Here is a 72,089-nt window from a genome sequence, read left to right on the forward strand (position 1 = left end):
AGTATTTAGAATAGTGTCCGTAGGATAAGAGGGGCTCAGTATTACCCATTATTGTTTGCTATTTTTATTTCCTTACCCCAAATTCAAACTGGTAGCTATTCCTTGTCTCAGAAGTATATTGCAGAGAAGGTAGGATAAGGGTCCCAAAAAATCACCCTGAAGGCCCAAGCGGATCAGTGTCTCAGCATACCAGTGGGGAAGCTCTCCGTGCCTGGCTTGCTGGGTGGTCTGCCACCCTCCCAGGGGTGGTTTCTTCCCATAGCTCTGTCCCTGATCAGTACAGCAGCTCTAAACTTCTCTAGTGCAGCACGGCCTGCTCCTGATTTTTGTCAACCTGCTCTCAGAAAACCTTCCCTCGAGGGCACACCTTGTCATCTATGCCATCTCCTCTCTAGGCAACCAGAACCAGGTCTCTAGTCCCCCTACGCTGTGAAGTGCTTGATGGCCTCAGATACTTCTGGTGTAGAGTAAGTCTTTGACCTGTTTCATAAAGATTACAGTTTTGACCCATTTCCTGTAATGTCCCTGCAATGGACTAAATGTGTCTTCCCAAAATTCTTGTGTTGAAATCCTAACCCCCAAAGTGATACTAGGGGGTGGGGCCTTTGGGAGGTCATTAGGTCATGAGGGGGGAGCTGTAAGATGGGATTAGTGTCTTCATAAAAGAGATTCCAGAGGGCCCTTTCTCCCCTTCTGCCATGGGAGAACACAGTGAAAAGACGGCCTCCTATGAACCAGGAAGTGGGCCCTCACCCGACACTGGATCTGCTGCCACCTTGGTTTTGGACTTCCCAGTCTCCAGAACTGTGAAAAATAAATGTTTAAGCCACCCAGTCTCTAGTATTTTGTGATAGCATCCCGAGCAGACTAAGACACCAATATTAGCTTCTTTTCCATTAAAGGAAGTCCCTTCACCTTCCCGTAGTGTGCTAACGCCAGTTTGTACCGGCTGGGAGAGCAGACTGTGCTAATCTCTTCCAAACTCTGTTTAGTAATGAGATGCTGGGAGCCTGGAAGTGGCCATAGTGGGCATACTTATTTAAACCTCAGAGATTATACAAATGCTGCACATCAGGACTTTTTCTTTTTTCCAGACAGCTGGTTTACCAGCATACCACTGTCTTGCTCTCAGACCTACAGCCACAGAATTCCCCAGTCTTCCCTGCCTCATGTAGGCCTTAGTGTAGACCCTACCTGGGCCTCTTGTTTAGTAGGGAAGAAAGGTACAACAGTCTCCTCCTAAATTGGTCTCTCATGTAATTTCAGATTCTTCCCCGCACTGCTGCCAAAGTAATCTTTCTAAAACACAAATCTCATCTGATATGCAAAGTTTAAACTTTAACATGACATTCAAAGTCCTTCTAACCGGGCCCCAATTTTTCTTTTACCTGTCTTTATCTTAATATATATTCATGTCTCAGTTCCTTCCACTTTCCTACGGATTCCAAATATCCTAAAGCACATATTATTCCGCAAAGGGTTCATGGACTTTTTGGCCCTCTATGTCTCTATCTATACTGTTGCCTTAGGCCAGAATATCCTCTTTGCTTGAATGCACCCTCTTCTCTGAAGCCTCCCTAGCAACAGTGGGCAGCATGATGATTTTGTGTGTTTTTTCTCATTCATTCCTGCTAAAGCCCTGGCTCTGTTCATTTTAGATGGCTGTACTTCTGTTTTAGTTTCCCTGCTAGACGTTGTGCTTCCAAAGGAGACAACTACGTGACCCAAATTTGTATCTACTAGACAAAGAAAGTACCCAGCAAAATATTGGCTCAAAAATATTTTTGAATGAATTAATGAAGATCTAGAAGAGGCCCTGAAGGACAACAATGACAATAAAAGTTGATTGCCTTCTTCCCTTCCTGAACAATTCAGTCTAAAAGCCATTAGGTGGGGTTAGGCAAGAAAGGCCATTCATAAGGTGGGTGGGGATGCAGAGAAATGGCCCAGAGCAGGGTGCCAGAGGCAAGGGAAAGAGGGTATCCAGGAGTTAGGGCAGGGAAGGAAGCTGGTGCAGTGTTAGATTTCAAATGAGGTGAGAAGCAAGGGTATCCACACCGAGATGTGCTATAAGGCAAAAAGCCAACTTAACGGGGCTCCTCATAGCAGAAGCTAGGGGGAAAAAATGGAAAATCAAATAGATGACAGCAATAGATGATAGTCTGTTGAATAAAATAGAAAACTATAAATCCATACTGATATAAATAAATATATAAATTAATTGAAGTTCGATTAAGAATGTAATTGTTTTCACAGACTCAAAGTACCTCCCACAAAGTACTGGTTAATTACAAAGGAAAAATGAGTCACTTGAGGAGAAAAGACTAGCAGGCACTTATCTTAATCAAGTGCATAAACATTATCAGAAACATTACCAGAAATGGGACAAATGGAAATTGGGCACCATCTGATACAATGCAAAGAGAACAGTGTCCCTGGTGTGATATTTCTCCCAAAGATACATGTCTTGAATGTAATCATGGGGAAACATCACACAAATCCAAATTGATGGACATTCTACAAAATAACTGGCCTGTAATCTTCAAAGGTATCAATGATGAAGGTCAAGAAAAGAAGGCGGAACTTTTCCAGACTGAAAGAAGCAAAAAAACACGAGCACTAAAAATAACATGAGATTCTGAACTGGATCCTTTTCGTATAAAAAATAAGATTACCGGGACGATTAGCAAACTTAAATGGTGTCTGCGTGTTACATGGTAGTAATGTAGCCATGTTAATGTTCTGATTTTGATGGTTATATTGAGGACATGTAGGAAAATGCTCTTATTTTTTCAGAAATATACCATAGTGTGTTCAAAAGTGATAGGGCATCCAACCGGTAATTTGCTCTCAAGAGAATCAGGAAAAAAAGTTCTTTGTATTGTGCTTGTAATTTTTCTGTAAGTTCTATAGTAAAAACAATAAAAATTGTGTTTATACATTCTTTCTTGCCGCTGACAATCCATCATTGCTAGAGAACCAGCCAGCCACATTGGTTGTGTGTGCACACTATGTGCACTGAGTATCAGAAAGAGGATGTTTTGATTTTCTTTCTCCTTTGGTATGATTGAAGTATATCATTAGCTGTAAAAATATATACATATGCTTTTTACTTAATAGACACTTTTTAAATTTTTTTTAATGTTTCTTTATTTTTGAGAGAGAGAGAGAGAGAGAGAGAGAGAGAGACAGCACGAGGCGGGGGAGGGGCAGAGAGAAACTGGAGACAGAGCCTAAAGCAGGCTCCAGGCTCTGAGCTGTTAGCACAGAGCCCAACATGGGGCTCGAACTCACGAACCATGAGACCATGACTTGAGCCAAAGTCAGCCGCTTAACTAAGACACCCAGGCACTCCAATGCTGTATTTTTTAAACTTTCTTATGCGAGTATTGAATTTTTCTAGTAAAGGAAAAAATAATTTGGTTTTGTTTCAGTGCTGTTTCTTCAAATACTGATGGTAGCCGTATTAAAGCCCTTGCTCTCTTGCTGTATCCTTATTTGCTTTCTGTGTTTTTGTACAACTGATAAAATTAGTTTAGTCGCTCTTGGCTTGTGTTGTTTTGAAATAGAAGTGGAATATATCAAAGCAGTCCACCACTAACATACACTCATACCCTCAGAGGGGTCAGATGCAGCTGAAATATCTGATGTTATCAGACATCAGGCAGGGACAGATGAGTTTTACCAGCTCGTTTGCCCAGCCAATCGCCTTCCTAGGAAACAACATGCCCACTTCTATTTTAATTGCTCTATTTCCTCGATTCCAAGATCATGGTTTTCTATTTTAACATTCTAAAATAAAGATTGATTTTGCAATCTATGTCCAAACAAATTTGCCATCTGCAAGGTACTAGTTATTGTTGTAACCAGTGTTATAACCAGTGTTGTAACTAGTGTTGTTGATTTATGTTGTAACTAGTGTTGTTAATTTGTTATGGTCTATATACATATGAACTTAGCCTGATCTCTTGGAATAGATGACAGAATTTTCAGAGCTAGGAAAAGTTATTGTGAATCCATGAAGGACTGCCTCTCAAAGTCTAAACATCTGCCAATCAGAAACATTGAGTTACTTACCTTTCAGAGACTTTTCAGAGACTCATAAATCAAATAAGGAAAAAGCAAAACAACAAATTTAGACATAGTATTCTTCAATGTGTCTCAAAGGTATAGTGGCAAGTCATTTCCCTCATGCTAAGGAGGTCCAGAGCAGGAGTGTGGATTATAGGAAATCATCTGTCATTATTATATTATGCATCGCTGTGGACACTAAAAATGATTCTGGAGAAACTTTAGACTTTGAATATGACAAAGGTTTAGAATCAAACTTCAGGGTACAAAATAAATTTGCATAAATAAACACATGTGATTGTCAGTTTTAAAAACTGTCTACATTTAATGCATTTTGATCTTATAAAAGCTGTATAGCTTATAAATGTTGGCGTCCTGGAACTGCTACAAAATAAAAACACCAGTTTGGTAGACAATTTCCACTGACTCAGTGACTACAGCAGCTAATTAATCGTTCTCTGCCTTGTATGGTGCGAATAGCTCAATGCAATCACTGGATGCATTTCTGTCAGTTCACACTTACCTTCTCTCTTCTGAATTTTTCTTTTCCACCTGTGGCAGCAGAAGACCAGGTAAGGTCCAAGAGCTAGTAATGCTCCGGACACATAGACAGCATTCAATAAATATTTACTAATTATATGAATAAACAAGTTAACTGAGTTGAATCAGTTCATCCACATGAAAACAGAATGCACACTGATCCCTGAGAAAGTTAATACTAGCTCTGCCCTACGCTGCTTCTAACTTGAAAGATTTTCCAAGTCCCACTTTCATTTCTATTTATGCGACCTTTAAGCGCCTTACTGTGGGACTTCTTGAAGCTCTTTGAAAAAAAAAATGCATCTTACACAACCTATTCAACTACAAAAGAAACTTGCCAGTTAGAGGATTTTATTCTTCAAATAACAAAACACCTGTCTGTTTTGAAAGCTAACCTATAAACCTATTCCTTTTTAGATTATATTTCATTATACTGTTTTGATTAGAACTCTGTTTTACTATGCCCTAGGGTGCCAGTATGAAGAGTTAGGTTGAAATAAAATTCTGATTCATGTACTAATGAAAATCCTGACACTTCACTTCCAACATGACCTTTATCTTCACTCCAATGCTCTCATTCAAGGAGTTAAAAGCCATACCTCGCTCAGGGAATCCCTATGTCCCCTCTGTCTTCCCCCTTCTACTCTTCTTCAACAGCAAAGGTGCCCATGGCACACACTCACCACTTGCTGGTCTGCTTTAGACTTCCTCTCTGACAAGTATGACCAGCAGCTGAATCTAGCAAGAAAGGTTTAGGACTTTATTCGCTCCTGCTGATCAAATTGTATACACCTGAAAAAACAATGGTTTTGGACAAGGTACACAAATGCGAAGTTCTTTAAAAAAAAAAAACAACAACAAAAAAACTTCATTTGACCTGAGTCACTGGGCATTTTGAATACAGTCCTTGGGTTAGAAAAATACTAAGACCTAGACAGAACTCTTAGATGTTTATTTCATAGTAAAAATCATATAAAATCAATAAGCATTGAGAAACAATGGACTATCTAAAAAGGGGTTCATATCCAAAATATATAAAGAACCTACACAACTCAACACCAAAATAATAATAATAATAATAATCCAATTTAAAAATTGGCAGAGGGCCTGAATAGACATCTTTCCAAAGACATACATATGACAAACGGAAGCATGAAAAGATGCTCAACGTCAATAATCATCAAAGAAATTCAAATCAAAACCACAATGAGATGTCACCTCATACTTGTCAGAATGGCTACAATCAAAAACACAAGAAATATGTGTTGGTAAGGAAGTGGAGTAAAAGGAACCCTCACAGACTACTGGAAGGAATGCAAAATTGGTGCAGCCACTGTGGAAAACAGTTTGAAGGTTCTTCAAAAAATTAAAAATAGAAATACCATATGATCCAGTAATTCCACCTCTGGGTATCTACCCAAAGAAAATAAAAAAAGACACTAATTCAAAAAGATTTATGCACTCCTATGTTTATTGTAGCATTATTTAAAATAGCCAAGCAACCCTAAGTGTCCACCGACAGAAAAATGGATAGAGAAGATGTGGTACACACACACACACACACACACACACACACACACACTGGAATATTTCTCAACCAAAAAAAGAATGATATCTTGTCATTTGTGACAATATGGATGGAACTAGATGGTATGATGCTAAGTGAAATAAATTAGACAGAGAAAGACAGATACCATATGATTTCACTTACATGTGGAATCTGGAAAACAAAATAAATGAGTAAAAAAACAAACAAATAAAAAGCAGAAATAGGCCCATAAATACACAAAACAAAATGCTGGTTGCCATCGGGGAGGCATGGAGGAGGGATAAGTAAAGAGGGTGAAGGGAGCTAAATGTCCATCAACTGATGAATGCATAAAGAAATTGTGGTTTATATACACAATGGAATACTACGTGGCAATGAGAAAGAATGAAATATGGCCTTTTGTAGCAACGCGGATGGAACTGGAGACTGTTATGCTAAGTGAAATAAGTCACACAGAGAAAGACAGGCACCATATGTTTTCACTCTTATGTGGATCCTGAGAAACTTAACAGAAACCCATGGGGGAGGGGAAGGGAAAAAAGAAAGTTAGAGAGGAAGAGAGCCAAACCATAAGAGACTCTTAAAAACTGAGAACAAACTGAGGGTTGATGGGGGGTGGGAGGGAGGGGAAGGTGGGTGACGGCTATTGAGGAGGGCACCTTTTGGGATGAGCACTGGGTTTGTATGGAAACCAATTTGACAATAAATTTCATATTAAAAAGGGTGAAGGGAGGGAGGTACAGGTTTCCAGTTACATAATAACTTATGGGGATAAAAGCTACAGTATAAGGATTATAGTCAATGGTATTACAATAGCATTGTACATAGTATAATGTATAGACTTGTTAAATTACTATGTTGTACACCTGAAACTGACATACAGTGTAACACTGTATGTCAACTATGTTTTACTTTGAAACAAAACATATCAGGGCACCTGGGTGGCTCAGTTGGGTAAGCGTCCAACTCTTGGTTTCTGCTTAGGTCATGATCTCGTGGTTCAAGCGTTCAAGCCCCACATTGCCCTGCATTGGGCTCCCTCTGACAATGTGGTGCCTGCTCAGGATTCTCTCTCTTTGGCCCTTGCCACTGCACACGCACACATACTTCTCTCTCTTTCTCTCTGTCTCTCTCTCAAAATAAACTTAAAAAAAAATACAAAATATGAGAAAGAAAAAGAATGTTAAATGAACGAGGAAAAAAAAGAAACAAATTGAACCATCTATATTTTTATTTCAGTTTATTTTGGAGAGAGGGACAGAGGGAGAGACAGAGACAGAGAATCTTAAGCAGGTTCCACACTCAACATGGAGTCCAACTCAGGGCACGATCCCATGACCCTGGGATCATGACCTGAGCCAAAATCAAGAGTCAGACACCCAACCAACTGAGCCACCCAGGTGCCCCTAAGTACAATATTAAATTAAGAGGTGAAAAGAGCACAAGATATCTAATCAAAAGTTCTGTTCTTAAATTGCAGTAATGATTTCAGTTCAAGTTAACTAGCTGTGTACCTTTGGCAAGATATTTGATTTCTTAATCCATAAAATGGAGAAAATGTAATTATGTCCAGTAATAATAATAACAATAATAACATAATTATTACACTTATCTTACAAAATTAAATGTTTGTGCAATAATTTGTAAATTAGTACTATATAAATGTTATCATGGTAACACTAAATAACACAATAAGAAATCATCATGTTTGCCAACCCCACAAATACACTGGTTTCTTCCCAGAATTCTACATACCAGGAAACTTTCCACAATATAATCTCCAGTGTCCACATTGCAGGATTATATTTCAGGGAATTCTTGTGGTCCAAGAAGAGATTCTCCTTAATAACAAATTCATCATTCTAGGAGGTAAGACACAGAGTACAACACAGTCATATATGACACCATAATTAGGTTACTTGAAACTGACCTATATCTAGTGCCATTACTTCGCTGGGTTCTGTTAGTATTGTCCCTAGTTCACTGTAAATTTTAAAACATGGGGAAGATAATACGCACGCACACAACTTGTGGGGAGTTTAAACCAACAATATTGGCTATGAAGTGTGTTCTGATCCCCTCCATAGACCCAAAGGTAGACAGGAACACATACGTTTAATCCACATAATTTAAGACTAAGTTTGAGGGCTGTGTGGCCAAATTGTGAACTCCTAGTCCCCGGATATGTTCAAGCAGAAACTGAATAATCCTCTGTAAGAAATATTATGGAAGAAAGTCCCATTTTCGGTCAGTCTCTATGAGTCAATGACTTAGCTGGTTTCATTGTTTTGTTTCACTATGCACTGTAACTAATAAATTGAGTAATAGCTATGTAAATTTAATTGAAAAATATTTCAAGATTCATTCTCTCAGACCACATCTATTAGTATTTCCATCATCTAAATACAGGTTCTGCTTAAATATTCCCCCAAAAACAATAATTTTAAAATTTCATACCAAGCATTAAAATATGTAGGATGCAATCATTCTCATCCATTGCTAATAGAAATACTGTGGAGGGAAATTAGAAGCCCTAAAAAATAAGTATCCCTTTTGGCTCAGTAACTCCAGTAATTCTTCTTCTAGAAATTTATTCTAGAAATGGTCAAAGGCATGTACCAAGGTTCATATATAAATATACCTAATTAGAAGTTATAGATGCTAGTTAAAGAATTGAAATAACCTGGGGTGCCTGGGTGGCTCGGTCGGTTAAGTGTCAAATTCTTGATTTTGGTTCCAGTCATGATCTCATGGTCCTGAGATCCATGCTGGGTGTGGAGCCTGCTTAAGATTCTCTCTCCCTCTGCCCTTTCCCTGCTGTCATTCGTGAGAGTTCTCTCTCTCTCTCTCAAAAAAACAAATCATATCATATTTTATAAAACCATATTAATCAAAGGCAGTACTTACAATATATTAAATTTTTAAAACAATTTTAAAATTAATATAGACAGTGTAATATTAAATGTATTTTATATAAATATATATATACATATATATATTTACATTTCTTTTTTTATGTGTATGCATACACATACACAGGCCAGAAGAAATATATCAAAATAAGAATGGTATTAGTTATCTCTGGGTAATAGAATTATGCATAATTTTTATTTTATTCCTCATGTTTCCTAGAGCTTTCCCATTCTTCTATAACAAACAAATAATACTCTGTAGTCAGGAAAATCATAAATTATATTTTCCTTTCAAAGTTCTTCACATAAGCCCTTCTGAATCCCATAGCCATCATTCAATTCAATAAACATATTTTGAGGATGAAGTTGAGCTAGTTTTTAAAAGTATTCTTGGGGCGCCTGGGTGGCTTGGTCGGTTAAGCGTCCGACTTCAGCTCAGGTCATGATCTCACGGTCCGTGGGTTCGAGCCCCGCGTCGGGCTCTGTGCTGACAGCTCAGAGCCTGGAGCCTGTTTCAGATTCTATGTCTCCCTCTCTCTCTCTGCCCCTCCCCTGTTCATGCTCTGTCTCTCTCTGTCTCAAAAGTAAATAAATGTTAAAAAAAAAAATTTTTTTTAAGTATTCTTTTGCCATCTTGATCATTACCATCAAAAAAAGTTACAACTGATAATTTTTAAAACTTTTATTATATATTTTGATGAATGACTTAAAGGTAATTATTGCTAATGACAGTGTTGCTCTGTGTAATTTATATACACTCTTTAAAGATTCATGCCATATGACATAAAATAAGATATTTGATGTCTTGTTTCCCACTGTATTTTAGGTCTTATACATAATAGATACTCAGTATTAAAGAAAGAATGAAGGATGGGAGGGAGGGAGGAAGGAGTAAATGTCTTTCTTATTAAAATGGGTGTAATCCCCTCTTATACTATGTCTATGAAAAATTTCTTTTTGGCTTCTGTCATGTCAACTTATGTCATATTTTTCCAAAATGTAGCCCATAGAACAAGACAGAAACTGAGACTGGAGTGGTCTTCTAAAGCCTCAGAATAAAGCAGTGACAGAGGAAGTTACCTCAAACACACTTGGCTCCATCACTAATCCTGTGTTAGATATGGAAATGGAGGCTATTTGTGACATCCTGACTTTTCCCAGAACCATTTTGGGAAAAGGCAAGCACACAAGTAAGAATGTGGTTGAGCCCTTAGTTCTGAGGTTTCGTGTTGGGCGGCCCATTCTGTCCCACCACCTGGCTTCCTGCATTTCTCCCGCTGTGTTCCTTGTCTCTATGTGCCAGGTGGCCTGCCGCTGTTGCTGATGGAGTGGCAAGACTGGCAGTGTGTTATGGAGAAACGAAATACCAAATCACACAGATTTAGTAAATATATGTGAAAGACCAAAGAAAAGTAGGGCAGAATTTGGTTTAGGCAGCCCTTTGTTAAATAAACTCAGTCAACTTTGTTTCAGACGATCGCAAACAGAGTTGGAGGTTTTGGGGGAGTGAATACATTTTTTTTTTAAATTTCAGTAAAGTCATAAACTTTGTTGAAAAATTTAAGAAAGTAGGTGTTTTTTAAAATAACAATAGAATATCCATAAAAGTTCCATGACATTTCTTCAGAAATGCCCTATATTAAGTCTCACTACTGGGACCCAAGCTAAAAGCCATTGGCCAACCTCAATGGAAATAAAAGACTGACTCATAGTTTGGGGGAAATATACACCAGCAGTCAACACATTCTTCCCCAGTACGGTTTACCGGAGTGATCTGAACACTTTCTTTAAGAGGCAAGAAGGAACTTAGTATGTCATTCATTTTTTTAAGAAGAAGGGATGGTTTCTATCAGAGCTGATAGTAGTTAATGGGATGAATGAAGATAGCATAGAAAATAGGAAAAAACTGGCCTCCCAAATGCACCATTAAAAGTGAAAAGCCTCACTGCTATATGCAATTGGTTTTGAAATTCTCATGACTAGAAGTCAGAAATGTTAGAAGTTAATATACCGTTCAGGGATAAAGTGCACTTCTGATGTTCAGAGAGGATGTTTTCAAGGTGAAACCGAAGCCTATAAACAAACAAAAAAGCCACATCAGCTGTATTAAAAATCTTATCCATATAAATTCTCCATTGCTCAAAATGTCAGACTGCAAGCAAAGCCACATGTTCCTTTGCTTCATTGCCTATAGTGGCAGCTTTTAAATCCCTGCCTTCCTAGGAAGTGACCTCATCAGAAAATCTTATAACACTGTCATGTGGGGAAATCCTCATAACATTTGGGTTAATGCGCTTACACTCTAGGAGAGGTATCCAAGAACATTTAATAATCACAAAGTCCTAAGGGGACTTGATGTTAGCTGGGTCATGGAAGGATTTCTCTCAGTGCACATCTGGGACATTTTGTGGCATAGTCTGTAGCAGGCCACGTGACTTCATAGTTAAAATATAGTGCTGAAAGTTACGAGAGTTTGGGGATCATATAGCAACTGAGCTATTGACCGACGAGCTGACCCTAGACAAGTCATGACCTTGTGGTACATCAGTCAGCTTAGCCGTAAAATTGGGCACAAAGGCTGGACTTTACCAAAACCAGATGTTGTTCTCCAGTTCTCTCTTCAACTAATATCTTTTTCTTCTAATGCGGCTGTCAAGTCTCAATTTTTTTCATATACGGAAAGGCAATGGTATATTATAGTCTACTCTCTCAGTAAGATTTGGACCAGACAGATAACGTCCAAGAATGATAGCTTGACCCAGTCCACACCCTAGTGCTCTCCTACCTGCCCAAGTTTATGTCTGTCAGAGAAGTTGCAATAGCCTGTACACACTCAGGGCCTAGAGTCCTAAGTAAGTTATCATTAGAATCATTTCTTTGTATCCCTAAGAAAGTCCCTAGAAGGGATGTAAGTCACAGAAAAGCCACAAATGACAGTGTACAGACTTGCACTCTCCCTCCTTAGCTCACCACATAGATTCCAAGTTGTGGATCCATCACCAAGACAGGTGATAGATACCAGCTTCCTCCTCTTAAACACAACAGAACCTCTTTTGACTGACTTTCCTTTAATCCAACTCCCTTGATTAACCAATGTTTGCCATTTCCTCTGCAAAACGTGCTGAGCAATGCCAACTTCTGGTTACAGAAGTCTCTGGCATGCCTGTTCCCTTCCCCCATCCCAGATATTTTGGAGTTACCATGAGTCAGTAGAGTTTGTACCCAAACACTTTGTGCTAGCTGCAGGTACCTACAGTACCTGTTGAAATAGATCAGGACAAGAAATGCAAAAAGAGAATTATTGTTTCTATTAAAAATTGAGGTGACTGTTTTGGAATGGCTAAATAGGGATGAGACCATCCTAAATGCAATAAAGACCATCAGGATTCCAACCAGCCAATCAAACATTACAGAAAGGCCTTGGACCTACATCAAAAGATTGGCAAATATATGTGTATGCCTTTTAAGTTCAAATAATATATATGGGGGCGCCTGGGTGGCTCAGTCGGTTAAGCGTCCGACTTCAGCTCAGGTCATGATCTCTTGGTCCGTGAGTTCGAGCCCCGCATCAGGCTCTGTGCTGACAGCTCAGAGCCTGGAGCCTGCTTCCTATTCTGTGTCTCCCTCTCTCTCTGACCCTCCCCCGTTCATGCTCTGTCTCTCTCTGTCTCAAAAATAAATAAAACATTTAAAAAATATGTATGTATAGCATGTATTTATATGCATAAATATGTGTATGGAGATAGATACATTTTACGTCTCAAATAACTTTGACTATATTCATTAAGCAGTAAATGATCAATCCTAATCTTATCAGATAATTTCTGAAATGTTTTATTATTCTCCTGATTGGTATTGTCCAAACTGGTTGGAGGAGACGTCTGTTTTCTGACTTCCTTTCCATTCAAGTGTCACAAACGGCCAATGGCTCACGCAGATCTCATCTCCACGATGGAGTAAGCTTTTCAGGCATCAGAAGCACACCCCTCTTCACCAGAGCCAGATGGCAGGAAGACTTTCTGTGGGGCCCTACGCCAGGCAGAAGGCAACCCTACCGTGGGGTGAAGCTTCATTTACTACAACAGCTCCCCTCTGCTCCACACTCATACTGCCCTGGCAAGTGGAAGCCAAACCCCAATCATGCCAGATTCCTGCTGCCGGGAAAGAAGTCACAGCACATTCCAACTGGACCAACCACCCATAATCTCCCCTTCATAGACTCAAAGCAATCAAGGACCAACTGTAGCATTCAAAACTAGATAGCGGCGTCTCCTGTCCCTGGCAAATGGAACCATATATTTCATTAGAAAATGCACTTGATTCCAAAATCCAAGAGTTCTCCATCTGTACACTCCACCAGAAATATAAATAAACAAAAGAATCGTGCATTTTACTAATCTCTTTGAAAATTGTTGACTCTTGGCTACTGGTAGGTAAATGCTCCTTTTTTGTCAATAGTGGCAAAAAAAAAAAATAGTGGCAAAAAATGATGAGCAAAATTTTTGCACTGTAAAACTCAGACTGAACCATTTTTAGAAAGAAAAAGATTGCCCGCTGATTCTGGTGATTCTTTGGGAACTTCTAAGGCAGTTAGACATGAGAAGTTAACAGTCACTCCCCACAGATGACCCAAGACAAAGGAATATTCTGGATAGCAACAAAAAACAAGGCACTTATGGGACAAAACTACACTGTTCATGGGCTCTTGCCACTGGCCTATAAAAATATAGAATGAGTGACCGCAGTACTGCCCTGATCTGACACTGTTATACTAGTTCCCGAGTGACATTAAAATACAGCACAAAATGTGGAACTAAAGGAAAAAACACTTATTTGAAAAACATTGGCATTTACAGGTAGTAACATTTTTAGCAGCTCTTGGAGCACTTGATCGTGGGCCAGCTGCCTCAAGCAGCTTGCTGCACCATGGGAAAAACTAGACCCAGAGAGCCAAAGATACTGTAACAGAAGCCACAATGACATTACGGCTGAGATCCGCGGCAATACGGGGTGGTAGGAGTAATCCTACCTGAGAAACGACAGTCTCCTAGAAAATGCCTCATTTGTTTTTCTTTAGGCATCTTCACGGACTCTTTCTGGCTGTCTGAGGCGCAAATCTAGCCCAGGTCTTTCTTACGATGCAAGATCCTTTAACCGGAACCCACAGCAGTCACCCAGCAGACTTTTTCTCACAGTATGAAGCAATTAAAACGCACTTCAGCCGGGGTGCCTGGGTGGCTCAGACGGTCAAGCGTCCGACTTCAGCTCAGGTCATGATCTCACAGTCCGTGAGTTCGAGCCCCGTGTCGGGCTCTGGGCTGATGGCTCAGAGCCTGGAGCCTGCTTCCGATTCTGTGTCTCCCTCTCTCTCTGACCCTCCCCCATTCATGCTCTGTCTCTCTCTGTCTCAAAAATAAAAACGTTAAAAAAAATTAAAAAAAAAAAAAACAGACTTCAGCCACGTTTTTTACAGAGAAGAATTTGGTTTGATAAATTTGGCTATGTTCTGTATGAAATGAAGTACATCTTTTAAATTGTCTGGGAGTTTGATCTATTACAAATATGAGCAGGTTAAACTCTTTTGGCCTACAGTTAAAAAAGAAACAAAATAAAAAAACTCTCCAGAACTGGGATCTAGAGGTAGGGAATGTAAACTTCCTGCATAAATTGCATGGAGAGTTTGAGACCTCTGGGTCTCGAGTCTCAGCAAAAATAGTTCCACCAGGCTGAAATTCTGAATGCACGGAGGTGCCTCATTCTAACACAGGCTGCCATTACAGTAGGTTAGTCAATATGCCTTAACCAGCCACCTTATCCCAAGAACCAATTCTATGTAGATTATCATTTGTACATTTGAAACCCCCAGGGATGGCTGGATAAGAGTGCATCGTTAGGCACTGCGCATACTAGTGAATATAGTTGGGACATTTGCTAAGCTTCTCAGCCTTGGTTTTCTCTATAGAACCAAAGAGCTTTGTACTGTCAGAGAGCCTCACACTTTGCAGCGAATGAGAATCACCTGGCGAGTTTGATATGCAGGCAGATGCAGTAGGTCTAGAATGAAACCCAGATGGCCTGTGCTTAACGAATCCTCCAGGGGGTTCTGACATTGATGGGCTGTAAACCACACCTGTTGAAACAGAACTAAAGGTTCCTGGGAACACCTGGGTTCTAAATAGCCACCGTACTAGTCAGTCTCTAGCAAATGGAACAACTAAGGAAATATCTTCTTGCACCAGAGTAAACCAAGTTAAGGTGACAAATTTCCTCAAGAGTCCTTATTATCAGTGGTATCAATGTGATTATGGCATTATTCATTAAGCAGCTTCGGCACATTTGTACATGCAGACCATGAAGGCCACCTGGAACTACCCTTTAAATCTAGGGAAATAGAAGATACTTCGAGTCAATTACTTTCCAGAGCCAAATTTTATTAAAACAATTTATGGTACACACTTCACCCTCTACGTTTTATAAAATCCTTTCCATAGAAAAGATCAGGGACCAACCTACCACAGCATTGCCTACTGCCAGGAACTGCATTCTGTGCTATATTAAGTTCTACTCTTGATTGCCTCGTGCTATATTCAGCCACAAATTATATGTATATTATAGGACATTCAGATTGATATGAGCTCAGAAGGCACCTGTATGAAGCTATTCAAAAGAAGAATAATAAGTTTTACTAGATGTGACAAACCTTATAAAAGTTAAATAATGTCACACTTTATAAGCATTTCTTTTAATACTTCTGAACACATGGAGGGCATTGAGGATGATATTTAATTTTTTCCATATGTGGATTTAATACCACACAAAAGTTTCAGTCCCAGATTGCTAATTTTCCACCATGTGGTAGCCATTTAGCTGAATTTTTTAAAACACTTACCAAATTACAGAGTAGAGTTTCAGAGGCAACAGCTATGAGTAGGTTTGGGGTATATGGTGTCCCTCTGGCTTAGTCCTGGGTCTCATGAAGAAGCAGTAAATCTTGACAGTATTTTTATGACAGCACTCACTGGTTTTTATAGGAATGAAATGTGAGTTTGCAAAACCACATGCTAATGTACTTCTAAAAATAGATTTGATTACTATGATTCCTTCCAATTCTGACCATTTTAGCCACCTACAGAAATATAGGCCAACATCTAAATTCAGCCCTTTTGGGAACATCTATGGATTACAAGGCCTTCAAAGAAATTCTTACCAGCAATTTGAAAGAGTGAGCTGAACCCACAGTCTTAATTGCTCATTCTTGAAAACTGACCTCATATATGTCATTTAACCTCTTCTGTTTTATATATAAATATATATATATATGAACCTCTTCTATTATATATATATATATATATATATGAAGCAATATATATATATATATCTGATATATATATATATATCAGATATATATATATATCAGATATATATATATATATATATATATATATATATACTTAATCAAGATGATAATATTTTCCTTCATTTTAATGCCACAGAAAAGAGTTAGACAGTGGGGTTAAAGGAAAAACACCTCCCAATACCAGTCAAGGTTTATCTTCTATAACCAGAAACAGGGAACTTGGATCTTCTAGAGAAGGAAAGGCCAAGGGTCTATTTACTCATTTTTGTATTATTCTAAAACAGATTTGAGTAACTAAATCAACTTCATGAAGAAATTCCTAGAAAGAGACAAAACCCCAAAGCAGGGTGTGGAGGTCAGTAAGTGAAGACACAAATCATTCACTACCAGAGACACCATCTAATGTGATAAATGCACATGAAGGTACTGTGAAAACATTAAAGCTCCAGCCAAATGTTAGTGATTATGATTAACCCAGTGAGACTGACCAGAAACCTGGACCCACTAGTTAGAGCTTACATCTGGATTCTATGGTCAGAAACAAAGATACCACACTGTACTCCTATTTGATGATTCATGTCTATCTGGCCCAGAAGAAAAACTACCCTTTCAAAATCACCCACTCCTGGGGAAACATATTTTATCTCCCAGAACCAATTACAGTTAATTCTCCTGAGTTCAAATGGTTTGGGACCAAATCTATTTCACACATAAGTGAATACTCTGGACAACTTACCCAGGAAAACTCAAAATATATACTTGGGACTCTCTATGGAGCCTCATAACACAGTGTGGGCAACAGGCATAGCAATCCAATTTTCAGGCTTGCAAAATTAGTGAGAGCAGCCATAAGAGCAAGGTAAGGGGTGTGGAGGGGGTTGCCCAGTGAGAAAGCCTGCCTGCCAGGATTCTGGAATGATCTCGGCCATCCGTCCGCCACAGAGTATGTAATGGAATCAAACATCATATACTCTTCTGTTCAAAGAAAATGTAGCATCTCCATTCTCTATAACTGAGACTTTCTCTCAAACCTCCATTATACTAGGTTAGCAAACTCCTCAGTATTTCTCAAATTTCAATAAAGAATGCAGTCAAAATCTCATTAGCGCTCGGTAATATAGTTTGTGTTCTTAGAACACAGCAAATTTATTAATTATATCACATTTTTCACTGCAAGTGATAGTAATAAGAGACTGTACGGGAAAAAAAATAAAACCTCATCCTCAAGAGCAGATTTGGGGGGTTAATTATCTAGACAATGTCTTCAAATATGTACCTCATTAGGATACGGTCACCTCAATTTATGGATACTCTTGGTGTAACGCCGAAAATTAGTTACGTGTCTTTTGTAAATGTAGATAAACATCATTTTGGCCATAGCTCTTAACTAAAATTTGGAGTAAAAGGCCTTATAGTGGCGCCTGGGTGGCTCAGTCGGTTAAGCGTCCAACTCTTGATTTCAGCTCAGGTCATGATCTCATGGTTCATGAGTTCGAGCCCTGCAAGGGGCTCTGTGCTGAGTCTCTGTCTCTCTCTCTCTCTCTCCCTCTCTCTCTCAAAATAAATAAACTTAAAAAATAAATAATAATAAAAATAAATAAATCCAGTTTTATCCCACCAAAAATTACCCTCTTAACATACCTAGTGCTCATGTCTTTTTTATCTCTTACACCATTCCCCACTGAAAGAAACCAAGGCTCCTTAAAGAAATGGGTGATTTCAGAGCTAGAGTGGAGTGGATACAAGATGAGCCCAGAGCATCTTATTATGCAGGAAAGTAAGAAAGTGCTTTTAAAAAATGATGGGGCCATCACAAGGACACAGGAAGCAGCTCCAGCAGGCCCAATCTGGGAACATTTACACACTAAAATAATCAAGGACAGTAATGAATTAGAGACCATTGAAAACACAGAGTTAATGAGTCCAAACAAATAATAAAAAAATAAGTCAGTGGGGAGGAAACAGTGCTCTTGCTTATAGTAGAACGCTGAGTGTTGATTGGTAAATGTGGAGGAAGTGGTGAACATAGAAAATCATAATTTCACAGCCATCGTATTAAGCTTTAGCTCAGGCATACGTCACCGGTAGATGCTAAATCTCGGGGGAAAGTTTCATGAGCAATAGAATATTTTCTTGGTCTCCCCAGATAGCTTATTAGTTCCACATTGGGGCGGGGTGGGGGCAGTATGGGGATAAACAAAAGAATGCCTTGACCAGGCTATCAAAATTATCAATATCAAGGGGCAGATGGATATCCTGTGCCTCTGGAGAAGGGCACACATCACCTCTGGCCTGGAATTCATAACCTGAATGGAACCACGAGGAGCCATCAAACAAACCCAAAATGAGAAACATTCTCTTTTTTAAAAAAGGACTATATTCTTCAAAACGTCAATGTCATAAGAGGCAAAAACAGGCTGTGGAAATGTTCCTCCCAGCTTAAAGGAGACTAAAGAGACATGACAATCTGTTCTTTTTTTTTTTTTTTTTTTAATTTTTTTAACGTTTATTTTTGAGACAGAGAGAGACAGAGCATGAACGGGGGAGGGGCAGAGAGAGAGGGAGATGCAGAATCGGAAGCAGGCTCCAGGCTCCGAGCCATCAGCCCAGAGCCCGACGCGGGGCTCGAACTCACTGACTGCTAGATCGTGACCTGAGCTGAAGTCGGACGCTTAACCGACTGAGCCACCCAGGCGCCCCCGACAATCTGTTCTTAAATGGGATCCTGTACTGCAGGGGGAAGAGGGCTATGAAGGACATTACTGGGTCAACTGACAAAGTTGGAATATGAATAGCAGATTAGATAAAATTATTGTAGCACTATTAAATATAGTAAAGTTGATAACTGTACTGTATTTAAAAGAATATCCTTATTCTTTAGAAGTACACACTGAAGATTTCAGGGCCATGATGCATGCAGTTTACTCTCAAATGGTATAACCCACACAAAAAAGAACTCTTTAAAAGGCCCACCTACACACAGAGAAGGGGGGAAGACAGAAAGCACATGGAACAAAATTAATAAAACAGGTAAATCTGGGTAAAGGGTATACTGCTGTCCTATTGACTATTCTTATTCTCCTCACATTGCTGTAGGTTTGAAAATTTTCAAATTAAAAGTTTTTAAAACTTCTCTCCTTCCTTTACATGGATTGTATACTCTGGTGGCTTTGTCATGACCTTCATTCTCAGGAAAAAAAAAAAAAAAATCAGACCACTTCATGGATAAAATAAACTTCATGATGTTTTTAGATAATCTTTAATAAGAAACAACAAAAACTAATAAAGTTACGGGAGGAATTAAACATTTGAAAAACCACAGATATACATCTAAACACAGGAGGCTTGATTTAATCATGGGTGGGGGGTGGGGGGTGGAAAAAAGCCAAAACATAATGGCAGAAGAGTTAAAACAACATAAACTTGGAAAACATAAAACTAATAGAACGCGTAAATGTGTAAATAGCTCTTGGACAAAGCTTGCATTTCTCTGCCATGTGGATTCAAACATAAAAGCACTGTATTCCTGCTTAATGATCAAGGTTCCTTTAGAAGTCTGTGACAAAATCCCATGAAGCTTTTTCAGATAAAAGTCAGCATTTCGCCCACTGTCACTGTCACAACCAAAATCATCTTCCAAGAACTGGGGAGGTGCCTCTCGCCAAGCAAAACTCTAACCCTATAACCTTACCCTCGAGGGCTTTCCCGGCACTGTATCTCCCATGAATTATCATCAGGCCAACTCACTCTAATCACCCATTAAAATGCAAAAATCTACTTTACTACAGTGTTAAGACTGTGGAGGCAGAAGTTCTCTGCAGGCAGGTCAACTGCAGATATACAGAATCCTTATCTGATCACATAACCTTTAATGGGATTCACTCTAACACTCAGGGCCATGCCCCACCTACAGCAGCCCTTCTGAAAATGGAAGGTGCCCTTTGGGTAGAAGCAATGCTGCAGCACCCTTCACGATTCTGTAGGTTGTTGAGTTCAGCTGAGCGGTTTTTCCATTCCATGTGATAACACCTGGGAGCCCCCTTGATCTGGGTCTCAGGGCTGGAATATTCAAAACGGCTCATTCGTATGGGTGGCGTTGGTACCGGCTACCGACTGTCGGCTCTTCTGGGGCATCTACCCCAGAGCATTTTATTTTCTTCCAAATGGCCTCTCCATACAGCTTGGGCTTCTCACAATATGGCAAGTGGTTTCCAAGAGTGAGAATTTCAAGAGCAAGCATGCTGTGGGTCAAAGCTTTCGCAAGGCCAGCTTGGCTTGAAGTGGAGGGGGGAAATACATTCTGCCTTCTGATGTGAAGAGTAGCAAGCACATCCAAAGGAAGGAGGAATGTTGGGGAACATCTCGGGACACGGGCCATCACACTGTCCAACCGATACCTGGCAGGCTGCCGACATCCGTTTCCTGGAATGCTCTGCCCCTTCTTGCTGGATTCACAGTGGAATCAGGTTCAGTCCAAACTCCAAATCACCTGATCCTTGAATTCATTTTTCTGGCAGTCCTGGAATTCTGCACCCGTAAATCCTGGAGAGTAGTGATGGTCTACTTAATCACATTTGAATACATGTTTTAAAAATAATTCTTTCCAGGGGCGCCCTGCTGGCTCAGTCGATAGAGCAGGCGACACTTGATCTTGGGGTCGTGAGTTGAAGCCTCGCGTTGGGCATGGAGGTTACTTGATAAATAAGGAAATAATTCTTTCTGAAAAGTGCTCTTTGAATGCATCACCCTTGCACAGTTTAGTTGTCCAAGTGCTAGTCTTAGCTTTCCCCTACGGTCGTCTCATCTGCCAGTCATTATAAATTAGCATGTCAAAAACTCACATTTATATGGCACAACATCACGTCCATAACATGATTTGTGCCTTCGGTGAAAGAGTTATACTTCAAAGGCAGACATCATTAGTAAATGGTGGAATTTCATTACACCGCTAAAAGTCCTTTTTGCCGGTAAAAATAAAACACTCACTAGCAATACTTCAGAACTGGCCTTAACCTCTTATAAAATACAAACGATAAGGCAGAAAAGGAGGAAAATATGTTTCTAATCTGTGTTAAATCTATTCCCACTGTGAGTAAATCACTTTTCTTTAGATTTACAAGAGTTTCCCTATAAATGCATGACACTGCCTTTGAGTAATTGCCACCTAATAAATAGCTCTAACTTTCTCCATCCTTTATCAGTGAGGGACAAAACCCTCAGCAAAATGATTCATTTGTAGATGGTAGCCATTCTCAGCATGAATCTAGGAGGACACAGCTCGGTGCAAGGTCACAACTGAATCAGTGTGGCAGGGGCCCTACATACAATGCTGTAAGAAAAAATGAAACCCTCTTATGAAGCAGTCTTTCCAGGAAAGGGGATTAGCTCCCACTATAGTCACGCCAGTCACTCAGAGTGCTCAGATGCTCCCAGAAAAAACTTGGTATCTAGGACTTTAAGCAACACCCGCTTGTGACCACCAGACACAACAAGCTGTAACAGATGATTTCAAAATTCTGGAGGTAAGAAGGTAATAGCAACTACAAATGGGATTTTTCTATTCAAATGACTGAATGCAAAAAGTTACAGACAGTAATATTAGGGAGAGGGAGAAATTAGAATTCATAGTTGCTTGAAGTTAGAAGACACAAGTGAAAGGATTGACATCGCTTTTCAGTTTTCAACAACATAACTGGACATTGCATATGTTACCATGTACTCTGTCTTAATTCTCGTGTTCTCACAGTCTTTCAAATAATACTGATGTTGGGTACTAATTTTGTTTTTAAAGCATTTTCACATTTTCCTCAAGCAGCCCTGAGTGGATATCAGGGCAGGGGTTATTCTTGTTGGAATCAGGCCTGCAACATTCCCTGACAGAACCACATCTAAGCAATTCAACAACAAAGTGAATGATACACATACTGAGTTTGTTTTTCCACTGTTTAATTATACACAAACAATGCAAAACAAAACACAGTGCAAAAAAAAAAAAAAAAAAAAACATTTTGGAACAAATTAAAATATATTTGCTTCATGTGGACACTAAGAATCAGCCCCCCTCCCATGTTGAAAGAAAATGTTTCCATTTAAGAATAGGTTTGAGGGGCAGCTGAGTGGTTCAGTTGGTTAAGCACCTGACTTCAGGTCGTGATCTCGCAGTTTGTGGGTTCAAGCCCCGTGTCAGGCTCTGTGCAGACAGCTCAGAGCCTTGGGCCAGCTTCAGATTCTGTGTCTCCTTCTCTGTCTCTGCCCCTCCCCCACTCTCACTCTGTCTCTCTCTCTCTCAAAAATAAATAAACATTAAAAGAAAATTTAAGAATAGCTTTGATTTTTCTTTTTTTTTTTAAACTCTTTTTATTTTTTTTAACGTTTATTTATTTTTGAGACAGAGAGAGACAGAGCATGAATGGGGGAGGGGCAGAGAGAGAGGGAGACACAGAATCAGAAGCAGGCTCTGGGCTCTGAGCCATCAGCCCAGAGCCTGACGCGGGGCTGGAACTCACAGAACCTTAGATCGTGACCTGAGCTGAAGTTGGACGCTTAACCGACTGAGCCACCCAGGCGCCCCAGCTTTGATTTTTCAACAATGCAGGCGTTAGGGGTGCTGATCCCTGTGCAGTCAAAACTCTGAGTGTCACTTTTGTCTCCTCAGAACGTAACTACTAATGGCCTACTATGAGCGGAAGCTTACCGATAACATAAACAGTCACTTAACACATGTTGTACATATTATATGTATTATATACTGTATTCTTACAATAAAGTAAGCTGGAGAAAAGAAAATGTTATTAAGAAAATCCTAAGGAAGAGAAAATACCTTTACAGTCTTATACTATGTTTCCTGAAAAAGGAGTCTACGTAAGTGCAGTTCAAACCCATGTTTTTCAAGAATCAACTGTGGTATCTTTTAAAATGAATATAACAATAATTGAAAGGTAAAAGATGTGATCATTACCGTTACAATCCTTTTGTGAGATAAAATGTCCTAATAGACATCAAGAAATAATTCGTTGCCGGGGTGTCCGCCGTGTCTCAGTCATTTTATCAGCCGACTTTGGCTCAGGTCACGATCCCATGGTTCATGGGTTTGAGCCCCGCATCAGACTCTGTGCTGACAGTTCAGAACCCGGAGCCTGCTTCTGATTCTGTGTCTCCCTCTCTCTCTTCCCTCCCCCACTCACACTCTGTCTCTCTCTTTTTCAAAAATAAATAAACTATAAAAAAAAAAAAAAGGAAATAATTCATTGCCAAGAGAGAGACAAACCAAGAAACATACTCTTAACTATAGACAACAAACAGATGGTTACCAGAGGGGAGGTAGGTGGAGGAAGGGTTAAATAGATGATGGGGATTCAGGAGTGCACTTGTGGTTGACGGGCAGCAGGTGATGTATGGAATTGTTGAAGCGCTATATTGTACACCTGAAACTAATATAACACTGTTAACTATACTGGAATTAAAATTTTAAAAAAAGAAAGAATTCATTGCCCATCTCTCAGTGATAAGCAATTACATTTGGTGATAAGATTAAGTAAGGTGACTTAATCATTCATTTTATTAAAAATGCCAGCATCACAATCTGGATAATGTATTTTTAGAGGCGGATAATGCACTTTTAATTTCTTTTTTTTTTTTTAACATTTATTTTTGAGAGACAGACAGAGACAGAGACAGAGCATGAGCAGGGGGGTGGGGGAAGAGAAAGAGGGAGACACAGAACCCAAAGCAGGCCCCAGGCTCCGAGTTGTCAGCACCAAACCCGACGCGGGGCTCAAACCCATGAGCCTTTGAACCCCGAGATCCTGACCCGAGCCGAAGTCAGCCACTCAACTGACCGAGCCACCCCGATATGCCCCTAATTTCTTTTTTTTTTTAATTTTTTTAAATGTTTTTATTTTTATTTTTGAGACAGAGAGAGACAGAGCATGAGCATGGGAGGGGCAGAGAGAGGGAGAGACACAGAATCCGAAGCAGGCTCCAGGCCCCGAGCTGTCAGCACTCAGCCCGACTTGGGGCTTGAAATCATGGACTGCGAGATGATGACCTGAGCTGAAGTCAGCCACTCAACTGACTGAGCCACCCAGATGCCCCTAGTTTCTAATTTAATCTTTGCAAAGAACACAGAGCCCTCTGGGGTGGGCAACTTGGATTTATACTAATGATCTGAAGAACAGCTGTCACCATCCAAATGAAGGCAAGCATAGAGAAGAAAAGGAGTCCAAGATTATCAGGAAAATGCATCTACAGGAGGCCAAAACTGATTGATTTTGCTTGAATCCAGGCAACCTAAATACACCAGCAGGATGCAAAACTGCTTTAAAATATGGTCTCGCCGAAATGATCCAGGTTTGCCAGCAAGGTAGAAATGAATTCATCAGGTTTATGTTACACAAACCCCACAGTGTGAAAACAGAGCCAACCTTTTCCCGTTAACCTCCATAATTTCATGCACTTAACTTTGGTGTTTTCAAGCTCGACTTCTATAGCCTATAGCTAGGCATTTTACATTTTACTTGTCACTCCTTGTTCTTTAAAAGCAGGGAAGCAACTTTGCGAGAAATAGTAAAATTATGAGAATAAACTGGAAGAAATGTTTGGGATAAAATGCTGGTAACATTTAAAGCAAATTGCTCTGGTAGAAATTCAGCCCTGTAGCAGTGCCATCTCATAGATCACAGAGTAGATGGTCGGTGAAGTTGATGGGATATTGATTCCAACAGGAAAATAAAAGGCTATAAAACAAAAGATGATTAACGTGAAATCGTTGAGTGAAGGAAAGTCTTAATAGACTGGGAGTTGTTAAATAAAACAGAAGAGTGGGTAAAGGAACTGAGCTCTCAGATCACTTACAATGGAATTCCTTTTCATTACATATTAAAATTCTCCTGTGTGTTTTTACTTTCCTGGATATTATCAATCCATAGTCACCCAGTGAAAAACACCTGAAATTAACATGTGGAGGAAAAGTAACCAAATCTGGGACACATCATCAATCATAGAGAAGGCAATTGAGAAAGCAAAGGCAATTAGGGCCTTAAAAACCTATAAATGCTGTCAGAAAATAAAAGTTTTACTTTATTTCTTTCATTTCACAAAGTCCCACTAATGTTTAGCTCCTATACCATGTGCAACTTTTTTATAAGCATCGTTGCAATGCAGTTTTATGTGTTGATTTGTTGCTTAAAATATGCAGTACTCAATGAACAGATATATTGCTAAAATATTCTTCAAGTATATTTCCAGAGCCAAGCAGTTTTTTCAGTCAAAGTCACACTACCAAGGAAACAAACTCCCCATTTCCTCTGCCTATCAAGATATACCACCACTGCAGTTCCTAAGATACAATTACCAAAGAAGCTTCCTTTGCTCAAAAAACTGGGCATCAGTGAAGCATTAATGCTTCCCTTCCATAAAAAAAGAGGTAGCTCTTCTGAATCAAAGTGAAAGGGATTAGGAAAGTAACTGGAGAATTTACTGTGTCCAGTCAACTACTGGGGATCAGTGGATAAAGGGGCAACTTTAGTTCTCCATGTGCCAACTTTCAAAAGCAGAAATGCTGATCTCCATTGAACAAATTCATGTTCCTGCTTATGGGAGAACGCTTTCCAGAAGATCTCAAGGGCTCTGTGGTACATTCAGATAAAAAGTGAAAACATGAAAATATTAAAACAAGGTTTGCATCGAGGATTTTGCCTTGGTAGCTTCCACTGAACAATTGATAAAGGTTAACATAACCCCTGTAAAGCTTCTAACCATTTCCATACTTCACAAAATATCAATGACTGAAAACACTGTTTGATATGAGCGAGATTTGATGAAAAGCCTAATTATACAAGGCAAGTAGATCCAAGCACTCAGTACAAGTTGCCCCAAGGTTTCTCTTTTACCCATTTCATATGAGTTTCCCCTTGGCTACTGCGGAAATGGCTTGAGACAACAAACCCAACTCTTTGTACACAAAGAATTCGTTCTTCGTACACAAGTCTCTCTGATTTAATTTACAGCTCCCAGATTTAGCAAACAAAAATACAGGATGCCTGGATATATTTGAACCTTGAAAAATAAAGAATAATATTTGAGTATGAATATATCTCATGCAGCATTTGGTACATACTTATAAGTTTAAAAGCTATTCGTTGTTTACCTGATATTCAGATTTAACTGGGTGAATATTTTATCTAGAAAACTCATTCTATACTCTTTTACAATTGTATTTTACTGTATACATTGTATTTTAGAACATACACTGTCTTGAAAGGAAATAAGACAGCTGTCAGGGGTAGAAAAGTGGAAAACATCCCAATTTGTGAATGAGAAAATGTACATGAAAACCATCTATAAATTTATAAAGTGTAACACCGGTGGTTCTGAATGGGTCTTGGCAGAGAAGAGAGAGGGAAGAATTAGAATCATTGGGTACTTCTCTCGGGTTGAAACCACAACACTATATAATATTAGGTAGTACTTCCCCATTTTAAGTTTTAAATTAGAAGACAGTGGTTATAAGCACACGCTCTGAGGTGAAAGTGACCTAAGTTTGAACCACAACTCTGCCACTTCCTCGATGTTTGATCTTAGACCAGATACTTAACCTCCCTAAGCCTCCCCTTTTTTATATTTAAAATGAAAGTGACAATACCCTCTTCATAAGGCAAGGGTAAGTATGAAAAGCAGTATAGCCTCTTTTTAAAGCGCTTAGAACATTACCTGACAGGCAGTAAGCCCTGTTAAGTGAACATTATTATTATTCTTATCATATTGTGCAAATTGTTTTTACCATACCCATTAGCCAAACATAAAGCTTCCTGGCAATAAGAGTCACAAAAGATCGCCTATACTGGGTCATCTGTGAATAGACTTTGCTGAGTTACCAATGAGAAGAGCCAGCAGTCACTTGTAATCTGCCGAGTATCTGCCTCTGTATGAGCTTTGAGTATGAAGGAAGTCAGGAGCCCAGGGAAAGTCAAGGTCCTCTTGAAACCATTTCGCCTTCCTTGCACTGACTCTTTTGAGAAGACCTCTGGGCTGAATTCGTTTCCCACTCCAATTCCTTTCCCACTCCAATGGACAATCCACTCTATGTGGTTTATATACACAATGGAATACTACTTGGCAATGAGAAAGAATGAAATCGTGCCATTTGCAACAACATGGATGGAACTGGAGGGCATTATGCTGAGTGAAATAAGTCAGTCAGAGAAAGACAGATATCATATGTTTTCACTCATGTGGAATTTGAGAAGCTTAACAGAAGACCATAGAGGAAGGGAAGGGGAAAAAATAGTTTCAAACGGAGAGGGAAACAAATCATAAGAGACTCTTAAAAACAGAGAACAAACTGAGGGTTGATGAGGGACCAGGGGAGAAGGTAAAACAGGTGATGGGCATTGAGGAGGGCACTCGTTGGGATGAGCACTGGGTGTTGTATGTAAGCAATGAGTCACAGGAATCTACTCCCGAAGCCAAGAGCACACTGTATACACTGTATGTTAGTTAACTTGACAATAAATGATATTTAAAAATTAATTAATGAATAAAATAAAATTCCATTCTAGAATTTGCCCTGTGTGGTCAGAAATAAGGACTTCAGTGTGACATTCCTGCCGATTCGAAAATGGTTGCCTGCAGTCCGGTTCTGCTCTTGGAAGTCAACATTCCTGACACTTGATCTACCTGTCTCTTTTTCTCCACATAACAATAGAATTGGCCAAAGTGCCCTCCCTACCACAGTTCTGGAGCTGCATGATTGGGGAGAAGTCCCACTGCTCCCAGACATTCTGTCTGCACGGGCCAGCCTCTCTGATCATATACCCTGAAGGCTAACATTGCATTTTCAGGCTTATTGCCTTATTAGAAGAAACAGTACAGCTGCTTCCCTGAAAGAAATAATGGGAAAGCCCAATTTATAAAATGTGTTTCATTTCAAAGTCTGTGGCTTGTGGGCAACCAGGAGTTAGTAATAGCAGCTTGTAATGCAATTTCAAACTCACCCTGAATCTGGAGTCTCTCTTCAGGATTTCTACCTTTCTAGCATGCTTGAGGAAGTGAAGGACTGCCTGTAAAAGTCTTTGCTACCTACAGGGACAGCAGATGTCAGCACTGCTAGAATTGACACCTGCTGCGGGTGCTTTGCTCCCTGTTGCCCTGACACCACATGGATATTTTGCACCTGATCACTTTTAAACCTTTAATAGACACCTAGGATTACACTACTAAATAACAAGTAGATAAAGGTTCGGCCTCTTGAGTTTTCTTGCAGAAAGAGAAAATGATTTCCTAGGATTCAGGATTCTGTTTTTCAAAAGCACTCCCATCTGCCAAACTAATTAGCAGAGAACACCCCCATGTGGACCAGATGCACATCCTTTGTTTGCATAACATTCCTAAGATGTTCTTTCAGACAACGTGCTTTCCCCTGATGCTTAGGCAGAGAAGGCAGTAAATAACTAGATGGTAGACAAGTCACATGCACAGCCAAGCGCCACGAGCCCTGTCATCCTACACGTTCCTCTTGAAAACACCCCCTCCCTACACCTTCCACTGGCCCCACATTCAATAGGGAAACAATGGAGATGGTAATTCTTTTTTTAAACTTCTCTAAAAAAATTTTTTTCATGTTTATTATTTATTTTTGAGGGAGAGAGAGAGAGAGAGAGAGAGAGACAGAGCATGAGTGGGGGCGGGGCTGAGAGAGAGCAGGAGACACAGAATCCGAAGCAGGCTCCAGGCTCTGAGCTGTCAGCACAGAGCCGGACATAGGGCTGGAACCCACGAACTGTGAGATCATGACCTGAGCCTAAGTCAGTCGCTCAGCTGACTGAGCCACCCAGGCGCCCCTGGAGATAGTAATTGTCATCCTCTCAATGATGTATATACCCTTGCCTTTACCCAGCAGCCCTGCACATAACATCTAGGGAACCAATCCATCCCTCCTCCAAGTACACAAAGTAAAAGGGGATAATAATGAATATATCCATTTTTAATTATTACTATTTAATAAATTTTGATGATATTCAAAATCAAGATAATGGCTCTGTCACACAAAAATAATTTCAGAATGGTTGGGGCGCCTGGGTGGCTCAGTCAGTTAAGTGTCCAACTTTGGCTCAGGTCATGATCTCACAGTCTGTGAGTTCAAGCCCCGCATCGGGCTCTGTGCTGACAGCTCAGAGCCTGGAGCCTGCTTCCGATTCTGTGTCTCCCTCTCTCTCTGCCCCTCCCCTGCTCATCCTCTGTCCCTCTCTGTCTCACAATAAATAAAGACATTTAAAAAAATTAAAATAAAATAAAATAAAATAATTTCAGAATGCTGAGAAGCCCGTCAACAAATGTTGAGTTCCTAATCTCTGCCAGGCACAGTGGTAGGCAGTAGGTGTGAGCTATAAACAAGATGATCAGAATCCCTGCCCACATCAAGTGCACGGTCTACTTGTTGAGTTTTCAGATTGTTTTAAAATGTGGAAACAAATTAGACTGCACGCAGGTTCCGTTATTTTTATGTAACTGAGATTCAAAACTGCATAATATATGAGAATATTTTCTTGTTATTTCCTTATATTTAGGTATTGTGCCTTTTAGATCCAGAACCAGAATATAAAACCACTTTTTCACCAGAGACGAGTAGTGAGCCACCCTAAATGTGACAGAATATCCCTGAAAATAAGCAGAGGTGACAAAGCAACTGTTCTTAACCTCTCTGATCAGAAATACAGGTCTGGCAAAAAAAAAAAAAAAAAAAAAAGAAGAAGTGATAGATTGTAAAATCTCCAGAAACAAAGTACACATCTAGGACAGCTTGTTAAAAATATAGACTTCGGAGTACTGTGATGTACTTTATGAGGCCAGCCCCAAAATAGAAATTTTAGACATGGCACAGATAGATATCATAGCTAACTATAATCATGTAACTACCAGTTCTTGGGGCTGTACATTTGATGGTATTAAAAGAAAAAAAAAATATATATATATATATATAGTCTTCCAAAGACTATTGCAAAAAGGACGTTATCTGGAAGGTAGATACCTCAGAGCCTCCTCATAGCTGACTCATCTTCAAAGCCGATTGTCCATCCAGTTTACCAGCTTTTAGCACTGTCGCTAACTGAAAGAAAGAAAGAAGGTTTCACCTGAGTTTATCAGTAATGAGCCGGTTATATCAGGCTATCAAAATGCAGGGATCTGGGTCACCACATTTAGCCTAGAAGAGAAAAGAGGGAACATGAGACCTAAAAGATAGACTTTGATTTTTATCCCACATTAACAACAATTAATCATTTATTCAGAGAAGATTTAAGCCCTGAGGACAGAGCACGCCCTGTGCTGGGCACTGGGAGAGCAGCCCCTGGCCGACCCAAGTGGTCAAGACCCCCGCCCTGCTCTGCACACCGACAACCACAGCAAGGGTTGGGATAGACAAGTATGAAAAAATCATAACTTGGTAGATCCAGTCAGTCAGAAAAATAGCTGTTCAGTATTGAGGCTGACTTAACACGCCAGCACTGTGGGCAATTGCTAGATTCATCCCTTCACTGCTCACATGTTAGTGAGGGCCTACGAGGTGCCAGCCACATCCTAGATGGTATGATCTGAGGGGCAGCCTGAAACCGGTTAGCTTATAAATCCCAGGCCTAACCCCGGTGCATGAAGGCATCTTGCCAAATTTCCTAACATTTGGCCTCCATTAGCCACCTCCAGCCACACACGCCAGCACTCATCCACCCAGCCACCTGCAAATCAGTAAAACGTTGTTCTCACTCAGTCCCCCTAAACCAGTTTAAAACCTTATACATTTGTCTCCAGCATCAGCCTTAATCAGATTGCCAAGTAGGCAACCTGGATTGTATTTTCCCCATATTTTCCTTTATCTGCTCACCTGCCCAGGCTCTGCCCCACCCTGCTGCTCCCATGCTGGCTGCCCAGGGCCTTGCGTGTCTACATTCCTTTTTTGGGAACCTCTTTCCCTCATTTCCCTTCCTCCTTTCATTCCGTCAGAAACCTGCCCAAGATAACACCTACTTCATGTAGATGAGATTAAAGAATTACGCTCAGCTTTTCCAGGTCCTGTATTTGCACTTGCCAGCACGTTCTCGACAAGCAAACCTTATGCAGTGTTCTGTGGGGTGCTGCCTGCTTTAACACACCACAGGCAGGAAGAGTTTCCTTTGAGGACTAGAAAAGAAAGTAAGTTGGAACAGAGGCAGCAGGGTTAGCGGGGAGGCGCAGCCATTCTGGAAGCAGGCGATTTGGGCCAGAATCTCTCCACCATTGCTTACTAATTTTGCCCGTTTAATTTTTCTTCTCTGTGAAGTGGTAACCATAACACCTAAGTCAGAAGGTTATCATAAATATTTAGCGAGCAAGTCAAAGACGAATACCTGTGATGTTACTTTTTTTTTCTAACATTTTTAAAGGTTTATTTATTTTTGAGAGAGAGAGAGCGAGAGTGGGGACAGGGAAGAGAGAGAGGGAGACCCAGAATCTGAAGCAGGGTCCAGGCTCTGAGCTGTCGGCACAGAACTCACCAACAGTGAGATCATGATGTGAGCCGAAGGTGGACGCTTAACCAACTGAGCCTCCCAGGCGCCCCATATGATTTTACTTTTATGTGAAATCTAAAAAACAAAACAAACGAATGAAAAACAAAAGGCAGAATCAGATCTACAGATACTAAGAACCAGCTGATGATTGAGGGACATGCAGTGGGAAGCTGGGCAAAACGGGTGAGAGGGGGCGTGGGGGGCAGGCTTCTGGTTGTGAAATGAGCAAGGCACCGAGATGAAAAGCAGAGCGTAGGGAGTAAAGTCAGTGGTGTTGCAGTGGCACTGCATGGTGACAGATGGGAGCTATGCTTGTGGGGAGCACAGTATCACACACAGATGATCTGCAACTAGTCTAACACTGTGTCATCTATCCTCAAGTATAAGTAAATAAATATATAAATAAACGTGAGCAGATACGTATAAGATACTGAAAACAATGCCTGGTGTGCAGGAAGAATGCAAGAAATGTCAGCTCTTATGGACTATCAGCAAGATTCACTATATAATTTGTGGCACCCAGTGTAAATGAAAGTGCAGGGCCCTTGTTCAAAAATTAAAATTTCAACACATCGACAGCAAAACTTTAAATCAGGTGCGGAATGCTTCCAAGCATAGAACCCTTGCAAGTGGATAGGTCACACATCCACTAAGTCACTCCTGACTCTCGGGTCTAGGGCAAAACCGCATTGTTGATCCTTAGATCTAGGAACTTCCGTGGGTGACCATTGAGAAAAAACCCTAGAAACCCAAATTTCTTTGCCTTTGGGAGAGGGGTTGCTGGCAAGAAAAATAGCTAGTACACATCAAAAACACAAATAAAAGATCTTAATGCTAAAGAAAATTCCCCAAGTAGGTTTTGCAAATGGGAATCACTTGAACAACTTTATGATGAAAGATCTGGGGCAAAAATATCTTCTGGGGGGGCCTGGGCGGCTCAGTCGGTTAAGCACCAGACTCTTGATTTAGGCTCAGGTCGTGATCTCACAGTTCGTGAACTAGAGCCCTGCATCAGGGATTCTCTCTCTTTCTCTCTCTCTTTCTCTCTCTGTCTCTCTCTCTCTCCCTCCCCAGATCACTCTTTGACAAAATAAATAAACTTAAACTAATCATAATCATTTCTTCTGATATTTCATGAAAGCGGTTGTTCAGTGGTAAAAATCCTATCATAAATCCAGATTGGTCATTCACTGTAAACCCCTGCAAACAAAAGTTTTGCTAAATACAAGGAACACTAGAACAACAAAGTTGGCTATAAGAAGTTTGAATTTCTTCGGAGAGTTTAAAAAACTGCAGCTCTTTAAATTCATTTATTTCTAAAGCCATATCCTTTGCTGTTTAATTTTGTGGTTTAAATTGCCTGTCAAACCATAAGAAAATAGGACCCGGATCCAGAGCTGAATAAACCAGTTTCAGTTTCACATGCAATTATAGTTTTTTAATCTTTTCCGCCAGTTCGTTTCCAACATCTTTTTACTTTATCACTTGTAATCAATTCTCCACAATTTACTACACAAATGTTATCAAACACCTTCCATTTATTTTAAAGACCTAAATTCTAATGAAATAAGACTATACGATCCACGTAGATAGAACCCTTTACACACTCTCAGATCCGTGGCCGTAAATCACAATATGACAGTCTCTATCTGGGGGCTGACTCATTCTAACCAGTCCACTTTGTTTAGCACCAGATCGAAAAATCACCATAAATCGTATTCCTTTCTCCTTTTTTCTTCCACTTCACATCTCAGGGAAAACGTATTCATTTTCCAAACTCATCATTTCCAGCAGTGTTCATTTTCAACCTAATTTCCTGGCCAACCTATTCATTCAGATGCCTTTTCTGGAGGTGGTATTTGTCTGAATACCCTGCATTAGAGCCAGAAGTTTTTTTAGAGTTCTTCTCATCTGCTATATAACCTCTGAGAAAAGATTAATACATCCTTATATATTCTTAAATTCCAAATCTCTTTCTATTCCATAAGCTTAAAATCATATCAAAGTAATTTTAGATCACTGGAACTCTGGCTCTGTGCCATGCCCCGTAACTCTCTCCTATTTTGGTTGACAATGACATATTAATTTTCAATCCCCAGAAATAAAAGTGGCATACTTAAAAATTTTTTTAATATGCCTTCTACAATTTCCAAAACTTCACTTTGAAAAATGTATTTCTGGAAAAAAATACATAAAATTTATATTTCAAAACAAACTCTTAATACAATTAGTACAAAACTTCAATGTCCCATGGTTTGGGAAAATCCTCTTAGCAAGCTACTTTTATCAGTAGACTATTTGAATTCATAATAGGAGGACCACACACACATTTAACTTCTTGGGAACTATTCCCTTGGATGTAGGAAAAGTAATAATTAGGAGACTGTTTTAAAATCTTCCACTGCAAAGTCCTTCTCTTTTCCACATAATTTTGAATGGTGGTGACAGAGGCGGGACTCTGGAGTCCATCAGGAGAATGGAGACTAGCCCATATTCATAATAATATCTGCTGCCTTCTTTCATGCAGTGGTATCACAATGGCTATGAGTGGATTTATATCCTTGAACTCCAGGCCACAACTCATGGCTGACTGAATGGTGGCCCAGAGCCAGGCAGCCCCTGAAGAATACATAGCTTAGAGGAACACTGGCCAAGCAAGTCACTGAGGAACATTGACCCACAAATCTCCTCACTTTCCCAAATATACAACAGAAGAGAAAAGACAGTTTGGGGATTAGAGCTGGTGTATGAACATCTCCCACCACACCCTGGACTTTCTGTGAAAAGGGCTATGTCTTACTCACTCTTAGCTCCTAGCAGTTCCAGGCACAGGCTTTATCCCATAATGTAAGCTCCAGTGGATCAAAGTAGTCAAATAGGAAAAAGAATTGCTTCTAAAGTGACCAGTAGCTATGAAATGGTGGAGCATTCGAAGTTCAGACAGTTGTAGCCACAGGGGTGTTTAATCATCATATATGGGAAGTGCTGGAACATTTCCTGGTGGGGAAACCTTTTTTAGTTCAGCACTGACCTTGACCTCTGAACTTCTCTCTCTTATAAATAACCCATAGAGCTGTAGCAGACTCTCTCAGACTGCTAGAGAGAACCAAGCAGACCGCCTTGGTCAAGATATTTTCAAGATAAAGTGGCCAGCTATATATTGTTTGACACATTAAGTGAAATCACCCTCCTTAGAAATATTTGATAAAATATACTGTGTTTTGTTTTTATTTTTATGCTGAGCAAAAGAAACCTGACACAAATGAGTACTTAGTGCATGATTCTGTTCATATGAAACTTGAGAACAAGTAGAGCTAATATATAGTGACAGAAGAATGACAGTGGTTGCCTGGGGCTGGGAGATGACTGGGGAGGGGACACACAGACAGGGACTTAGAGGGAATTTTCTGGGGTAACAAAAGTCCTACATCTTGGTTATATTGCATACATTTATTGAAACACATCAAACTCTACCCCTAAAGTGTATGCCTTTCATTATATATAAATTGCATCTTCATTAATTGATAAAAAGAAGCCATCTTTATTTAAATATGAACTCTGAGAGCTTTGAGAAAACCATCAAATCTCTACAATTGGTATCCAATGCTGGGAGACACATAGGTGAACAATCCTACATAGCTCCACAGGGCACAAACAGAGGTCATCCTGTAACACATAATGTAGACAAACTCTCTTTGCCAGTTCTGGCTCTGATTTCCATGAATTCCAAAGACAGAGGAATTCAAAGTTACACCATATCTATAATGTAGAGTATATTTAGTTAGTTGATTTATTAGCTTATGTTTCCTATATTTTTTTTTAAATGTATATATGTATATGCAGTTTTCCTTATATATTTTAGGTTCATTTATTCTGGTTCAACTAATCCTTGTACTGCCTTTTAAAATATGGAGTAAGAACTTACTTTATGGATGTCAAGACTAGATGAACTCAACTGGCGATGGCAATAAGGCTCTGGCAGCCAGACTGCATAGATCTGACCATCAGGTTTCCTTAAACACTGGTGTCTCCAGAGGTCTTGCTCCTGTTGAGGGACGATGTACTTGACTTCCAGGACAAACCCAAAGTATCCTAAACCAAACTGCATGAACAGGACCCACTTGTCTGCAGGAAGAAAAAGGTTTTGTTTGTGGTTGTCTCTTTCTTTTAAATGGAACAAGTTAGGGGGCGCCTGGGTGGCGCAGTCGGTTAAGCGTCCGACTTCAGCCAGGTCACGATCTCGCGGTCCGTGAGTTCGAGCCCCGCGTCAGGCTCTGGGCTGATGGCTCGGAGCCTGGAGCCTGTTTCCGATTCTGTGTCTCCCTCTCTCTCTGCCCCTCCCCCGTTCATGCTCTGTCTCTCTCTGTCCCAAAAATAAATAAAAAATGTTGGAAAAAAAAAAAATTAAAAAATAAATGGAACAAGTTAGTTCAAGCTACAGACCATTCTTCACTGATCATGGGGTACACGGCATCTTTCAGATGTAGCTCAGTGCAAAACCATTAAGCTGACTGATCATCCAAAGCCTTGGGTTCTAATGCTGGTGTCCCTTAACTAGAAGCATAGCTTCCAGCAAATCAAGGAACCTCTTTAGGCCTCATCTCTTAGATGAGGGGAAGGGATAAACAAAATATAAGCAAAGACCCATTCTAGCTCTAAAAGTCTGTGATTCTATATGTCAAAGCCACCAGAGCATTTCAGACATCATCTGGCCTCCTAAAGTTCTTACAGTTACAAAAAGGATCCAGTCCTGTTCAGGTCATATATGGACTCACAACAATGAAGTCCATATTCTTGAACCTCAACTGACCCCTGCATTAAGCAGGACACCTCTACAGAAAAAAACAACACACATCACACCTACCTATATGGATACGGATCTTCTGAATGGGTACCTTCCTCAACCATATACCACACTTATTAATAAACATTTGACATAAACCAGAAAAACGGGAGAGCTATATACCTCTACTGTTTTTCTATAGCACATTTTCACAATACAACCGAAACCATTGTCATCATTTCCACACTAAAAGTAATTATCAATTGGGCTCAATGAAAATTTAGGTAACATTTCCAGAATTTGGAAAACATGTCATACAACTGGACTACGCAGCCCCAGGTATAAGGGCCATCCACAATATTTCTTAAGAAATAGACCGAGGGGTCATTTCGTGAAGTGACATTTCTATACGTGGTGCTCCAATGCGGTTGCTGACAGAGTTTACTTATGAACTGAGGTTAGGGAGATTAAATTATAGTTGGAGCTCAGCGAAGTAGTTGTTACTTCAGTCATATTCCCTAAGAATTCCTTGGGTTCTAGGGCCACACCTAGAATATTTGTGACAAATTTTGATTTATAGAATTGTGCCCTCCATAATTTAACTGTCTCAGGGCACAAGTACAGAGAAAACATGCAGGAAATATATATCATTTAAGAGGTGAGTTCACAGCCTGATCTAAGTAAGTTGGCCTTCTGCCAAAGCAAGGCAGGTGGAGAACTCCATGATGTGGGCCTCAGAGGCCACATTTCTACAAAGAATTTTGAGAATTTTTACCTAGAAAATCTTGAATCATCTTAAGTACTACCTGTAATTAAGCACACGTCTATATGGATTTTTTTAAAGAAAGTACATGTTTTATGCATCTTCAGTGATTGTTTCTGCTTAATACAGAACACTGAGTCTGAATACTGAACAACCTAGCTTACATAGTACCCATGAGAAGCAGCTGGTAAAATGCACTCATGGTAATAATATATGGCACTTCAAATATATTTCAAACTGTAAATTGAGTGAATAAAGAGTGGTTGCTCTTTTAATACTATGATATTTAAAATTAATCTGCCAGAATATCTACATAAGTAAAAATGATTGAAATAATTTGTGAAATACTCTGGTTTTAATAAAAAAAAATTGAAAAATGGGTATTTTTATCTTTGTGTCCATCCATTTAATTACAAGTCTTAAAATGTGCTTTCATTCATTCAAAAATATTTATTGCATACCCATCATTGTGCAGGTAGCTAGGGAAATAGAGAAGAGTAAAATGGATATGCTTGCTGCCTAATGGAGCATACACTCCAGTGGAGAAGACAGACATTTAAAAAAAACCTACAAATAGCATACACATTCTAGTCACAATCTGAGAAACACTGGGAAGAGAGGAAAGTGCATGAGAATATACAACGAAGAGACCTTAAGCAGATGGCTGATGGGGGGAAATATTATGGAAGGGGTCTTCAAGGAGTGACTTTTACCAGAACTGAAGGATGAGTAGTAGTTACCCAAGCAAAACCTAGGTAAAAACAACTCCTGGGCAGAGAGATCAGCATATACAAAATCCCTGAGTCAGACAAGAGCTTGGCTTGTTCAAGGAACCATAACAAGGCCAGTGAAAGTAATGGAAGCAACGAGAAGCTGGAAAACTAAAGTGGGAAAGCTCACAAAGGTGTAACGGACCATATCAAGGATCTTTTATTTCACGCTAATTATAAGAGGAAGTATTTATTCTGCAATGTCAATGAACCTGTGTCTAGGCCTTACCTCTGACAACACTTGTTTTCAGTTTTCTCTGCTGTACTAATTTTAACTGGTCCATCTGTTTACCAGTGTATTCGTTTCCCAGGGTGACCATAACTAACTACCATAGAGTGGGTTGTTTCACACAACAGAAATTTATTCTCTCACAGTTCTGGAAACCAGAAGTGTGAAATCAAGTTGATAGCATGGTTTGTTCCTAAAGGGGGGCTCAAACAGAAAAACTGTTCTATGCCTTCTTCTAGCTTCTGGTGCTCCCCAGCAATCCTGGTCACTCCCTGGCTTGTGGCAACATAACTTCATTCATCACATGGCTGTTCCCCGGGCAGCTCTGTCTCTGTCTTCAAGTTTCCATCTTAGGAAGACACCAGTCTGTGGGTGAGGGGGCACCTTAATCCAGTCCGATCTCATTTTACTTTGTTGCATCTGCAAAGTCACAGGGACCAGGGGATACAATCCGACCCACAACAGGAAGCTGTTGAAGGATTTTTACTGGGGAAGTGACATGATCATATTTGCATGTTACCATCAACTTGCCCGCTGGAGGAAGAACGGATTGGAAAGAGGCTGTTGAAGGGAGAGACCAATTAAGAGGATATTGCATACTCCATTGTTGCTAATATAGTAGAAGAAATGTTCAGAAAATTTTATCATATAAACATATAGCAATATCAAAACAATAGTTAAAAATTATTTTAAATATATAACTGACATAGACATAATAATATAACTAACTTTAAAGGGGGGTAGGAATTTTTAGGGATCAAAAAAAAAAAAAAAAGAAACAAGGACTGACATCCAGAGTGGTAAGCTGCCAGTACAGCAGTGGTGTGCTCAGGCTTTTGTGCCAACTGCTTGGCCTGGAGGGTTGAGCTTTATGTGCTGTATGGGGGACAGGAGGCAAGGCTTGATGTCAACCTGAAGAGGGAGGTAAAATTAAGATCTATCAGTAAAGCCAGGGTCCACAGAGTTAATTTAAAAAACATGTCCCTCCACTGACAAAAAGAGATGACAAAGAAAAATGTCATTCTCAGTCTAGCATTAGGGAATGAATGAATGAATTAATTAATTAATTAATTAAAGTTTTCCATGACAATAACCACAAGGTTCCCATACTCAAAGTTTGGATTTAAAATGATACTACTTAGTGGGTCCAAGAAAACTCAAACAAGAAACTATTTTTAGTTACCCTAGGTGGTTATACCTTGGAAAGTCCAAGAGACACAAATACAAATTCTCTGCAGAAGGATGCACTTTCAACATTAACTCATGCACCTCAATCTAAATGTCAAAAATTATATTTATGAGTTAGCAGAAACAACCAACAGCAGAATTAAACCACCCAGGACTTCAGTTATTAGAAATGTAGTATATAAAATAAATATTTTTAATTGTTCAAAAAAGACATTGAAATCATAAACTGGGAACAAAGTACTGTTTTTAAAAAATCAAGATAATTTGAAAAAGAACCAAATAAAATCTCTCAAATGAAAAATGTAATCACTACAGTTAAGAATTCAGTAGATCAGATAAATAAACAATCATACAGAGCTGAGAACATAATGACTTTTAAAGTTGTTATTCAGAATAGAGCTCAGAGACATAATGAAATGCAAAATATGAAAGGGAAGTTAAATTACAAAAGAGCAACCTGCTAGGTATAACAAATGTCTGATTTATGACCCAAAGGGGGAGGAGTAGAGAAAATAAGACAAGCTAAACATTCCCAAGTAGAATAGGGAAAGAAAGAAAGAAAGAAAGAAAGAAATCACATCTAGGCACACAGTGAAATTGCAAAGCACCAAAGAAAAGGAAAAATCTTAAAAATGGCCAAAGAAAACAGTTTACCCACAATGGAATAACAGTTATATGAAAAACAGATTTTTTCAAGAATAGCAGTGGATCTAGAACACAGTGGAACACTATTCTCAAATTGCTAAAAGCAAATAATAACCATCCCAAATTGTTTATTCAGCCAAATTATCATTTTAACAATCAGGGCAAAACAAATGCGTTTTGGGCAAACAAAAAAAATCTGTGCTTAACATAAGGAGACCCTCATTAAAGGAATTGCTAAAGAAAATACATTTGTAAGAAGTCAAAAAATTCCAGAGAAAGGGTCTGGGACGAAATAAGTGATGGTAAACAAAGGAACTGGTAAATATAAACAAACGTTGAATATATAAAATAATAATGATGTAAATATATGAGAAAAGATGGAATCTATATAATGCACACAAATACTATGTAAAACAGTGGGAGGATGATCACAATTAGCATACTGCATTGCTAGGGAGAACAGAGATTAATTTTGGATTTTGTTAAGATTAAGAGCAACCATGCAATGAACAGAAAAGGGACCTATAGCTTCCAAATCAATTTAGGGAGAAGAAGATATTTTTTTTAAATCAAAATTCCATCCAAAAAAGTCAGAAAGAAAATAGTAAAACATAGTAAAAGAAGGAAAAATATAAAGCACAAAATCAGATGATGAAAATAAATCCAAGTATAAAAAAATCACATAAAACATAAATGGATTAAAATCACCAATTTAAAAACAGTATTTCAGATCTAATTTTTAATTCAGCTCTAAGTTACTTATAAAAGATGTATTTAAAACATACAAGTCCCTTCTCCCAAAAAAGCCACTAAATTAGATGGTGAAAGGCAGGAAAGGAAATGAGCTTTTGTCCAGTCCCTACCGTAACACAGAGTGTCACATACATCTTTTGTCAGAGCGAGAATTTATTATTTCCATATTAGAGTGAGGAACTAGGCAGTGAAGTTAACTGACACACTTAGAGTCACACTTGACACTAGCTTGCAGAAAAAGAACTCTCCAACCCAATTCAGTCCATTAGCAAAGACTGGGCTCTAGCCAACACCAGCACTTTGCCATCTGAGAGGAAAAGCTTTCTGACTTTCAGGTGGGGAAGGTGGTACTGGGCAAGTCCCCATGAAAAGCAAGTAACGGGCACCTGGGTGGCTCAGTCTGTTAAGTGGCGAACTTCAGCTCAGGTCATGATCTCAGGGTTTGTGAGTTTGAGCCCCTGCGTGAGGCTCTCCACTGTCAGCACAGAGCCTGCTTTGGATCCTCTGTCCCCTCTCTCACTCTTTCCTTCCCACGCCCTGTCAAAAATACATAAAACACTAAAGAAAGAAAGAAAGAAAGAAAGAAAGAAAGAGAGAGAGAGAGAGAGAGAGAGAGAAAGAAAGAAAGAAAGAAAGAAAGAAAGAAAGAAAGAAAGAAAGAGAGAGAGAGAGAGAGAAAGAAAGAAAGAAGTCCAGGAGTATGTCTTAAAAAAGAACAAGACATGGGCGCCTGGGTGGCTCAGTCGGTTAAGCGTCCGACTTCGGCTCAGGTCACGATCTCGCGGTCCTGAGTTCCAGCCCCGATGGCTCAGAGCCTGGAGCCTGCTTCAGATTCTGTGTCTCCCTCTCTCTCTGCCCCTCCCCCATTCATGCTCTGTCTCTCTCTGTCTCAAAAATAAATAAAACGTTAAAAAAAAAAAAATTAAAAAAAAAAAAAAGAAGAAGACAAAATCAAGTAACAAGAGAAAAGAAAAGACAGCAAATCTCTACCAATTGTCCCATTAACTGGTTCTCAGGATATCTGGTTCTATCTTTGGGGCCATAAAACCACAGGCTACTGAATCCAGAAATTTTTTAACTGCAAATTCCTTTGTTTATTGTCCACCTATTCATTAATTATTGATTATTATAGTCTGTAATTTGAAGAATCTCAGATGTAATTTTTTTATCCTTTTTTTTTTTTTTTTTAGAAAGGTTTACATAAGAAGTCCAATGTGTTTGGTAAGAAATGGTCTAGCCCACTGGCTGGTGGCTGAATATAAAAACTGTCCTGGAAAATTAGGAAGAAAGCACCTAATGCTTCTACAGAGAGCTCACCACGAAGGAGGAAAGGACACTTACCTCTCCCCCTCCCAATAAGCCATATTGTCTTTAATGGCCTTATATGTTAGCTACGTTTCTTCTAAAAATCACACACATGATGGGGCAGTAGGAACAAAGCCAGCAGGGAAAGAACCAGAACATAGCTTGATGCAGCTGGTATTCTAAATCTATAATATAAAAAGCTACACTCACATACTGTTTCTGTTTCAGTAGGTGACACCTTGCATTTTTAACAAGGTTTAATTGGGGGGGGGAATATAAATTATTAAGCTAATATAAATTTAATCTGTTATAAGAAAACATGTACAGTTTATTCCTGAATTTATAAAATTTTACCTTTTGTCTAAGTAGTTGGCTAGCTGTCCTTTGTCCTCTGTATATGTGTATGTATATGTGTGCATGTGTCTGTGAGTATGTATATGAATAGAGAGAGAGAGAGATTTGGCATGATGTTCACCTTATGATTATTATTTGGAAGTAGTAGGACTTCAGGTGAAAGTTGTTCTCTTCTGAACTTTTCTGTATTGCTTGAATTATTTGTTTATTTCTTTAATGTTTATTTATTTATTTTTGAGAGGGAGAAAAGAGAGCGTGAGCAGGGGAGGGACAGAGAGAGAGAGGGAGACACAGAATCCGAAGCAGTTTCCAAGCTGTCAACGCAGAGCCCAATGTGGGGCTTGAACCCATGGCAGTCAAGAGATCATGATCTGAACTAAGTCAGACACTAAACCGGCTGAGCCACCCAGGGGCCCCTGTATTGCTTGAAATCTTGCTAAAATCTTTTAAAAGTAATTCATGGCTATCGTAGAATATTTGGAAAATATTAAAAAGCATGAAAGAGAAAAATAAACAGCACTCCTAATTCTACCTCTGTTAACATTTGGTGTGTTTCCATCACAACTGATTTGAATATTTAATTTGGACTTCCGCTTTTTTACATGAAGTGTTTTTCTTGTGTTGTTAACTATTTTGGGGTGTTGAAGAGAGGATTCTATTCTGGTAGTTCATATTATAAAGAGATGATGGTCATCTGGACTGAGGTGATGAGCTGGAATGAAAATAAATGCAGAAATGTAAGAATTGTCTAGAAAAAAAAGTGACAGAACAAAGTGATGGATTTGGTGTGTAGCTTGATACGACTTTCAAGTTCTGTGTTTTAGTTCCACGTACATCAAGGTCTCGCATAATTTTATGATAAATCAAGCAAAGAACACAAGTATAATAACAACATCAAAAGTACATGAAAATTTCTTACAAAGTCATAATTTGAAATGTTGAGCTCATGTGCCAGCATATTTACCTAACAAGTCAAAAGAGCAGGTTTATAGGAATTATACTTTCTAATAATTTTACCCAACAGTATGAATCGTTCCATTATGAGCATCAAGAGAAACAGTAGGATCAAAATGATACAAGAGAAAAAGTTTTGGCTCTTAACCAAAGAGTTCTATGTCATATTTCTCTCTTCAGTACATGACAGTGGAGTCTACTAAAAGTCTAAAACTAAAGCAAACTCCACTCCTCATGCTGCTTTCATAATTGTGTTTTGAGGGCCTTTGCTACATACTTGGAGTGCACCATATTTTCAAAGCTAACTGACTGATTTATGAAGAAACACACATGTGTTTTTTGCTCCACAAAAGCAACCAAAAGCACATTTGGATAGTATTAAACTGGAAAGATAAAATATTGCACAGTTCTGAAGAATTAATTTTAAAATATTTCTTTAAGATAAACAGCATATCAACTCTATCTTAAATGTCATCACTTCGGATGACCAACTAAGCAGATTTACAGACAACTGCATGGCTGAAAAGGAATTATTTCAGTCTATCTGTCAAAAGCCATTATGTCGACACAAAGACATGAACATCATCTCCAGCCACTCTGTAGGCAGTGGAACCCCCACCAGTAACAGGGGAGAGGTACTCCATATCAGGCAGAATTCTTCGATGTATTTTCTCATCTTAAAATTGGCTCAAAAATGACCTGTTACAGAGGGAAACAAAATCTTAATGATCACAAATAAGAAAGAAGGAACTGTCAGCATTTCATACTTCAGACTGTAATTCAGAGCTGTTATGCAAGTCACATGTTGGTCTTACCAAAACTCTGCTCTTAGCTTTTCTTTACACATTTCAACATACCTTCACATAGTTTGAGTTTTTTATAATGAAATAAGAACTCTAAAATATAATCATTGGTTTCCATGAATATTTTATTGACCAACTCTACGGCATTCAAAAATTAATTTATGTAGGGGCGCGCCTGAGTGGCTCAGCTGGTTAAGCAGCTGACCTCGGCTCAGGTCATGATCTCAATGGTCAGTGAGTTCAAGCCCCTCGTCAGCCACTGTGCTGACAGCTCAGAGCCTGGAGCCTGCTTCGGATTCTGTCTCTTCTCTGCCCTTCCCCCACTCGCACTCTGTCTCTTTCTCTCTCAAAAATAAATAAACATTAAAAAAATAAAAAAATAAAAACAAACAACAACTCTATGTAGGCATGCATGCAACGAGTCTGAGAAACCTTCTGCACCTGGCCAGCACTCTACCCAGCAAGCCCCGTGGCACTGTGCTGCCTGGCATTTCTCTGTAGGGTTGCTTCAGCCACTCCAAGACCTTTTGAATTCCCAGCTATGGCTCCTTGAAGAATTGCAGAGTTTGGCAATCTAGGCCACAGAGCTCTGCTCCCTTAGGTGTGGAACCTGGAAGAAGGGGAGGCGAGCTGTCCTTAGGATGAGTGAATAAAGTCATCCTTGCAAACTCACTGACAACATTTTCTCCCCATGTAAAGGTCACTGGAGATCAAGCTCCAAAAACCCCACATCCTACAGTTTTTCTTGAGGACTCATTCATTCATTCTACAAATATTTACTAAGGATCTGCTCTGCAGTACTAGGTATCAGGATAGAACAGTCAACTAAAGAACCCAAGATCCCTTTCCTCGTGGAAATCTACATTCCACATTTTGGAAGTCCACTACAGCCAAAACGGATCCGTGCCTTCTTCTGCAGCATCCAAAGAGACACTTGCACCCTTTACAAGTGGTAGGCCCACAATGGAAAACCAGAGCTCCTGGTCATAAATAATAACCAAAAACAAAGGCGAAAGCTGCTGAAAACTTAACTTCCTTCTCCAAAGCTAGATTTCTTTAGTTTTAGTACACATATAGGAGCACTTTTCTTAGGAAAACAAAAAAGATATCAGGGGAAGAATAATTTGAACCATTTGGAGCTAAGTGTAAACAATCTAGTACATATGCTTAACTTTTCTGCTTCTTTTTTTAAATTTTTTTTTAACGTTCATTTCTGAGACAGAGAGACAGAGTGTGAACGGGGGAGGGGCAGAGAGAGAGGGAGACAGAATCCAAAGCAGGCTCCAGGTTCTGAGCCGGTCAGCACAGAGCCCAATGCAGGGCTCGAACTCACAATGTAGGGCTTGAACTCACAGACCGTGAGACCATGACCTGGTCCAAAGTCAGACGCTCAACCGACTGAGCCACCCAGGGGTCCCTTAATTCTTCTGCTTCTTAAGAGCAGTTACCTGTGTTCATTACCTTGGACAGAAAAAAAAAGAAAAAAGAAAAACGCTGCATCACAGATGTTGGGAAAATAAGTAATACAAGTAATAGAAAACCACAGTAATGTGAGGAATCGTTCTCAGAAAGACTTTAAATCCTCTCTCACCTTCCAGCACATGGGAGGCCTAGGGATCCTTAACAATATCTGAGAGAAGGATGGATAATATCTCTTAGCACCTTGACTCTCCCAGAAACTCAAGACAAAAGCTCCATGCTGGGGCTCCATCTTTCAGCGGTTTCTACTTATTTGTAAGAAAACAATGCATTCTTTCTTATGTAAAGAAAAAGCCTTGTATGCAAGATAAGTGAATTAATTTTGACGTCTGATGAGGAATGGAAGATTCAGAGGCAAATTTGAAAGAAAGAATATTTTATTTTATAAGCTTGATTTGAATCTAAGCCTTATATTCATGCTAAATCCAAGAATAAAGTTATTCAACCAAAACCTAGCAAGGGGGATCCCGATCAGTTTTGAGTTTTTTCCCAATTATAAGGCCCATCAGCAGAATAATAATAGGGGAAATTCTGTCATAGAACTGGATCTCACAAAACATAGAGATAAATACAAAAACTAAGAATTACAATTTATTCCAATTGTTTTTTTAACCCCCTTCTCTTTTTTTAACACATCTAGCTGTCTATATTGTATATTCTCTCTCTCTAAAAGTGAGCCTTCCTTTTGTGATGTGATATCTGTAGCCCAAATATTTGTTATTTTTTTCTACATATGCAATATATTATATATACTGTTTATTTTTGTAGTCCATAGACCTCAATAGGTCATTAAATTAAATTTTTAGATGACTCACTTGAGATTGCAGAGAAGTCATTTTTCAATACAGAAGCGAGAAGGTTAAGGTCACTTTGCAATCTTGATCAAAAACAACATTCAGGACTGCCTGGGTGGCTTGGTCGGGTAAGTGTCTGACTCTTGGTTTCAGCCAAAACCATGATATCACGGTTTGGTTCCTGGGTTCGAGCCCTGCATCAGGTTCTGTGCTGACAGCATGGAGCCTGCCTGGGATTCTCTCTCTCTCCCTCTCTCTCTACCCCTGCCCCCCCAATAAATGAATAAATTTTTTTTTTAAAGATATCAACATTCAGAAACAAGGTTGATTGAAGAAGCAACATGGATATTCAGTGACTTGACCATAACCCACAATCTGTGGGCTCAGACCAGAGCCTTTGGGTAATTTAAAGGGCCCTACGTAACTAGGATTTAATTCCTATTTGCCCAAGAGCCTAGAGGTTCATTCTCAAGAACACATAACACCCTAAAGAATTCCCTGATTTCTGGACCCTGGCATTGAACTAAAAGTGAGCTGTGAGGAAGTACAGCATTTCTTGAGCACCCTGAGAGGAGAAATGGGAGAGCATAGCTTTCATATGCTAAGGGTCTCAGGAAGCACTTCTCAGCTCTTTCTGTGAACAAGGAAATCTCCCCAGAATGTCCAGCGCAAGAGTTCTCCCAAACTCTTTATCAACTCATTCTAGGAGTTCGCTGGATGCCTTCTGCTCAGTGTCATTAAGGCTTCCTCACACCTGGTGGCTCTGACCCACAAGGATTCAGGGCCACACACACCTACTAGATACTCCATTTGGGTGCACAGTCTAGGGTGCAGTCATCACCAGTCTCTCTCAATAAAATGGGTCAAGAGTAACCGATTTGTCCACCAGTAATTAAGTATAAGGAGCAAATAAAACATATGGAATAGAATCTTCTCATTGGGTTGAGAATACATATAATATTCCTTTTTAATCCCTTCATCATTTGGAATATAGTAGGTATTCGGAAATATGTCTTGATTAACTGGTTGATAACCAGTGTATCAAATCATATGCATAACTGGCTTTATGACAAACATAACCAAGTAAATGGGTATCATATATGCTTACCCCTTTGAGCTCTAAACAGTTCTTGCTTTTTTTCAGAACCAATAAATGAACCACTCAAGAAAAGCAAATACATTGCTTTACAGCATTGTACAGAAAATACATTGCTTTACCCTTTGTTTTTGACCCAACAGAATATGATTTAATCTCATCTACCATTTTATTTACCAGATTTAACTTGATAGAGTTTGACTATTTTGCTAAAAACAAACACTTCCCTCCCTTGATGATATCCAAATCAATGTGCCATAGAGTCCAAAGACATTTTCAAAAGGAAAAATTTAGAGAACGCTTTGAGCTAAGAAAACATAGTTGGGTAAGTATGTGGCCCTCCAAGGTCACACGCGCGCGCACACACACACGCACACACACACACACACACACTCAAGTGGCAAACACCTAGAATGCTAAGATTAGTATTTGTACTACTTGACTTGTTACTTGATTTTATGTATTTAGGCTACATTCTGGATGTGTAGGGGAAGAACTCATCTTTTACAGATTTTAAAACATACTGAATACAGATTCTGCTCTCTAAATAATCATGTAATTATGTCATAGTGCCTACTATTTCACAGTTTTCATTTAAAGTTTCACATATGAACACGCATATCCTTTAATTGGAACACCTGGGTGGCTCAGTCGATTGGGCGTCTGACTTCAGCTCAGGTCATTATTTTGCAGTTCATGGGTTCAAGCCCCGCATCGGGCTCTGTGCTGACAGCTCAGAGCCTAAAGCCTGCTTCGGATTCTGTGTTTTGCTCTCTCCCTGCCCCTCCCCTGCTCATGCTCTTTCTCTCTCTCACAAATAAATAAACATTAATTTTTTTTAAATTTATTGAAAGTACATCTTTATGCATTATTTCCAAATAGCTTTTATTAATCTGAACCTTTTAAACTAAACTTCCTTTCAAGAAACTCTTGGGTTAAGATATCAATTTCCTTACAATCAAATTAGTTGGTTAAAATTTCCAGAGATGCTTTTCCTTTGCAACTATACTCTTATATCCTAATTTTTAAAGCAATTTGCTCTAATTTATTTTTGTTAGAAGCAAAAGTCATGATGATATAATATTGAGACCAGACAGACATTTCACTGCAAGTCTTTTTTAATTGAAAATTTTATTGAGATATTTATAGATTCATATGCATTTATAAGAAATAACAGAGATTCTTTGTATACTTTTCCCTATTTGTTCCAATAGCAACATTTTGCAAAATCACAAGACAATATTTAAACCAGTAAATTGACATTATATAATTCAATCATTTTATCCAGATTTTCCCATTATACATGTAGTCATTTGTGTGTTTGCATTTATTGTTTGATACAATTTTATCACTAGAGTAGGTTTACATACCCACCATCACAGTCTAGAAACTGAATAGTTTTACCACTATAAAAATTCCTTATAATTTATTATTTTTCATTTAGCAGGCAGCTACACTGTGGTGAAGCACAATACACCAAAGTGTTGCCTGCCTTTCATGTGTTCAGTTATCACCCAAATGGGGTTTTTCACAATAAGTGTCCATTTTTCAATCCATTTCTCATGATCTGACATCTCAGAAGGATACAGATTACAACCGTAATTTTTTTTTAATCAAGGCTTCTTCTCAGCAGACCATGCTGGCTGCACATCATTGTCAGAACAGAGAGAACAGGAACATTTTTTAAACCTTATTTATTTATTTCGAGGGAGAGAGCAGAGGAAGAACAGAGACAGAGGGGGAGAGAGAGAGAGAGGGAGAGAGAGAGAGAGAGAGAGAGAGAGAGAGAGAGAGAGAGTCCCAAGCAGGCTCCAAGCTGCCAGCTCAGAGCCCGATGCGGGACTCAAACTTATGAACTTTGAGCCCATGACCTGAGCTGAGATCAAGGGTTGGTCGTTTAAACAACTGAGCCACCCAGTGGCTTTTGCCATTTCTAAGATGGCAAAAACCACCAAAGTCTCTTGACTGATGAATGTTAGAGTCCCCACAAAGTGGATTAACCACAATCCATACACTCTTTTGTTTTCTGCCCTGCTACCATGTCTCCTTCTCTTTGTTCTATACTCTGTGGTCTTCTATCCTGATCCTTACATTCTTTTAAGGAGATGTTGGCAAGTGAAAGAAGTCATTTTTTTTTTTTATTTTGAACTCCTAATATCAGAAGAATTTGAGGCCAACACCAGGAGTTGATACAGGGTAGAAGATACAGGTAACCCAAAAAAAAGAGTAGTAAAAAAGGAGAGTGGAAGGGGAATGCTGTCAGTAGCCATCCAAGTAATTGCACCTTCATGAAGCAAGGAATATTCTGGTACAGCAGCAATTTTTAAAGAGAGAATATGCGGAAAATATCAGAACTGAGCATGTATATAAAATAAAACCTGAGACCACAAACAAGGATGTTCATGCACTGGTGCTAAGCAGAGTCTACATCTAAGATTCTCAAGCTAACACATCATAGACTGCTCCACTGCCACAGGCAAAGCTTGTCCAGAGAGCGAGCTGCATTGTCTCTGCATCAAGGGCATTCTTACAAGTTTAAAGGCCAGGATAGCCAAGTTGGACGGCTGCACCTCATGGTTTATCTTAGCCAGTGTCCTTGGGAGGCAAAGCCATCTTTAAATGTTTCATGATTGTATCACACTCCATTCCTGGGATCCACCAAAAGCACCAACCTAAAGGGCACTTCCTAAAATTCACTGGAGAGAGATACCCATTTCTCTGTAAGGGAAGGGGCTGGATGGCCACACCATAGAGTCTCTGACTTGGCCTCACAAGGGATGCAATGCTGGGACAGACAGCTCCTCTCTCTCAGTCATTAGAAACCACCCAAATGAAGTTTGCCCTCTGAAATATACATGGCTTAATTGCAATTTCAACTAATTATACCCCTCTGTATCTCCTTCATTCTGTTCACCAACTAGATAAATGTCTACCAAGTACTTACAGTTGTGCTGTGAAGAGTAATCAATGGGTATTAGTCAATAGTATTCTTTCTATGGCTTCACATTGCCTTGCATTTATACATGCTTTTATCACGTTTATGACAATTATATTGTGTACCATGTGTTTTCAGCACCCATTCTAAAAACTTCCCATGCTCTTCCTTTTCACTTACAAATTAGGATTTTTTTTGTTTGTTTCTTGGGGGTTTTTTTTGCCAAGAAATACAATTAGTCTATGCTAACTAACCCAAGTAAATTAGTACCCAATGCTGATTCACCCAACTTTTTTATTCCAGTTCCATAAGAACTGCTAACTGTTCCCCCCATAAAAATGTGTTTAGTATCAGTTCTCAAGAAGGTAGGTGTTTCTTCAATGAGTTCCTATGACACCTTGAACTTCCCAGATAATAGCACTGATCATTCTGTACTGAAATCGTCTTTCCACTTGTCAGCTAACCCCAGTATAACATGTCTGCAGAGTGAGAAATGTGCCTATTTTATTCATCACTGCCATCCCACTGCTTAGAGTAAATATTCAGTTGTTCAATGAATGACCATAGGGCCTTTATGCATGTTGTCTGGTTCAGACTACCGATACCAGTATAACTCGAACAAAATTATCCCCCACCAGACTGTTGCAAAGGAGCTCACTAACCTAACACTCTCTGACGCATTTCAATATCCTTTTCCAGCTGCTGTTTTCTACTCCTTGGAAGCATAACAAATCAAAGGACCCCTCTTTTTCAGTAAATTCTAAAAACTAGTCACCTTACTAATCATGCCAGCTGAATCTTATTAAGCTCTTTGGATGTCGCTAATATTAATTCATAAAAGAAAAGGTCCCAAGTCCTGACTTTAACAAACAAAAGATCAAGGTCTTGTCTATTTCAAATCACAAAATTGGGCTCTGTGTCTTCTGCCATGAGCATCTTGAAAGGGATTCGAGGGGCTGAATGAAAGAAAATGAAAGGAAAGGTTAAGTAATGGCATATTAAGTCTGTTTGGGGGTGGGGGAGAGTTTCTAATGCCGTAACACAGGGATTACTTTTGAACTGGCTTTCCCCATCCTAATTAATGGCTTCAGGGAGGAGAAACAAATAGCATCTTAATAACCTCGGCAGGCAAATGACAACATCCATCTGTGCGGCGTTGTTAACATTCGGAGCTGAGAAATGAAACCAAGTAGTACAGTCAGATTAGAAATGGAGGCAGGCAATAAAAATAAGATCCAGCCTAGTAAGCTAATATCTCTGTAGGGAATGTTATAGAACACCTTCCTGTAATGGAAGGAAGGTCCTTGCAAAGGTATAATAGTAAAAGAGACACCGAACTGTTATAAGAAACTAAAACAAGATTTACTATGAGTGATGACAGCTTAGGAGAAAAAAAAAACACCAATGACTGAGGTGTGGGTAGTATAAACACAGGCATCTAGTCCCACTTAGCTAAAAGTGACATGATCGTCTCAGAAAGGACCCAGTGAATCAGCATCACAGTACTATGCTGAATTCTTAGGACTGCTGGTGAAAAAAGTCAGAAAAACTAAGTAAATTTAAGAGGGAGAAAATAATAATTAAAAAACTCTAGGAATAATCTATATGAAAAGGTTTGAAAGGTCAGATCTGTGTTAAAGATCAGATTTCTCTCTCTGGAGAGATAGAACTATCTCCAGATGTCTATAGAGTGTACATATTTAAGAAAACATAAAAAAACTTTTGGAATGCTATAGAAAATGTGAAAATAAAGAAATACAATGAAATTGAGGGAAAAATTATAATGTCTTTATTTGGATTTTATAGTAGTCTTTCAACAGACATCCAGCAAACTCCATCAGGGGATATTGAGAGGATCATATGTTCTTGTCCTTTCTTTTATTGATGTGATGAATCACATTAATTGTTTTGCAGATATTGAACCAGCCCTGCATCCCAGGTATAAATCCCACTTGGTCATGGTGAATAACTTTTTTAATGTATTGTTGGATCCAGTTGGCTAATATCTTGTTGAGGATTTTTGCATCCATGTTCATCAGGGAAATTGGTCTATAGTTCTCCTTCTTAGTGGGGTCTCTGTCTGGTTTTGGAATCAAGGTAATGCTGGCTTCATAGAAAGAGTTTGAAAGTTTTCCTTCCATTTCTATTTTTTGGAACAACTTCAAGAAAATAGGTTGAACTCTTCCTTCAATGTTTGGTAGAATTCCCATGGAAAGCCATCTCTGGCACTGGACTCTTGTTTTTTGGCAGATTTTTTATTACTAATTTGATTTCCTTACTAGTTATGGGTCTGTTCAAATTTTCTATTTCTTCCTGTTTCAGTTTTGGTAGCGTATATGTTTCTAGGAATTTGTCCATTTCTTCCAGCTTGCCCATTTTATTAGCATATAATTGCTCATAATATTCTCTTATTATTGTTTTTATTTCTGCTGTGTTGGTTGTGATCTCTCCTCTTTCATTCTTGATTTTATTTATTTGGGTCCTTTCCTTTTTCCTTTTGATCAAACTGGCTAGTGGTTTATCAATTTTGTTAATTCTTTCAAAGAACGAGCTTCTGGTTTCATTGACCTGTTCTACTGTTTTTTTGGTTTCAATGGCATTAATTTCTGCTCTGATCTTTATTATTTCCTGTCTTCTGCTGGTTTTGGGTTTTATTTGCTGTTCTTTTTCCAGCTCTTTCAGCCATAAGGTTAGGTTGTGTATCTGAGCTCTTTTTTCCTTCTTTAGGAAGGCCTGGATTGCTATATATTTTCTTCTTATGACCACCTTTGCTGCATCCCAGTGGTTTTGCGTTGTGGTGTTATCATTTTCATTGGCTTCCACATACTTTTTAATTTCCTCTTTAACTTCTTGGTTGGCCAATTCATTCTTCAGTAGGATGTTCTTTAGTCTCCAAGTATTTGTTACCTTTCCAATCTTTTTCATGTGGTTGATTTCGAGTTTCGTAGCATTCTGGTTTGAAAATATACACAGTATGATCTTGATCTTTTTGTACTTGCTGAGGGCTGATTTTGTCCCAGAATGTGGTTTATTCTGGAGAATGTTCCATGTGCACGGAGAAGAACGTATATTCTTCTGCTTTAGGATGAAATGTTCTCAATATATCTGTTAAGTCCATCTAGTCCAGTGTGTCATTCAAAGCCATTGTTTCCTTGTTGATTTTTCGATTAGATGATCTGTCCATTGCTGTGGGTGGGGTGTTGAAGTCTCCTACTATGGTATTACTATCAATGAATTTCTTTATGTTTGTGATTAATTGATTTATATATTTGGGTGCTCTCACATTTGGCGCATAAATGTTTACAATTGTTAGGTCTTCTTGATCTATAGACCACTTAATTATGATATAATGCCCTTCTTCATCTCTTGATACAGTCTTTATTTTAAAGTCTAGATTGTCTGATATAAGTATGGCTACTACGGCTTTCTTTTGTTGACCATTAGCATGATAGATGGTTCTCCATTCCCTTATTTTCAATGTGAAGGTGTCTTTAGGTCTAAAGTGGGTCTCTTGTAAACAGCATATAGATGGATCTTGTTTTATTATCCATTCTGTTACCCTATGTCTTTTGATTGGAGCATTGAGTCCATTGACCTTTAGAGTGAGTACTGAAAGATAAGAATTTATTGTCATTATGTTGCTTGTAGAGTTGGAGTTTCTAGTGGTGTTCTCTGGTCCTTTCTAATCTTTGTTGCTTTTGGTATTTATTTATTGATTTTTCATCTTTTCTCCCCTCAGACAGTCCCCCTTAAAATTTCTTGCAGGGCTGGTTTAGTGGTCACAAACTCCTTTAATTTTTGTTTGTCTGGGAAACTTTTTATTTCTCCTTCTATTTTGAATGACAGCCTTGCTGGATAAAGAATTCTTGGCTGCATATTTTTCTGATTCAGCACATTGAATATGTCCTGCCACTCTTTTCTGGCCTGTGAAGTTTCTGTGGATAGGTCTGCTGCAAACCTGATCTGTCTTCCCTTGTAGGTTAAGGACTTTTTTTCCCTTGCTGCTTTCAAGATTCTCTCCTTGCCTGAGTATTTTGTGAATTTGACTATGATATGCCTTGTTGATGGTCAGTTTTTGTTGAATCTAATGGGGGTCCTCTGTGCTTCCTGGATTTTGATGTCTGTGTCTTTCCCCAGGTTAGGAAAGTTTTCCACTATGATTTGCTCACACCCTTCTACCCCTATTTCTCTTCCTCTTTGGGACCCCTATGATTCTGATGTTGTTCCTTTTTAATGAGTATGCTCTTTTGCCTTAATCTCCCTTTTTTTCTGCTTCATTATTCTCCATAAGTTTGTCCTCTCTATTGCTGATTCTCTGTTCTTCCCCTTCCATCCTTGCTGCCACAGCATCCATTTGAGATTGCAGCTCAGTTATAGCATGTTTTATTTCATTCTGACTAGCTTTTATTTCTTTACTTCTTTTATCTACGAAGAAAGGGATTCTAATCTATTTTCAACTCCAGCTAGTATTCTTATTATTGTGATTCTAAATTCTGGTTCAGACATTTGTTTGTATCTGTGTTGGTTAAGTCCCTGGCTGTCGTTTCTTCCTGCTCTTTCTTTTGGAATGAATCCCTTTGTTTCGCCATTTTGAAGGGAGAAAAGGAATTAATGAGGTAGAAAAAATTAAAATTAAAAAATATTAAAATTAAAAATATTAAAATTAAAAAATTAAAAACAAACACACACACACACAAAATCGAATAAATGATGCTAGATCCTAGCATTTTGGTCTGGATGTTGAAAGTGGCTTGATAGGGGCGCCTGGGTGGCGCAGTTAAGCGTCCGACTTCAGCCAGGTCACGATCTCACGGTCCGTGAGTTCGAGCCCGCCCCGCGTCAGGCTCTGGGCTGATGGCTCGGAGCCTGGAGCCTGTTTCCGATTCTGTGTCTCCCTCTCTCTCTGCCCCTCCCCCGTTCATGCTCTGTCTCTCTCTGTCCCAAAAATAAAATAAAAAACGTTGAAAAAAAAAAAAAAAAAAAAAAAAAAAAAAGTGGCTTGATAGATTAGAGAAAAAAAGGGGAAAAAAAGAAAAAAAAAAAAAGAAACAAAGAAAAAGAAAAAGAAATCATTTGAAAATTTGAAAAAATGAATACACTGAAGTAGACTAAAATGAAATGATGGAAGTAAAATAGAATTTGAAATAATTTACATAAAAGTAAAAAAGATAGTAGAAAAAAGTAAAGAAAAATATTTTTAATAAAAATTGAAAGTAAAAATTAATTTTTTCTCTTTCTGTATTCAAGAAAAAGAAAAGAAATGAAAAAAAGAAAAAAAAGAAAGAAAATTGAATAGCTGGGCCTATAGCTAACAGACTGAAATACAACTGAAATTACTTCATTTTCCCCTAGAAGTCAAACTATAAAGTGCTTTATAGTCCATATACTAAGCAGGCGGTGAGACTTGTGTTCTTGAAGAGGGAGGTTGGCCCAGTTGGGCAGGGATTAGTCTAACGGCTCCATTCTCCACTAAATAGCGCTGCTACCCCACTGGGGTGGATTGTTGTGGCACTTGTAGGTGTGCATGCACAGGTGCGGGAGCAGTGAAAATGGCATCACCCAGCTACCCAGGCTCTAGTATCGGAAGTCTGTTCTCCCCGATCAACAATCGCACACCCATCCTTCGTCTTTGGCTCCCATCCACTCCCTGCTTCCGCACTGTCTGTGACCAAGCCCCAGGCAGCACCTCCCTCCCAAGTGTTGTCTCAGATGCTGCTGCCTTCCCCGGCACCCCACTTCTGAGGGACTGCGGCTTTGACCCACCCTGCCTCTCTGCAGAGGGTCTCACCAAGAAATGGCTGGGTGCCGGCCTCACCCAGGAATGTTTGCAGAATCATGCTGCTGCCAATGCCCAGAGACTGTGGCCAGGTGCCAGCCCACCGCAAAAAAGTTCACGAGACAGCATAGCAGCAGCACCTCAGGGTTTATGGAAAATCACAACACACGTCTGGCACCAGGCTTCACCCCCAATGACCTTGCTCCAGCATCAATGAATGTGGCCGTTCTCTGGGGTCTGCTGGGCCCAGGTGGCCTTACAGCCTCTACCAAACATCCTTCCAGCAGTGGAACTGCTTCTCCCCAGGTGGTCTGAGAACCTTCTGGACCCCACTCTGCTCCTAGGGATTTGCCTTTCCCACCAAAGCACCACCAGGTATCTAGCTACAGAGTTTCAGACTCTGCGCTCCCCCCATTTACAGTCTTAATGGACTTTAAACCCTCTCCTTTCTCCTTTCTAGTTCCTTTCTAGCTCTCCTTTCTCCTTTTTAGTTCATTCCCTGTGGCTGTTTCCAATTTTCCACTTTCTTTCCAGCTGCTTTTGGGGAGGGGTGCTTTACCCATATTCTCCCCCAACCCCCATCTCCATCCTCCCTCTGTACGCAAAAGCAGCTCCGTGCCCTCTGCAGTTTCTCTAACCCCAAGTTCACCTCTCCACACTGCATACCTACTGAATTCTGTGGTTCACGATGTGCAGATCATTGTGTTAATCCTCAGATCAGTTTTCTAGGTGTGCAGGATGGTTTAGTGTTGGTCTGGCTATATTTCATGAATGAGAGACACACAAAAACCTTCCATGCTGTTCCACCATCTTGGCTCCTCCTCTCATCAGGAGCTAACTCTAAAATCTTGCATTACACATGATTTTGGGGTATTTTATGGCACAGAAGAAAGTTATGGATTTTTTTCTTCTTCATAAATAACTAAGGGAACCCACCCTTTCTTCTTGTACTAAACACCTGTGTTACACAACCTGTGTTGAAAGTGTTTAGAAAATACTTAAATTGCCATTCACACTCTTAAAATGGAATATAGAACACTTCTGTCCAAATATTTGTCACTTGAGAACTTTTCAAGTGAATACTTAGGTTGGTATTGATGTTAGGATATTCAACTTCCAGCAAGTCAGGGATTTGCTAAGTCAGATATAAAATATACTGTATAGAACAAATAAAACTCAGACTAGAGAAGCAAAGAGTACAGGTGATATGTTCCAGGTTTTTTCTTTAAATTATGCTTTACCCTAACTTTTTAACCCAAAGCCATGTAATATGCAATATGGCCCTAATCTTTAATCACTTATATGCACTGAAGATATAACTAAAATCGATTCTACCAAACTAGGTTTAACTTATGTGTCAAAATCTCATTTTTGTATCTATTACAAGTATAGGATCTAGTCCCTACTGTGAAGACATTTGTAGTCTTCTGAGAAAGAGTGGACATGTACATAAAAATGAATCCACCAATATAAGGTAGAACACAATCATCAAATAATGGGTCATAGACACAGTGAGTCATGAAGAGTCCAGAAACCAAGAGATGTGGGGGGTATTAAGCTAGTCCAAAGATTGAGGGAAAACTTGCAGAAATGATTTGGGCCCCCTATTATTTGTTTGTTTCTCTTCTTTCAGAAATGAATATTCAGCACCCAGCCCACTAAAACAACCTTTAAAATAACTTAACTGGATGTGGTACATACACACACACACACACACACATACATACACACAATGGAATATTACTTGGTGATCAAAAAGAATGAAATCTTGCCATTTGTAACAACATGGATGGAACTAGCATATATTATGCTAAGTGAAATAAGTCAGTCAGAGAAAGACAAATATCATATGATTTCACTCATATGCGGAATTCAAGAAAACAGATGAACATAAGGGAAGGGAAGCAAAAATAATATAAAAACAGAGAGGGAGAAAAACCATAAGAGACTCTTAAATACAAACACAGAGAACAAACAACTGAGGGTTGCTGGTGGGGTGCTGTGCAGGGGGAATGGACTAAATGTGTGATGAGCATTAAGGAGGACACTTGTTGGGATGAGCATTAGGTGTTATATGTAACTGATGAATCACTAAATTCTACTCCTGAAATCATTATTACACTATATGCTAACTAATTTGGATCTAAATTTAAAAAAAAAAATAAAATAAGATAAAAATAAAATAAAATAAAAACTGTACCTCTGGAAAACACCTATCCATGCATCCAATACTTACCTTCATGCTTACTATATGCCAAGTACTATTTTTAAAACTGGAGATATGGCAATAAACAAAATTAAGTCCCTGGTCTCATGGAGCTTACATAGGGGAGAGGTGAAGCAACCAGTGAGGAAGTTTTAAAATGTGCACAGAAAATAAGCCGGGTAGTAAGAATGCTATGAAGGAGAATAAAGTGATATAAGGGAATAGGTAATGATAGAAATGCCCTTCTAAATGTAGTGGTCAGAAAGACTCCTCTATCATAGGGTAATATTAAGCAGCAGCTTGGATAAAGAGAGGAAGTAAGCCATGGTGATATCTCGTGGAAGAGCATTCCAGGCAAAGGGCACCACAAGTGCAAAGACCCTGAGGCAGAACACATATTCCTGGCATCTTTTAGGATGGCAATGAGAGAGGAGAACATGATTGGACTTGAGATCGAGGAAGTATCAGGGAACAAGATGATTGAAGGCCTAGCCAGCTGTGGCAAGACATTGGCTTTTACTTTGATCTGGAAAGCCACTGGAAGATTTTAAGCAGATGAGAAACATGATCTGTCTTATATTTTTAAAGGCTTTCTCTGGCTGCTCAGTAAAAAATAAAACACAGGGGGCGAGAATGATTAAATGAGAAACCAGTTAAGAAGCTGCTATAACAATCTAAGAAAACAATGATGTAAAATGCAGTACAGTGAACTCAATGAATGTGGTGAGAAGAAGATTCTGAGTGTAGCTCAACAGTGTTTGTTGATTGGGGTGTAAGAAACAAAGAGGAGTCAGGGTGAATTTTCTGGCCTGGCAACAGGTACCCTGGAGCTGATATTTACTGAGTTGAGAAAGGTAGAGGGCAGAGCAGGTGCGGGGCCCAAGGTTAGGAGTGGAGGACCGAGAATTCTCTCATGGATATATGATGCCTGAGTTGTCTCTTAGTCTTCCAAGTGGTGATAATTAGCAGGTAGTTGGAGATATGAGTCTGGAGTTCATGGGAGCGGTCAGAGCTAGAGATCTCCATTTGTGAACCTCGTGCATAGAGACGATATAATGCCATTGGGCTGCATGATGGCAGCTAAGGGCTGAGACGTGTGATACTCCCATTCAAAGATGAATGAATTTTGAATCTATAGAAATGATGATATAGTAGTTAAACACTGAAACTCTGCTCTGTTCACAGTAAAACAAAATTGCTGTTTTACCAGGTCCCTGAATGGCATTTAAAGTTCAGAATTTTAGTGGGGATCATAAATATCCTAAGAAAGGTTAAAGCCTAAGCTTGCATTGCTGGCCAAGACTGCATTCCTTGACCCTCCCAATTAGGAAATAACAATACAAATTTTAAAGAAAATTATTTATGGATCACTAAGTAATGTTGCAATACACTCAAAGGTAGTGCCTACTATACCACCATCAAAACCTAGAGCAACAAAATAGTTTGATTAGAAATACACTGTCACAGTGTGCTGTTTTGAAGGGGCACATGCACCCCAATGTTTATAGCAGCACTATTGACAACAGTCAAAGCATTGAAAGAGCCCAAATGTCCATCAATGGATGAATGGATAAAGAAGATGTGATATATATACATATATGTACATACAATGGAGTACATATATATACATACATATATACATATACATACAATGGAGTATTACTCAGTAATCAGAAAGAATGAAATCTTGCCATTTGCAACTACATGAATGGAACTGGAGGGTATTATGCTAAGAAAATTAGTCAGTTAGAGAAAGACAAATATCATATAACTTCACTCATATGAGGAATTTAAGATACTAAACAGATGAACATAAGGGAAGGGAAGCAAAAATAATATAAAAACAGGGAGGGGGACAAAACATAAGAGACTCTTAAATACAGAGAATAAACAGAGGGTTGTGGGGTGGGGGGGTAGGCTGAATGGGTAAGGGACCTTAAGGAATCTACTCCTGAAACCATTGTTGCACTATATGCTAACTAACATGGATGTAAATTAAACAATTAATTAATTAATTTAAAAATAAATAAATAAAATAAAATAAAAGAAATAAAAGAAATACACTGTCACTCTCAAGCCAAAAACATTTTGTAGATACAGAGCCAGGAGCCTGGTCTGGGGAGGCTGAATAATAATTGAGAGGACAAGTAGATATGAAGCTTACAAACAACACAGCCAACCAGAATCAGGCAGGTAAGCCAGAGTCAGTACCAATGGCAGATCAAGCCAAGTAGACAAACAAAAGCCAGGAGTGTACAAATATCATAAAACACAACAGGTTTGGGGTCCAAAGTTCAACCAAACAACCAGGCACCAGTCAAACAATTAAAGTTTAAACAAGGGGAAGTTGGTCAGGAGGTAGAGGGAAAGGCACAGAGGTCTGCAACAGGAAACAGGCTGGTGCAAGTTATTTGATTAGTTTGGAGAGTAAGGTGCTTTTCTGATGCTAAGAAAATAATTGGGAGCCTAAACATGGAGGACTATCTAGATCGTATTAAAAAGCTAGCATTTGAGGCATCTGGGTGGCTCAGTCAGTTAAGTGTCTCACTCTTGATTTCAGCTCAGGTCATGATCTCACGGTTCGTGAGATCAAATCCCGCATCAGGCTCTGCACTAATAGCATGGAGCCTGCTTGGAATTCTCTCTCCCTCCTTCTCTCTCTCTCTCTCTCTCTGCTCCTCCCCAGCTTGCTCTCTCTCTCTCTCTGTCTCTCTCAAATAAACTTAAAAAAAAAAAAAAAACAACTAGCACTTGATTTTGTACGTGCTGGAGACCCATGCACAAGTTTCTTAGCAAGTGAGTGGCATCATCTGTCACATCACATTTCAGAAAAAATAAATATAAATTGGTGAGAGAATCTCTCATAATAAATAATAAGGATCTAAATTACAGAGTGACCATAGATATGGAAAGAAAGTAGCCTTAAGAGAATTTTAGAAGGTGGAATAAACAGGAACTAGAAGGGAGAGACACAGGAGAGGAGATGGAGAACAGGAGACTTACAGCTTTCTGACCTGAACATCAAGGTGGAAATAGTAGGTATTATAGGGATAAAAGAAACTCTCTCAGGGGTGGGAGGAAGACGGATGAATTGAGTTCCATTTTGGACAGACGGAGGAGGAGAAAATTCTGGTAATACATTTTGATTGTTTATACACACACACACACACACAAAGAAAGAAAGAAAAGGGAAAAAATGAAGCTGAACATTATAGAAGTGACAAGAATATTTTATAATGTTGAGATATAGAAAACAGGCCCAAGAAGGATGCCTGGGTGGCTCAGTTGGTTGAGTGTCTGACTCTTGAGTTCAGCTCAGGTCATGGTCCCAGGGTCATGGGATCGAGCCCTGCACTGAGCATGGAACCTGCTTGAGGTTCTCTCTCTGTCTCTCTCTCTCTCAAATAAAAAATAATTTTAAAAAAATTTAAGAAAAGTAAAACAGGCCCAAAAAAGCAAAACATTTCATGGTTCTCTTCTGGTTAACAAAAAAGAGTATTTTTCTGTTAAAGTTTGTGATACCCTATTGTTTCAATTAATAAAGGTAGGCAGGATGAATATGGATTTAAAAATACAAAAAAATTAAAAATTCAAAATAAATAAAAATACAAAAAAAAATTAGTTGCCTGTTTGGAAAAGGTGAGTCAGTATTTCCTATGTTCTTAAACCATCCTTCAAAATGATGGGCTATGACAGTAATGCAATCCTATTTATTTACACAGACTTTTCCTTGATAGAGTAAAAATTTACACAAAATCTTACATCACAAAGACACTAATACAGTCAATTGCTAATGTGCAGTATACTAAAAGTATAAATCAAGGGAATTTTTAAACTGGTCACGGTGTTTTAATGGAAAGGATTATTCCAAAATTCTTCTGCATGCTTTAGAATAATTTCACAATTAAAATCTCTGTACTTTCTAAAACCATCATCTAATATTTGATAAAGTATACCTATAATACTTAAAATAACTTAACAGTTTGTAAAGCTTGTAACAGTTTATAAAACACTTTAATTCTGTACCACATTTAAGAGAAGTCTGATTCATTCAACTCATGCATGTTAGAAAACAATAGCTTTGCAAGACTGCACTTGTTAGTGTAAATCACAAAGTTTAAACTATCCCTGACCCCTGCTATAGGTGTCAGCCTGGGAATTGTTATTTGTTATCATTTGGTCTGTAAATAAATCACAGACGGCAGACCAGCGCCCCCAGGAAGCATTGGGGTAGCGTAAGGCTCCAATGCCAGAGGCCAACTGTTGTAACTTAGCTCAATCATGCATTTGTTATGAGGACTCTGACAAGCTTCAGCTCTACAAGTGAACTTGGCAACACAAAGAAATTCTGTGAAAAAATATTGCGCAATAAGGATCATTCCTCTCTTATTATCCTAAAAGAAAATGTGAGTTTCCTAAGAACTGATCTCTGAAGAGCAAATGAAATATAAATTCCAAACGATGGGAATGCAAGCTGGTGCAGCCACTCTGGAAAACAGTATGGAGGTTCCTCAAAAAACTAAAACTAGAACTACCCCACGACCCAGCAATTGCACTAGTAGGTATTTATCAAAGGGATACAGGTGGGCTGTTTCGAAGGGACACAGGCACCCCCATGTTTATAGCACCACTATCAACAATAGCCAAAGTATGGAAAGAGCCCAAATGTCTGTCGATGGATGAATGGATAAAGAAGATGTGGTATATATAGACAATGGAGTATTACTCAGCAATCAAAAAGAATGAAATCTTGCCATTTGCAACTACGTGGATGGAACTGGAGGGTATTATGCTGAGTGAAATTGGTCAGAGAAAGACAAAAATCATATGGCCTCACTCATATGAGGACTTTAAGAGACAAAACAGATGAACATAAGGGAAGGGAAACAAAAATAATATAAAAACAGGGAGGGGGACAAAACAGAAGAGACTCATAAACATGGAGAACAAACTGAGGGTTGCTGGAGGGGGTGTGTGAGGGGGGATGGGCTAAATGGGTAAGGGGCATTAAGGAATCTACTCCTGAAATCATTGCTTCATTCTATGCTAACTAATTTGGATGTAAATTTAAAAAAATAAAAAATAAAATTAAAAAAAAATCAAATGCACACACACACACACACACACACACACACACACACACACACACACAAAGAAATTCCGAATGAGTGCCTAGGTAGAACACATAACTAACAAAATGCCTCATATAAAGGCCTCATAAAACCCGAGTTGAATTCTTCAGGCAAACTCGGATAGCACCTCCGCCATGACCCCTTCCCTGTTCCACGCACCAGGCACATTTGCTGACCATATCCCCTCTCCAGAGCACATGGTACTTTCTACATGGTATCTACACTTAGACTGTAACTGAATACCTACGGTCATGGACTTTACAACTCATTTCGTGACTCCCACTACAATTGTCCTGCATCAGGACACTAATAAATGTTGGTGGGACACTTTGAAGCCTCAGAAATCTAAGTAGTCATTCCAACATCACTAATCCTTTTTCAAAACATTTTGGAAGTTCTTTTGGAGCTATTTTTCATATTTTTAAAGTATTTCCAGTAATAGCATATCTTGCCCTTCAAGTTAGATCTTATTTTATTTTAGAAACTGTCAAAAGTCAAGCAAAATCAAGCCTGTAGCTCTATACTTTCTCTCTTCTTTCCTCCCTGATGCTAAAGAATGGTCCCTTTTCCTTCCCAGGGCAACCATTCCACAAATAAACGTGTTAAATGAATGAAAAAGTGAATAAGAGAAGTGGGAGATAAGAGTGCATAAGGGTATATTTGTTCAAAAGTCAGGGATGTGATTATCAAACTACTATAATCAGGTTCTATCCTAACCTTGGCAACCCACATCTTTGACAATGAAGAGGAAAGAGTACCAAGTCCCTACGTGCCCCCAGGTACACTAAAACTTTCCCATTTGCCCCAAGAAGATGCCTTTGCAGATGAGAAATGATGGTGCAGAGACCTGATCATAAATGTCAGAAAAACTTGAGTTGCCCATGAATTTGATCGAGACAGAAGAAATTAATCTAGGCTTAACAGGAAACAGAAGTTACTGGACTCTTGACAAGCCAATAACTACCATCCATCTTTTATGTCTGCTACTACCTCAAGTTCCAAATAAGTCAGCACTAGAAACACCTTGAGCAAAGATCCCAGTCTAATGCTTAAGTGGCCTTCAAAAGAATCACTTCCCTGATCTGCCTCACTTCCCTCCTAGATTTCCAAGGGCCTCTGGCATCATGGATACCATTCCCTGGTTCCCTAACACCCATCTTGCTCATTATTTTCTAGTAAGCATCAAGCTTGATTGTGTGTCTAACCTTTGAGAGGTCAGACCTCATAGTAAGCCTTGATGAGAAATCAGGATCAGGGAAGAGAGAAGGAGGGATAGAATATACTACACTGGATTTATGTACATTAACACATGTAATCCACACAACAACCCTATAAAGTCTGTATTGTACCAGAAAACTCAGGCTTGGAGAGCTTAAATATCTTGTCTAAAACTTCACATCTCTACTGAGGGCAGAGCCTGGATTCTACACAGTTATGGGACTCTGAAGTCCATGTTAGTTCCACTATATGTGACCCTAAATGTAGCTTACACCAGTAAGATCAACTTCATCATAGGGCTTATCACTAGCTTTGAAGACCAATTCAGTAGAATTTTCAAAATGCTTTATGAGCAATTATAGTGTCATGAGAATAATTTGATAAATTTTCAGGGTCACTATTTGAGAGTCATTTGAGTTTCTTCTCTATATATGGAGTCTGAGTAAGGGAAAAAAAGATCTAAAAGGGTGGGGGCAGGGGTGCTAACAGGGCTGAACCTTACACATGTTGACCAGAACAGATAACGTTAGAATTTTATTTCTCTTTTTCCAGACAAATCCAATAAAGATGTCTGTATCTGTTATCTAAAATCACCTTGAAAGGTTTGCCCCCTCCCACCTTAAGTGACTTTGTACAGAGCCCATAATTCAACTTTAGTTCTGACAGCAAAGTTATTTTCTTTCAATGTTTTTATAATATCATTCAAAGCAAGTTTTTTATTTTATCCTTGGCAACTATAAGCAGAATGTCAACAATGCTCAACATATTAGCTATATTAAAGAGAAAACACAATGAAACTCTAAAGACCTTGATTATTGGGGCAATGAAAAATTCATGCCCTGCTCTGGTGGAGCAAAGCTTTGGCAGGGTTAGTAAGATGCCTTCAAAATATACCGATGAATTTTCCAACCTGCTGTTTCAGATAAATGTTTTTCATTTTTCTGTTTACCTGTGTTTGATAAGTTTACTGGATTGATTCCAGTTGTTTGCAACACCTTGAAGGCAAAGGGTGTTACAGCATCCAGGGTCCTCCTGACTCATTATTGCTTTTCTAAGGAAGGTTCTGGTCATAATACATCAGATAGCAACAGAAAATATCCCACTCTGTATCATATATTAACTCTGCTCTGGAATAAGTAAATATAACTACCAAAAATGCCCGATGAGAGAGGGGCCTGTGTGGCTCAGAGAGTTAAGCATCTGACTTTGGCTCAGGTCATGATCTCATGGTTCATGAGTTCGAGCCCTATGTCGGGTTCTGTGCTGACAGCTCAGAGCCAGGAGCCTGCTTCAGATTCTATGTCTCCCTCTCTCTCTCTGCCCCTCCCCTGCTCACACGCTGTCTCTCTTTCAAAAGTAAACATTTTTAAAAAAATGAAAGGTATGAAATCAGAAAAGGAAATATGTGGCATTGGCATATTCAACAGCAAACACTAAGCAAACAGAGTAAAACAGTTACAGAACTATGAAGGGGGAAATGGTTCCTTTGCCTCAGGAGTTTAAAAACTAGAGTCAGAAACTAATATATAAATTCTGAGTGTATTCCAAATAAAGAGCAAAAACAAACATGAGAGAAAAGATGAGACACCAGAACTTGGAAAAATATTTCAAGATGGACAAAGCAGTTCTGCCATGAGACATCTCTGGAGCTTTTCAGCTTCTTATACAGGCTCCAGTACATGGCCTTTTCCCCTCACTGGTGAGCCCTCCGTGTCATGTCATTTTCTTTTCCCAAACCCCTCCACCTAATTCATTCAAACAGAATATATAGAAAGCTCAATAGAAGCCAGGTATTGTTTTAAGCAATGAAAATGCAGCAAAAATATAAAACAAAGTATTTAAGAATGTGTATAACAAAAATATTTACCCTCATTCAGATTACATTCTCATGGGGGAAGACAGACCATCAATAAAATAGCTATATAAACTATATCATATTCTAGAAGGTGGTAAGAGGTTTAGAGAAACAATAAGCTGGGAAGAAGGATAGGAAATGCTGGGAGTGAATAGGTACAAAGTCAAATAGAATGGTCAAGGAAGGTCAAGTAGGCAGAATGATGGCCCCGAAACATGGCTACATCCTTATATAACAAAAAGGGTGTTGCAGATGTGATTAACTTAAGGGTCAGGAGATGGGGAGATTATCATAGATTGTCTAGGTGGGTTCAGTTAAATCACAATGTCCTTATAAGGGAAAGAAATAGGTAGAAGATTCAGAGGCAGGAGATATGACACTAGAGGTTGGAGTGACAATTGCTGGCTAGAAGTGCCATGAGCCACGGAATATGAGCATCCTCTAGAAGCTGGAAAAGGTAAAGAAATGGATTCTCACTGAAAGAAAATGTGCGTTAAGTCACTGAATTTGTGTTAACTGGTTAGAGCATTAATAAGAAACAAAAACAGAAAATCTCACTGAGAAGATGACTGAGGCAGACTCTGCAGATGTCTGGGGGAAGGGGGCAAACAGCAGAAAAATGCCCTCAGGAGAAGCATGTCTAGCCATGTTCATGGAGCACAGCAACACTAGGAGTGGGGTGAACAGGAGGAGACAGGTCAAAGGGTGGGTTAGGTCAGCTCATTTAGGGCCTTATTGGCCAAAGCACTTGGCCTTATTCTGTGTGAGACAGGGAGTGTAGGGATGGCTATGAATATTTATAGAAATTCTGAATACTTACAAGAAGAATAAAAGTGACATGCTGGTAAACCAATGGGGGGGTGGTGGGTTGATTTGTACAATTTGCTGACTCCTGTGATGTAAATACTCTCACCATGCTTCTTTTCAAGCTACCAATAGTTATCAACTAGTAATCAAATATATAAGAAAGGACTCAATAAAAATCAGTGAGAAGATACCTGAGTTTGACAGATGCCAGATTCTAGACTCTAATTTTGCCTTACCTGCTCTGCCCAGTGATTAAATGATGATTTAAAAAGAAGCACTTGTACTCCCTTATCAGAACATTGCCACCAAATAAATAGAAGACATACTTTAACTATATACAGTCTTGTGTATTTTTCATTATGCTCAACAGAAACATTATCTGAGACTAGCTGCATGAAAGGAGATAGTGGGTAAAAAAAAAAAAGTTTAATATATATTGGATCAATCAAAAGGAAAAAAGTAGAAGGAGAGGAAAGAAAGAAGGGTTGGCCAAGCCAATGAAGAAACTACACCTAGCAGGCCCCAGAGAAAAAGAAGTTCTGACATAAAAATATACAACCTTAGGGGCACCTGGGTGGCACAATCAGTTGAGCATCTGACTCTTGATTTTGGCTCAGGTTCTGATCCCAGGGACAAGCCCCATGTTGGGCTCCATGTTGAGCATGGAACCTGCTTGGGATTCTCTCTCTCTCTCTCTCTCTCTCTCTCTCTCTCTCTCTCAAATAATAATTTTTAAAAGCATACAATCATAGTTTAAAGAGACTCCCTGTTCTATGACTATATTTTACACAAGAGGAAAGTGGAATGTATGTCAAATGCTGTGATGGCCTGAATAGAAATCATATGTAGGTTGTGTCCTAGGAAAACATGATCATGATGGCTCCTAGTGACATATCCATTACAGTCATCCCCCTTCTTTCTCTGGCATTGGGAGCCAATATGGTACAAATCATGATTCTTGAATTAATATAACTTAATACAGCTCAGCACCCTGACTTAAACCTTGCTTCTTCATTCAAGAGGTAGAAGGTAGATGATTAGAATTGAGGATAGCTCAGGACCCAGGACTTCAGGGGAAGCTTCAGGGGACAAAGGGGAGAATAGAAGCAATAAAGGAGAAGAAAGAACATAAAAACCATCAATTTCCCTCACTGCATCTGGCCCTTGGAGTTACGAGCCCAGAGGTCTTTTATAAGGTCTCGGAGTAGCTTCTGGCTCTCTTCATTACTCTTTCCCCACCATAGATTTAGTACAAATAAATAAATTTTTCACATACAGATGCATGAGTAGGTGGTAGGATTTTAGGGATCCTTCAACCAGTCTAAATTCTATTTTCTATGGAGTCATATGGATTAATAACCAGTGATCTTTGACATTTTTGGTAGCCTGCAGCAAAGTTTTAGTTACCTTGGTTTTCTCCTAGCTCCTAACTAAGGTTGAGTGTAGAGGGTTGAAGTGATAAAAGGAAGAAGCATTCCTGGATTTCATGTATGGACTTTTTAGGAGTTCTTCAGGCCTGAGTTGGGAACCAAGAGGGATCCTAGAATAGTGCTGAAAAGGACAGACTGAAAGCAGAGAGTGCCTGGGGAACACAAATGACCAGGCTCCACCCCAAATCAATCATTAAAGTGCATCTGATAGTGGAGCCCAAGCAATGTGTTTAACTGTATCACAAACAGCATAAAATTTACCATCTTAACCCTTTTTTAAGCGAACAACTCAGTGGCATAAGTACATTCACAATGCTGTGCAGCCATCACCGCCATCCAACTCTGGGACTTTTTTCCATCATCCCACACAGAAAAGTTCTGTACTGACTCAACAATAACTCCCCAGTCCTTCGTGACCTTTATTTTCTGTCTCTATGAATTTACCTATTATTGGCACTTCATGCAAGTGGAATCATATAATATTTGTCTTTTTGTGTCTGGCTTACATCACTTAGTACATATTGCCAAGGTTCATCTGTGTTGTAACAAGTATCAAAATATCATTCTTTTTGTGCATTCTCACCACTGTTATTCAAGATAGTACTGGAAGTCCTACCAACAGCAATCAGAAAACAAAAAGAAGTGAAAGGCATCCAAATTGGCAAGGAAGAAGTAAAACTTTCAGTCTGTGCAGATGTCATGATATTCTCTATAGAAAACCTGAAAGACTCTACCAGAAAAATTACCAGAACTGATACACCAATTCAGTAAATTTGTGGGATACAAATTCAACATATAGAAATCTGTTTCATTTCTATACACCAATAATGAAGCATCAGAAAGAGAAATTAAGAATCGATCCCATTCACAAGTGCCCCCGAAACAATAAGATACATAGGAATAAACCTAACCCAAGAGGTGACAGACCTGTACTCTGAAAACTATAAAATACTGAGGAAAGGAACTGAAGACAACACAAAAAAATGGAAAGACACTTCATGCTGATGGGTTGGAAGAACAAGTTTGTTAAAATACTACCCGGGGCACCTCGGTGGCTCAGTCAGTTGAGGGTTTGGCCCTTGATTTCTGCTCAGATCATGATCTCAAGGTTGTGGGATCGAATACCACATCAAGCTCTGTGCTGAGCATGGTACAAACTTGAGATTCTCTCTCTCTCTCCACCTACCCGTCTCCCCTTCTCATGTTCTCTCTTTCTCTCTAAAATGAAATTTAAAAGAAATTAGTGTCTACACTACCCAACGCAAACTACACATTTAATGCAACCCCTATCAAAATTAGCATTTTTCACCGAACTAGAATAATCCTAAAATTCATATTGAACAACAAAAGACATTGAATTGCCAAAACAACCTTGAAAAAGAAAAGCAAAGATGGAGGCATCACAAGTCTAGACTTCAAGTTATATTACAAAGCTGTAGTAACCAAGACAGTATGGTATGGCACAAAAATAGACACACAGATCAATAGAACAGAATAGAAAACCCAAAAATTAACCCACGACCAAATGGTTAATTAATCTTCAACAAAGCAGGAAAGAATATTCAATGAAAAAAAGCGTCTCTTCAAATGGTGTCGGGAAAACTGGTTAGCTACATGCAAAAGAATGAAATTGGACCACCTTCTTACACCATACATAAACATAAATTCAAAATGGATGAAAGACCTAAATGTGAGACAGGAAATCATCAAAATACTAGATGAGAACATAGTCACCTTTGCCGTAGCAACTTCTTTCTAGATATGTCTGCTGAGACAAGGGAAACAAAAGCAAAAATAAACTATTAGGACTATATCAAAATAAAAAGCTTCTTCACAGCAAAGGAAACAACTAAACTAAAAGGCAACCTATAGAATGGGAGAAGACACTTGCAAATGACATAGCTGATAAAGGGTTAATATCCAAAATACATAAAGAACTTATAAAACTCAACACCCAAAGAATGAATAACCCAATTTAAAAATGGGCAGGACATGAATAAACATTTTTTTAACTTTTATTTATTTTTGAGAGAGACAGAGCGTGAGCAAGGGAGGGGCAGAGAAAAAGGGAGACACAGAATCTGAAGCAGGCTCCAGGCTCTGAGCTGTCAGCGCAGAGCCCGATGCGGGGCTTGAACCCACAGACCGTGAGATCATGACCTGAGCCAAAGTCAGATGCTTAACCAACTGAACCACCCAGGCGCCCCATGAATAAATATTTTTATAAAGAATACATATGGATGGCCAACATACACATGAAAAGATGCTCAACATCACTCAGCATCAGGGTAAGGCAAATCAAAACTACAATGAAGTATCACTTCACACATGTTAAAGTGGCAAAAATCAACAACACAAGAAACGATAGGTATTGAATAGCGAAGATGTGGAGAAAGGAATTCTTGGTGGGAATGCAAACTGGTGCAGCCACTCTGGAAAACAGTATGGAGGTTCCTCAAAAAGTTAAAAATAGAACTACCCTACAACCCAGCAATTGCACTGCTAGGTATTTACTCAAAGAATAAAAATACTAATTCAAAGGGATACATGCACCCTAATGTTTATAGCAGCAATATCTACAATAGCCAAAGTATGGAAACAGCCTAAGTCTACATCGACTGATAAATGGATACAAAGATGGTTTGTATAGAGAATGGAATATGACTCATCCATTAAAAAAAGAATGAAATCTTGCCATTTGCAACAACATGGATAGAACTAGAGAGTATAATGCTAAGTGAAATAAGTCAGTCAGAGAAAGACAAATGACATATGATTCCACTCATGTGGAATTTAAGAAACAAAACAAATCAGCAAAGGGATAAAAGAGAGAGAGAGAAGCAAGC

General features: G+C 39.1%; 1 long non-coding RNA gene across 1 annotated transcript; it reads right to left on the minus strand.

The window, feature by feature from the left end:
• Nucleotides 1-11,098: 11,098 nt before the first annotated feature.
• LOC122216854 lies at nt 11,099-36,064 on the minus strand. Its single transcript, XR_006201157.1, has 3 exons — nt 35,894-36,064; nt 30,456-30,533; nt 11,099-11,145 (listed from the first exon to the last, which is right to left on the minus strand). It is a non-coding gene; the product is annotated as an uncharacterized LOC122216854 (long non-coding RNA).
• Nucleotides 36,065-72,089: the final 36,025 nt, after the last annotated feature.

Source organism: Panthera leo, chromosome B1, assembly GCF_018350215.1.
Source record: "Panthera leo isolate Ple1 chromosome B1, P.leo_Ple1_pat1.1, whole genome shotgun sequence".
In the NCBI taxonomy this organism is placed as follows: domain Eukaryota; kingdom Metazoa; phylum Chordata; class Mammalia; order Carnivora; family Felidae; genus Panthera; species Panthera leo.